At 31.9% G+C, this 67,312-nt stretch overlaps 3 protein-coding genes, 2 long non-coding RNA genes and 1 other non-coding gene across 9 annotated transcripts; 1 reads left to right on the top strand and 5 right to left on the bottom strand.

The window, feature by feature from the left end:
* Positions 1-8,530: 8,530 nt before the first annotated feature.
* Positions 8,531-10,487, bottom strand: LOC131622767 (uncharacterized). The gene is made up of 7 exons (XM_058893811.1): positions 10,241-10,487; positions 9,901-9,991; positions 9,761-9,812; positions 9,468-9,571; positions 9,260-9,380; positions 8,857-8,916; positions 8,531-8,746 (listed from the first exon to the last, which is right to left on the bottom strand). The coding sequence occupies exons 1-7, from the start codon at positions 10,485-10,487 to the stop codon at positions 8,531-8,533; spliced, it is 891 nt and encodes a 296-aa protein (XP_058749794.1).
* A 10,353-nt stretch (positions 10,488-20,840) lies between these two features.
* LOC131622846 (small nucleolar RNA R71) lies at positions 20,841-20,946 on the top strand. Its single transcript, XR_009290025.1, has one exon. It is a non-coding gene; the product is annotated as a small nucleolar RNA R71 (small nucleolar RNA).
* Positions 20,947-25,126: 4,180 nt separating this feature from the next.
* LOC131622796 (cucumisin-like) lies at positions 25,127-26,754 on the bottom strand. The gene is made up of 3 exons (XM_058893830.1): positions 26,630-26,754; positions 26,153-26,348; positions 25,127-25,601 (listed from the first exon to the last, which is right to left on the bottom strand). The coding sequence occupies exons 1-3, from the start codon at positions 26,651-26,653 to the stop codon at positions 25,129-25,131; spliced, it is 693 nt and encodes a 230-aa protein (XP_058749813.1). The 5' UTR covers positions 26,654-26,754; the 3' UTR covers positions 25,127-25,128.
* Positions 26,755-32,717: 5,963 nt separating this feature from the next.
* LOC131622797 (uncharacterized) lies at positions 32,718-36,815 on the bottom strand. The gene is made up of 6 exons (XR_009290009.1): positions 36,657-36,815; positions 36,427-36,537; positions 35,416-35,477; positions 34,232-34,282; positions 33,948-34,143; positions 32,718-33,346 (listed from the first exon to the last, which is right to left on the bottom strand). It is a non-coding gene; the product is annotated as an uncharacterized LOC131622797 (long non-coding RNA).
* A 2,228-nt stretch (positions 36,816-39,043) lies between these two features.
* Positions 39,044-39,436, bottom strand: LOC131622768 (uncharacterized). The gene has a single exon (XM_058893812.1). The coding sequence runs from the start codon at positions 39,434-39,436 to the stop codon at positions 39,044-39,046; it is 393 nt and encodes a 130-aa protein (XP_058749795.1).
* Positions 39,437-42,634: 3,198 nt separating this feature from the next.
* LOC131622798 (uncharacterized) lies at positions 42,635-46,651 on the bottom strand. 4 transcript variants are annotated; one of them, XR_009290011.1, is made up of 6 exons: positions 46,364-46,651; positions 46,154-46,265; positions 44,490-45,396; positions 43,606-44,387; positions 43,406-43,472; positions 42,635-42,913 (listed from the first exon to the last, which is right to left on the bottom strand). It is a non-coding gene; the product is annotated as an uncharacterized LOC131622798 (long non-coding RNA). The 4 variants fall into 4 exon arrangements; XR_009290013.1 differs by having other exon boundaries at positions 44,490-44,753; positions 45,294-46,265; XR_009290012.1 differs by having other exon boundaries at positions 43,606-43,827; positions 44,044-44,387; positions 44,490-46,265.
* Between the last annotated feature and the right edge of the window lie 20,661 nt (positions 46,652-67,312).

Genomic DNA, 67,312 nt, shown 5'->3' on the forward strand with positions numbered 1-67,312 from the left:
TCCGCTTAGCGGCCAGAGCCTCCGCTTAGCGGCCAGGAAAATTGGTTCGCCACTGGAAAGCGCGATTAGACGTCGCTAAGCGGACCTCTCTGCACAAATCTTGCTTATTTGATCCAAAATCGCGCAATCGGAGCCGTGCCTTCAACACTTTATTCCTCGAGGCTCCAATAAGCATGAATACCTATACAAACAAAGGAAAAACTATTAAACGGTATATAAAACATATGAAAACTAAATAATATGAATATATACACAAAAGTGGAGATTTTATTACAAAAACGGAATGAATAGAATCGATAAGTGCCACAATTATATACTCAAAATAACAACATTTTGGCACTTATCAGATGCTGATAAAGTGTTCCACATGAAGGTCTTACCAGTCCCACCGTAGCCATATAAAAAAAACACACCGCCTTGTTGCTTTTCTACAGCATCCATGATTTCCTCAAAAATGCTTCTTTGCTCATCTATGTATAGAGATGTATTCCAACGGAGTTGTTAATTAAGATTGATAGTTGAAAACTTGTAAATTTGCATATATAATAGGGTCATAATACCTGTAAGAGAAGCGTACAAACTTTCAAATAATTGTTGTTGAGCAACAACATCATATTGACGTTCATCATAAAGTAGTCTATTTCCTGTAAAGGATTCAACATAATCTTTCGGATATGGCATTGTCTTGAAGTCTTCCAAACTTCTGTTATTATTTTGCAAGAGTGTTTTAATAGTCATAAGTGTTCATTCTTTTAGTTCAGCATCACTCACTGTTAGAGATATGAAAAAAAAAAAAAGCAACAATTCAATTAATATCATTTTACACACATCTTTCAAATGTTTATAAAAAGTTAGTTTTGAGGCACGTGTTATAAGGCATTATTGTAAAGCACGTGTTATAAGGAATTAATGGGAACCTCATACTGATTTAAGTAATTGCATTTAAAATGTGATGTAAAGCAATAGTGCATCAGTGTATTGATGCATCCCGTAAAACAACCTACTGGCAATTTCATTATCAGTTTAATATGCAGTTATTTATGGTTGGTGGGAGATGTGCCGACTTCATAATATGTATGACAACGTGTATACTTCTCATACATCAAGATGTGATGGCTCAGGGTAAAAACACATGGTCATTGCAGTGAGCGATTCTCTATGAGGGAACACACACAAATGAGCTTCCAATACAGTTTTTTAAAAGAAGTACCATGTTCCATATTTTACATGAGATGAATGGGTACTGGTGTCTAGGCAAATATGGAACATCATTGCATATTATTCATCTCCCATTAACCCAATCTGTTACAAAAAAATAGATAACAGGTTCCAAGTTTCATGTCGAGTGAGAAACTTTAAATGCTCACACAAAATTGAAACACAAAATAGAATTATAGTAAAGATAAAATACCTTGATTTCCTGTGAAAACGCGTTGATCATAAAGAATGCCATCCGATAAATATCTCCAAGTCTTTCTCCAAACATGCTCGGGTCTATCCATGGATGATGATAGCAACATTGTCACGAAGAGCTTGCGTAAAAATGGACCTGAACTCCAATGATGCGCCTCTTTGATGGCCTCGACAAACTCACGATCATCTTGTAAAAATCCCATCGCAAAGCATGCATCTCTAAAAGTTTTGAGTTTTGACGGTGAGCATCATCCTTAAATAAAACAACTCGTCAGTGCTTTGAGGAACCCAAATGAGGCGACCAATGGTATACCCTCGTTTCCTAGGTTTCCAACTTCGACTTCGTTTATGATAAAAAAATTAGAAACAAAGTCTCCATAAGTTAGTGATCTTCCTTCTTCATAGATTTTGTTAGCCTCGAACCAAGCTGTAAACATAGACTCTGTCACACTTGGTTTGAGCAAGACATCACCAACCTGCTCGTAGTCTTTGTAGTACACAGAGTTTTCACCTTCCATGTGAAAAAATAATCTCTCTACTGCTGGTTTTCTGCCATGTATAGAATAAGAAAATATCCTCCAACATGCCTCACTCGGGGAGATGTATCGACAATCCAAATATTGTTTAATCTCGTCAACGTTGTTTTTGTCTTGGCCTTGAATGATTGCTGAAATTCTATCGGAACCCTTGTTTATATATTTGAAAAGGTATTTGATAGAAGTACTTTGGTTGCACCATTCCATGTTAATATGGGCTTCGTACTTCAACAACAAACTTGGATTGTGAGGAACAACATGACCACTATGAAAGATGATGCCATTTTTTTTGATTGTGTGTCCGTTGTTTCTTCTCCTATAGACCGGATAGCCTTCTTGGTCCACTATAGTCGTAGGTTGAAATTTCTTATGGTAAAACTTGGTGCACCTCATATCATTCGTGCAAGGTGCGTTGGGATTTGCCAAACTACAAGGACCATGAACCATGTGAGATTTGACTATTTTATACAACCGAGGGTGTGTTTCGGGATCGGGCACTTCAGCACTGATGATCTTATCAATGTCTTCTGGACCTGGATATTTGTTTGAAGGATGCAAGAAGATCAAGATATGGGCATGAGGCAATCCTCTCTTTTGAAACTCAATGGTATACATATCTACCAATGGAAAAGCAAAAACAAATGAGCATTACTGTTAGAATTTATATAAGGAAATCAAAGCTTAGGGAAAAAAACTCACAAGCAAGTACTTTCCCAAGAACTCCTTTTTTGGTTAAATCTGCAAGCAATTGATCAAACTTGATTTTGAAAACTCTTGAAATGATATTCGGTCGATCTTGAGGCTTCAAATGAAGAGGTCCGAGTACTCTTTGAATCTCAGGCCAATTTGGATTACAGGTAAAGGTAATAAACAAATCTGGAAAACCAACTTTACTGCATATAGCCATACCGTCATAGTAAAGTTGGTCCATAAACCGACGTCCGCCAACAAAGGACGAAGGCAAAACAACTCGTTTTCCCATGCTTAAACCTGGATTTTGACTCTGCTCTCCCTCTTTATTTAAAGAGTTGTACTTGGAGACTCGAAGTTTTGGTTGATTTTTGCGTAGCCATTCAAGTTTCTCGGACTCTAACATAGTGTAACCATCGACCATAAATTGTTGGAACAACCTTCTAGAAGATAACAAAGTCTTAGCTTCGTTTAACCTGGTTTGAATGCGGAAGGCAAGAAATTCGCGAATTGTGAGCCTATTCCTCATGCTATTTTCGTTGACAGGCAAGTCCCTATGAGCGACATCTGGTCTATAACCGTCCTCACCATAAGGAAAAATCAAAGGGTACTGGTAAGCCATGTAAGCGGCATGGAGTTCGTTGATTCTCTGAAGTCCTCCTCCTCTTGTTTGCATTATGATATCCCGCATTTCTGCCGTGTCAATATCACCAACAACCAAGGCTGCAACCTCAGACACAGTAGGTTGATTATACACTCTCCCATCGGTGAATCGGCTAGAAATAAGTCGTAGCTTCAGGTTTTGAGTGTCCCCACCATTTAACCATTGTCTCACCATTTGAAAGCTTTTAGCATGGGGATTGAATTCATAAAGCATACTGGACAACTGGTTGATGACAGCAGGATCAATGATCTCTTTGTTTCTTGCAATCCAAACAAACTTTCATTAACAAAAACAGTACATTACCAAGAAGAAATGACTACATTATATAACTCAGCTTACAACCAAAAACAGTGAGTAATAACAGGTAATTACCTTAGGCCATGCATCCGGTTTTCCACCTCATTTTCGGTGTCATAAATATATAATTGAGCAAATTTCGGTTTTCCACCTTGCGGAGGCAACAAACTTCCTATTCGATGACATGTTTGACCTTGTATCCTCATGGTTAGGGGACCACGGCCATCGTTAAAACGATTGTCAAACTTGGCTCTCGGTGATGTAAATGCAAACATCATATTGTAAAGTCGGATATGTTGTTGAAACTTCTTGCTCACCGTATTGTCATGATCAAACAAAAGTTTTGCAAGCTGTTCCGGAGGCTATCTTAGGATTGGTAGTTCAACTTTTCCGTTCCCACAACACATCATAAACTTTGGGTTTGCTGAATGTGTACTTTTGTGCATCCTCTCTTGATACCACATCATTGCTTTACAATAGCAACATTCGATAAGAGGGGAACCGATATCGTAATATTCTACATAAGCAAACAATGTATCAATGTTAAAAAAGGGACTATTTTGTGGCACAATAGTGTTAGCTAGAAACTAAATGTTCTGGTGAAAACAACTGACCTTCTGAATATCCCGCTGCGTTGTAGTTGATTGAAAAAGGTGCTTCATACTCGTCTAACTCCGAACGGTTAATTATACATTATCTTCTTTTGAGGTATTATTTAGATATGTATTTCAAATAGAAAAGTACTTTCAAAATATGTTTTATGATAATACTTTTGAGTGACCGAACGTAGTATTAAACATATCTGCAAAAGGGTCGTAGTCGCTATCATTATCAGAGTCTCTATTAAAATCCATGTTGACTGTAGGTGTAAAAATCGGACATGCTGTCTCCGTTCTACGATGGTGGTTGTTTGTGGATTGTGACAACGACGACACATTGCCTTCATTAACAGACTGGTTTCTTTCCATAGCTATGTCAACTACAGGTGCCAATGTTGTAAACATGCTCCTGCAGTTCATAAAAGTCTTATAAGTGATTACTATACAGTTATATATGTATTAAATAAAGTACATGATGATTGGTACCTTGCACGGGGTGCAACAGTTGCAGTAGACTGCCCCATCATCATGGTATGGATATGGAGCTCTCTGTTTCCTCCCAATGGCAGGATTGAATCAGGCAATTGTTTTCTAGGCCTCCCTCTAGATGGCTTGGGAAATGTTGCAGACCTGTTTATAAAATCCAATTCATGAAGTTGGCACTTATTAATTATCCAAATATGTGGAATCCTGGTAAACTAACTAACGATGTATGAATGATGCAAATTCTGTTGGCTTCAATAAGAACCACTAAGTGAATTAAAAACCTTCTGCAATCTATTAATGTTTGTTATACACATGCAGTAAATACGACAAAACTATTATAATAATGTAGTCACCTAATTCTATAATCACATTTGGACTCCTGATAAAATAAAATAATGTTGCTTAGATGGCTAAGGAAAATATTGTAAATGCTGGAACTTCATCAAATCAGGGCAGTGGCATTGTTGTACCTATTTTGTGTGTTCGTCCCGAGATACAGATTCGGCGTGGCATTACCATCCCCCGCTGGTATAGCAAAGTTTCTGGTCAAGTTCCTTGCCATATTTGGGATTCCATATTGATTCTTAGGCCTACCCCGACCTGGTCTGTTAGTTGCTGTAGCTCTGTTGAGAATTAAAGCCATGAAAATCATTATCAAAGGTATGTATAATAATTGCTATATATGTAAAAGCTTAGTAAATGGTTATATATGTAAAAAGCTTAGTTTGAAAAATCGAAGTATCCAGCCTATATCACAGTTTCTAGAGGATAATGTCTGCTATACGAAACTTGAGTTATTTGGATCAAGCTTTACTTGACACACAAGTTAATGTGAACTGGGACACTACCTCCCATTTGAGTTTGGTTAACCAACTATGTTTACTAAATAATTAAAGTTGTTCAAAAGAAGTCAATAGAAGTAACTAACGTGGATATATTCGACGAACTTCCAGCCTCAATGACGATGTTTTCTTGTTTAGGCGAAGGTTCAATATTATAGGAAGGAATAAGTACATCATTTTCCTTCGTATTAGAACTGGATGCAAAATTGGAAAATATATTTCTTCCCAAAGTTTCCAGCTGGCAGGATCTGAAATTTGTCTTAAAATTGTGTCTTGATATGCTAGGTTGTGAACATTCGAAACGTCCACTTAAGACAACAGGCGTTCCAGTTGTTTGAGTGTTGTTATTAATGTTATTAAACGATGCTGTCAAATCGAGCAAAGGCTGCCTCGGTGTTTTTGTCATTGGAGTATTCATCACGGTATCACCAGGCAGTAGTTGTTCAGGATTACCTTTTTGACGTTTGGAACGATTCTCTTTCAAAATCAACGATCTTTTTGATCGTGCCTTTTTCTCGTCAAGTTTTCTGTCAAAAGGGTCCATAGTTGGCAACACCCTAAACCTACAACAGTCAAGCCAAATTCCAATGAATTCAGTTAGTAGGTGTAATTAAAAGACAAATGACTTCCTCCCAACATAACTTATATTATGTGTACACCTACCAATGCCATTTACTAAACATTTAATGAACCAATGGCAGAGTGTAAAGTTTGGTTTGTTAAAAACGATTAAAGTTCATGCCATAAACAAATATAACTTGGTAGTTGCTCAATCATAAATGAGTCCCACCAACTGAATTAATTGTAAGATGTCTACTCTTTCAGATTATTATAAAATGACCATAATGAGAGGTAAGTAAAACATGTTTCAATAACAGGTTGGAATGAATTCACAGAATAACTTGAGGCCAAACCTTTGCAGAGCATTCAAACTAAGGTAAGTAACCCAGGCCCCCCACAAGTTATTTATGTACAACATAATAAACCAGCATAAGGTATTCCTCTATAAAGCTTAGCTTCATTTGTTTATAAGAAGGGAAGCATAGGTGTTTATTTTTTTGTATAATCTCAACTGTAGTGCATCCAAGACAGTAACATTGACAGGAAGAGTATGTATGTTTTATAGTTTCCATTGATTTTCATATTTTAATAACAATGAAGATGGTTTACCTGAAAATCTCTATGTATGTTGTTAACAGGATGGGAGATGTGTCCACACTTGCAACATAGGCATCCCATAATTCCGAGCCATTTTTTTATTGTTCAAGGTATGTTAGGTAATTGACTTATTCATTAAAAGTTTCACATTGTCTAAGTTATGTTGATTTTCGTGAACATATTTAATTTATAATTTTTAATGAAATCTTTATCTTTAATCAACTATCTAAAAAACTTGTGTCAAAAATATAATGAAACCAAAGTGGATCAAAGTGTAGCATATAGGACTGTCAAAATTATAATGAAATAAAAGTGCATTTTTAATACATTTCTACTGCCACGTTTTGTACAAAGTTCATGTATAAATTTTAAAAGATATCATAGTGTAGCATATAGGACTGTCAAATCCTTAGCTGAAATTATGAAGTAAATATATAAAATGATTTTGCTGTTGCAAAAGTGAAATTTGTTTGTATCTAAAAGTCTACATGTGTGCCATAGACCTCAAGAATTGTAACTTTTAAACTGACTAAACATTAAAATGGCAATGGAAAAAGCAAAATTGAAAGTATAATAAATTTACTTACCGTATTGCAAAGCCCCATGCATTTAAGGTTGAAGTGACTTTAAGCTAAAGAGTTTCCCATAATCATGGCCTTTGTACTTTGAAGCAGCTTAGACGTGGCAGATATATGCAATCCTAATATCACTGTATGTTGTTTCCAATGAAAGATATTGTGACAGCCTGGTTTATACAATAGGTAAAGTTGAAAACCGGCAGATTTGGTGAGAGATACACTAGTTCATCCGAACTGCTGCAAAGCTGTCTAAACCTACACCCTGTTCGGTTTCCCAAAAATCAGGATTGAAAGGAAAAGTTAGAGAAACTTGGAAGAATTAACAAAACATGATTTAAACAAAAAAAAAACATACAATAAAAATTGATCCCATTGAATCCGATTGAGATAACAGACCATTATTTAACAAAACACTCAAACTGCATATTATACACAAAGAATACATACTCTGAACTCTATAAAAAGTGGTGAGATGATTGACTATATTTATCTGCAAGAATTTTCCATGTATCAGCGAAGGAATTTGACTAACTATTCATTTTAAACAATTCTAATATTGAACTAAAATGATCACCATTTATCTTAGCTGTAATAGATTCACCTAGCATGTGTTTTTGATAACTTATGCTTTGATTGAATTTGGTAAGTATGTACCTAAACTGATGAGATGGATATTTAGATATTGATTAAAGATACATGTCTCTAAATCAAACAAGCAATTTTTGTAGGGCAGGTATAACATGAATTCTGTTATTTGCTCTTGCTATGCACCATTGTTGATTTACTATATTTTCATACAGATTTGGATACAAACCATATATGAAATATGTATGAAGGTGTATGCTTGGTAGATTCACATCTTAGATAGGTGAAATAGCAAGCAAAGTGTAAAAATTGCTGCAATTCTGCTGTATGTGTTTCTCACTAACCTACAACATGTATCTACTATCCATATGGCCCTATATTTTCATTTGAATTGAAAGAACAGACATTAGATTTACTTTTCATTAGAAAATCTATAATTGGAGCTGATATGATGGAATAAAACAGTAGTTAATATAGGGGACTTAAACATTTAAGATTCATTACAAAAGTATCTTAATGATGAGTTTAAGAGTTAAAGTACATTAGACATGGCATTTCAAGTTCTTGATGAAATTGGCCAACAAAAGGAGAACAAAATAGTTGGATGATATCCTTACAAAAGGGTGTTATGATATATTAAGCACCATAAGAAGAGATTCATTGCTGAAACAAACCCACCAAATTAATCCTTTTTTAATTGCTTGGTCTTTTTTCCTTTGGTGCCCTTAGTGGCTGGTTGTTTAGGAGTGAGTTCTTCAAACTGAATCACGTCGTTAATTGAGGTTGACATAATATCCCTCTTGGCAGGAGTACTGTTGCAACTTGCAGAAGGACTCCCCGTATGCGTAGCAGTCGAATCTGGTTCAGCAACAATTGATGGTTCGCAAGTTTGTGTAAGCTACATGAAACATATAAAATCTGTTACGAAGGAGCAACAGTTTGGGATAATTCCTAATAATATTGAATATAGTCAATATTCAACAAAAATGAAATGCTGCATGAACATACTTGATTTGGTATAAGAGCTGGAGAAGCTATTTCCACATCCATTACAGCAGCATTAGCTCCCTATATAAAAACATAAACGGTATTTGTTTACAACTAATAAGTGTTAAGAATGACCAAAAACATGTGTTAAGAAGATGCTGCTTACTTCAACTGGTGTGAGGTAGTCATCAAACTTTTTGTAAAGGCCATCCTCGTTAAGTATTTTCACGATGGAGAATCGTCTGAATTGTGATTGATACTTGATACGAAAGATCATTTGCCTATTCAAGAGAACATCGAGGTGAGTAGGTCATATCTTAGGATTGTCCTCTCCAGCCTATGGTCAACAACCAAGAATTAATACACATGAATTATTATATTAATGATATAAAATAAGACAAACCAAATTCCTTAGTAGACTCACCTTCTTCATAATTTCTCTTATTTCCTGAGCAGTCAACTTAGTAAAAGGGATACAATCCTTATCCCAAAAAACAAAGATCCCCTTATGGTTATCATATTCCACCTCCACCTCAAGTTTGAATCTAAAAATAAAAGGTTCAAATCAGTTTTTAATCAAGGCAACTATAGAAAGATTAAACATTAAATGGAAGGGCAGATTTGGAGCTCACTTGGTAACGCGTTCAGCATCGTTATTTCCAGAAGATTCAAAATACCATCCAAACTTGGAGGGATTAAATCCAGTGGTAGTCCCTATGGTTGTTGCAAAACAGTCCTATTGGGTGAAAGTGTATACAAAGCACAGTTGATTTAGGAAATTAGAGTTTGCATTGTAATTAGATTATATTCCAAATAGAATGAATATACAATAATATAAAAATAGGCATACCCTTCCGAATTCAGATACTGCAAGGATACTCTTCACCTCGGACAATTTCGTCCAGAAATTGTTAGCAGATTAAACAGATGAATTAGCAGTCAATGATTGGGAAGGGGCAGGTAAGTTGGCACCAAAACTGAGATTTAAACATCACATTAGTGAAACATATATTCATAATATAAAGTTTATATTTTTTTATTAGTTTAAGGTTAAGATGTTGTTACCTAGCTTTGAATTCATCCACTTGTGGATGTTCCATGTTGATGTAAAGTTTAGAACCGCTCCATGCGTTGGAAAGACACGGTAATCCCGACACTGAAATGTATAGTGTATCAAGTAAATACTAACATACCAAAAAACAAATGCATCATAATGAACCAACAGACATAGCATAATGAGAAATTGATAATTTTGAGTTCCTCCAATGATTTGAATAGTTTCTGGATTATGCTATTTGGTGTTATAATCCACCGAAATGTATATATGTGAACATATGGTTAACATAACAAATAACAGACCCAGCAAAATTTCAACAACATATATAGCATAGTCAGAAAATGAAACCTGTATTTGGCTTGCACCATGCATGTGTCAATACAATTATAGTAGGACCAGCAAAGTTGTTAGGGGTAGTGTAGTTGATGAACTGTTTGCCGTAATCTTCCCATAACACCAGCTCAATGACGTTGCCTTCGACATCACGTATAGATACATTGACACAAGATTTCCTACCACCACTTCCAGTTTGGGTCTTCAAAACATCTTGTAATACGCCAATAACATCTGCAGGGTACGGTATAGAAAGATCCATGTATGAAACATAATTATGGTGAAACCTAATGCGGTGAAAGTGAGATCGTACCATATAAGTGGTCATGTTTGAGGTTTCCATTGAGAAAGTTCCCAATAGGGTGAAAATTGTAGCTGTGAGTAGGAATTTCAGGTATTGCCACCTTCGTCGTCGTAGTCCCTCCACTGAAAACGAGTTTGAGTGGATTAGAACACACCTTGAAAGGCCCATCGTTATCAACTGGCTCTCCATTGTAAAGGTAGTAAGTCTCATGCTCGTTGACAACCTCAACCCAATCTTGGAAGTCTTTTCCTCGTGTGACGACGTGAATCCTATCACCCTGCGAAATGAAGATTAAAACATTGTACAGCATAAGCGCATATCGGTTTCAATGTACAGAAATGGCCAAATGCAAAGTAAATGTTCACCAAATGAAAAAAATTTAGGAAAAAGTCAACCTTAGCATCCTGAACAACGGCTTCAAGGTGTTTTGCTCCATTTTTCTCAATAACAACCCACATATCAACAACCCGAATGTGCATTTTCCAGATCTGGTTTCCCTTAAGAAGATCTTTAATGAAAATGGGAGCTCTTGACATGTTATCTACATAAGATGGAAAGAATATATTAACAAATGCAAAGTATGAGGAAAACAACAATCTTATGGGTGCTTACATTTGTAGATCACATGAAAAGAAAACTATAGAAAAGAAAAGCAAGTATAGATATGAAAAAATTATCTTCAACAGCAAAAAATCGGTAAAGTTGTAAGAGACAACAAATAAAATAAAAAACGCCCATGTAAGAGACAACAAACAGTCATCTTCCTAAGGCTCCTCATGGGTGCTCACGTTTTCTTCTTGCTTCTATACCAATGCTTTTCTTTCCACTCTAAAACGACCATATGAATCAGAAGCGATACAAAAACTCGTGTGGTGTTGAATGGAACAACAACAAATCAAAAAGGAAAAAAATAACCAACACGGGTTGTCCGTGAAAAAACGAAAGGAAAATGGAAAAATAAAGATGATTAGTGGGTGCTATTCATACCTGCCGGTGAGTAAACGTTGAACAGGGAAATGAGGAAGAGAGACTAAGCTCTGAACGGAGCAACTTTTCCTGTGTTGTGTGGTTACCAAATTTGAAATGAAGTTCTGCAGAGAATGGAGAGAATGGGTATAAAGCTGATTGGAGGGTGTAATACGGTGAACTGACTTTTATAATTGAAAATGTCGCGGTTAAGCATGAGTCGCCACCGACTTTTATTTTATCCAATTGGAAAGGCAAAAAGAACAGGAAAGACCTTTAAAAGATTTTGAGTTCGGGGGTAGGATATACAAAGGGAAGGTGTAAGGCACCCTTTGCATCCATGGTTATCCATGGGCTCTTAATTGCTTAGCTCACTTGTTTGTTTGAATTGTTTGAAAAGTGTTCGTGTGTGAATAGTAAAAAGATTTCGTTAAGGACTTTAGCTTGTAGATAAGCGTAGCCTTGCTTTGAAATTGTTTTGGAAAGAGAGGTGTGAAAAGTAATTTGATTTTGAATGTGTGAGCAAGCATTTAAGAACTACCTACCCTAAGTTTGTCTTTCATGTTCTTTAAGTCTTTCGGGCGAAAGGGTCTATCCATACCATGAGAGGGCAGGAAGTCTTTCAATTGGATGTGCGGGTCATCGAAGGGTATCGTTCACCGTAAGACTATCCCTACCATAAAGAGGGCAGGTATTCTAAGGGAAGGATATAGTAGTCATTTAGGCAACAGTAAGGATACCTTTAGCATTCGAAGGGACTATCACCATTTAATCGAGGCAACATCGAGGGACGAGATCATTTTTTATCGTAGGCAACTCGAAGGGACTATGATCTTTTATTCTGAGGGACTATGATGATTTGAATTCGTAGGCAACAAGCTAGGGTATCCCTATATCCGAGGGACTTGACTATTTTTTATCGAGAAGGCAACAGGCAACAAGAGGAGTACCCTAAAGGTGTTTGTGTGCATCAATCACGTGGATTAGATTCATATATTTATCTTGTATTAGATGAGCTATCGTTCAGTTAATTAATATTGTCACTCCCTATTTACTAACCACACAGTTTAATAAGCAGAAAAATAAACAGTTATAATGTGCAGAAAGTAAAAAAGCAGAAAAATAAAGGCCCTAATTACTATTACATCAAAAATTGAATGAGCAACCTATACACCTTCTAGAATTTAAATGACTGAAAATAAATAAAATCGCATAATTAAATATAAAAGGTAAAAATTAAATAAAGACGAAAATTAAATATCCGAATTTAAATAATTAAATCAATAGCAACAACTAAATAAGCAACCATGCGCCAATCATAGAATATGGGATGAGAAAGAAGATCGCGAATTGAAATTGGAGTTTAGTGAAAAAAAGTTTTATTTAAAGAAATTAGGTGAAATCCTAAATTAACTAATTGTTAATTAATTAAATAATGATAAGAAGGTTAATTAATTAATTTGATTAAAATAATTAAAAATAAAATTAAAATTAATTATGATCCTAATTTCTAAGTTAATAACCTATTAGTAGTTTAATAAAAACAAACAAAAGAAAAAGAGAAAAGAAAAAAAAATAAGAAAGAAAAAGGAATTAAAACTAATAAAAAAAGGAGGAAAAGAAGGAAAATAACCTGGACCGATCAGGTGTGGTACGTTTTGAAGGCTCATGGTGGAACTGCAAAGTCCTGGTCGTCAGATGTGCATTCGTGGTGATCCAATGGCTGGCGTTGGTGGTTGTACCGTGGGCGCGCGTTGATTGAGTGCGTGGGATCTGTGAGCAAATATAAACAAAAATAAGTGTATGAGCTGGGGATCAAGCTCGCATCCCTAATGTGAATTGTCTCCACGCTTTGGCATCTGTGCTATCCATGTTAATTGTTAGAAACTTCTCAACAATAAAAAAATAATGAAATAGCTTTTGATTTGAAATTTTAAAGAGAGTCAAACGTGGACCCTAGTGAACAGGCGTATAAACCAATCATAAGAGAGATGGAAGATCTGAATTGTTGACTGCCCAGCCATAATCCCACACGCGTCATTCAGGCTTCGTGCACTATTCATCTTCTTCAAGCTCCGTACCTGCGGATTTATTTGCGCTTTTAGCTTCTAATTCTCCTGCGGATTTCGCTGCTATTTCGTGACTCAACCTGGACTAATTTAAACTCAAATAAAACGACGTTAGAAAAACGACATAGGTGCCCAGTTCCACTAAACAGACCCTTCTGAATCCAATGGAACCATCGGTTTTCCTTGAAACGCAGTGTAAATGGAGATACAAACAGAAAGTAAGCTCGTGCCCTAGCAATGGTGATTCGAGTTCTAGCCATGATACACTCTGGGCAATGGCTCAAACCTGTTCTAAAAGACCTCAGCAACTAATTAGTGGCGTTGGTTTCAACCAAAAGACGCTAATAATTAAAATTCGATTAACAGGAAAAAACGCAAAAGGTAAGTTCATGCATGGGATAATTTATCGTGTTACCTTTGTGTTTGTGGATCCATACTTGCTTAGTTTTACCTCAGGAACAAGATAGGATGATTGGTTTGGACTAAAAATCGCTGCCATTCGTGAAAAGAAATTTGCACCTTCTTTGAATATTTTTTCCACTTGAAACCCTAGCTTCTTCCCCTATTTTTCCGTCCCCCTTGAGGCTGAGTATTTAGAGCAATATATAAGGGTGAGATTAGGGTTAGATGAACTTGGAAAGAAACAATTGGATTGTGTGAAAAAATTTGATTTGAAAATTATATAAAATCTTTCTAATTCAACCTCCCATTCTATTTTCCAATACTTTTCTTCACGTGTTCCTTTGCTTGTGCTTGATATTTGGATCTGAATAAATAAACAAGAATAATTCAAACAATATCTTTTTATTCAATTATGCTTTTTTATTTGAATTAAAATGACTTTAAATGAATAAAAATCAAAATAATTAAAATAAAATTCACAAGACAAATAAAGATTGGCTCATGGGCCTCTTGTAAGCTTAGAACCACGTGGGAAATCCATTGGTTAAAGCCCATTACTTAAAAATGTGAATTTTGCTAATTAGGGTTTTGCCCTCTTCTTGAAAATCGACCAACTTGTACCAAGCGTATCTCTCTCAATTTTTATGGTATGAGGATGTTCCAAGACTTTTTTGAAAGATTAAAGAGTCCTCTAAAAGCTCCTTTTGGTTTCATCTCAATTGAATCTTCCATATTCAAGTTATGAGCTTTTGAAAAAGATGACTTTTTGTTGACCTTTTGGAGGACCTATAATGTTTTGGCTCATATATCCCAAATGGTGCATTTCTGGCCTTGGCTTGTGAGAGACAAAATTGTAGAGAACTCAATTTCCTTCAAAATGAGCTTTGGATGGAAAATTTATGATGTTCCATGTGGAAGTTATGGCTGGTCAAAGTTGGGTTGACTTTCTCCTTAAAAACCCTAACTTAGAAACTTAGGTTTTTGATGATTTTGGGGCTTTTCTTGATGAATCATGATCAATACTTGATCAAATGATAAATGATACCTCAATATGAGGATGTTGGCCAAAAATCGGGAATTTTGACTGTACTTTGACCACAGTTGACTTTTAGGTCAAACTGGTCGATCGTTGACCATTTGAGCAGTTGATTTAGCAGTCTGGTGAATCAGAGCTTGAAACTTGTCATGAGGATCCTTTGAGGCATATGAGAGGTTATGAGGTCCACTTGAGGCCTTAGAACTTGACTTTACTTTGAAGAGATCAAAACCCTAGTTTGAGGGTTGTTGTTTAGGAGAGTGTACAGTCAGTCAAGTCTTGAACTTCTGATATTCAAATGAGCTTGAGTATGAAAATGTGGTGGGCAAATTTTGGGGTATGACAGAGGGAAACGAAAAAAGTTCTGTGGAAGTACAAAAGGGAAACGAAAAAGCAGCCTGGGAGTACAAAATATTTCTAGCTTGTCCAATAAGAATCAAACAAATGGCAAAGTTGGATTTTTAATTTGTTAATTACTTAGCTATCCTTTTGGTAGTGTAATTTATTTTAGGAGGAAGGGTATTTTAGTCAGTTTGGGCAACATCTTAGTAATGGGTAGATAGTTGATTAGTGTAGTTCTCACTTTTAACCGTATATTTGTAGACGCATCTATTGCACATCAAACATGTTTTAAGTGACACTGATATATTTCTATTTTCTCAAAAACAAACCCAAAAATGTAATTTTAGACTCACTCGTATAAATGATTACGTTTAGTTTGTTTATACTCATGTTTTGATTCATTTGTGTACCTTTTGATAGTTTTCTATTCATTTTGTAGGTATTTATGCGTATTTTGAGCAATAAAGTGTCGAAGACACGACTTCAAACGCGTGATTTTGAGCAACGGAACCAACTCATTGTTAGCCGGAGATTTCGAGTAATGTGTATATTCTTCGAAGATATAAATTTCGAAGGAAGAATGGCTTTGCATGACTATTTTTGAGAATGTTATATATTATGAAGGTTTCTAAATCGAAGCTGAATTGAGATAGGTAGCCTTCAAAACCTTAAGGTGTCTTCGAATCACAAAGATTGTTAAGACTTAAGGTATTTTGATACATTCTCATGAAGGACACGTTGACACGAATCGAATAAGGTTTGAGCGGGAAGGTTTGAAATTCGAAAAGGGTCCGTTTGAATCAAGGAGGACGCGTGGAGCCCCAGGAATTCAAAGCGCATGCATGTGGGCAACGTGGCATTTCGCTAGTATAGGACCGTTAGAGTCTAATTAGTATAAATAAGGGTCTTAGTGGTAGGATCCATGGGTGTTCATTTTGTACAAATTACTCACAAATCACTCAAGTATCAAGTGTTAGAGAAAGAGTTTTCGCTGAGAGATGTACGTGTAACACCAACACCTCATATATGTTTATCTTTCAATTATAAGATCGAAGTATTTTAATTTCCTTTACTTTCTCGTCAATTCTTTTCATATTTGTAGTTTAATTTCCTTTACATTTCCGTCGAAGTCATTTACGATTATTATCTAACCTGTTTATGTTTCGTTACATTTGCATTTAGTCTTACTTTGTAGTTATTCATAGATCCAAATCATCACTTTGTAGTTATTCATAGATCTGAATATTTATCTTGTAAATTAGAGATGCTAATTCAATTAACAGGCTTGCACTCCCTAGGATTACTAACCACGCAGTTAATATCATACAGAAATTAAAGGCAGAGAATATAAATTCCTACGCTATTACAATAAACACCTGTGGGCAGAAAAATAAAGACGGAAAAGAAAACCTAAACTATGACAATAAACACCTGCAGGAAAATATAGAGGCAAAAATAGAAACCCTAAGCTATTACAAGACTTTGGGGCAGATACAAAATTAGGCAAAAATTTGCGGGAAAACCACATGAAATAATTAAGTAGATGATAACCCTGCAAGACATTACAACAATAATAATAAAGTGAAACAAATAATGGCAAAATTATAATAGGCAAAAATAAGATCAAGGTTCAAAAGGTTAATAAAAAACAGTTTAAAAATTAGTGGCTAAAAGATTTATGGGCAAGAAACCTAAACCTGCGGTTAATGGGCAATACCTAACAAATGTGATTTTAGGGTTAAGGGCGAAGGTTAGTGATGGAAACCTAATTAAATTAATTTTAAACCTAAATCATCTAATTAAATAAAATTATTTAACCTAAGATTAAATCCTAATTACTAGATTAATTAATTAATTAAAAGGAAAACCTAATTCTAATTTTAAATCAACGCTAATTATTAACTAATTAAAAAAAACTTAATCCTAGTTATATCTAATTTAGTAGCTTAGTGTTAATTGAAAAGAAATCAGGTGGTTAATTAATAATATTATTAGTTAATTAAAAGGAAAAAGGAATTGGAAAAGTTTAAAAGAATTGAAGGTAAAAATAATGTGGCAGACTGGGATCGAACCCAGGTGATGAAAGTTGGAAGCGTGTCTGCCTTACCGAAGGAACTGGAACGTTTATCTGTAAAAGAATCCACCAACATGAAATAAATAAAAACAAAGTATTAGTGGAGAAGTCAAGGAAGAGTCAACCTGGGCCCCATGTATTACGCCTGCAGCCAATAGCGTGTAGAGAGAGAGGATGTTTCGTTGACCAGCGAATGAGGGAGCAACACGCACGCGGTCAAAAGTCAACCCTCCATATCATCATCTTCAACCTTTGCATCTGCGAAATTACCTGCGGAATTTTATGCAACCGTTCCTGCGGATTTTCCTACCAGTTCGTCCTCATCCATGGTAACACAGCGTGAAACCTGCAAAACTCAACGAATCAAAACAACACAAGAGCCCAGATCGACTATAATCAGCATTACGAGTTCAATGGCATAGTTTTAAAGTCTTGAGGATGACTCAAAATTGAGATCTGAAGCTTCTCAGATTTGAAGCTCCACCCATGGCAATTTTGTATCCCTGCGTCAAAGTTTGTGAACGAAAGTTCTAAACAATTCTACACACCATAATTAGCACGTATGTATGCACAAAACACATATATATGTCATGGATTTAAGAGTTTTGAGTTTTAAAGTTAAGCAAATCGTGAATCACTCGTGTGATGCCATTCCACGTGCTTCAAGCTTGTAGGCTAGGTGGGATCAACTCCTGGAGTTCTCAGGAACGTGATGGGATGGTTGGAATCAATTGATGATGGCTGTAGAGGGAGTTTACTAGTGCCCTAATTCTTGACCATTTTTGCAACTTTGAACCCTTAATTTTCTTTCTCCAAAATCGTCCCCCAATGCTTTGTACAAGTTATGTATTTATAGATGAATGAATTAGGGTAATAAACTTGGTATGAATCTTCTTGAATCAATGATTGACAATTGGAAAAAATTGATTTGGAAATCTTACCGAATATGTCCAATTTCAATCTTTTATCATCAATATCATATTGCATGAAATTGGCTAGAATATATGGTGTTTACTTGATTGAATTTGATTGGAAATCAAATCCAAATTAAATCTCTTCCATATTTCTTTGAATATTTGATTTAAATCACTTTTTAAATGAATAAAAATTAATATAAAATCAAATAAAACTCATAAATTCGTGGCAATTGAATTGGATGTCTTGGATAACTTACGGATCAAGATTGAATAAAAAACGATTGGGTCCATTTGCAAGAAAATTCATTTTGGACCATATTTTTTTCACATTTTCCCTTCAAACTTGTCCAACTTTGACAAGGCATATCTCCCTCAATTTTTAAGTTATGGAAGAGTTCTAGAACTTTTTGGAAACCTTAAGATGTCCTCTACAAGCCACTTTGGAACATTTTTTTCTATTTGAGGATTTTATCTTTATGATTTGGGCTTTGACAAAAAAACTACTTTTGGTTGACTTTCAAAAATGACCTATAATCTTTTGGATCATATCTCTTAAATGAAACATTTTTGGCCTTGGCATTAGATAGACAAAGTTGTAGAGAATTCAATTTCCTTCAAAATAGGCTTTGGTTGGGAAATTTCTGATGTTCCATGTGAAATTTATGGCTGGTCAAAGTTCAGTTGACTTTTAGGTCAAAAACCCTAATTTAGAAACTCTGAGTTTTATTGATTTCTGAACTTTCCTTGATGAATAATGATCAATCCTTGTTCAAATGATGAATGATACTTCAAAATGAGGATGTTGACCAAAAATCAGGAATTTTGACTGTACTTTGACCACAATTGACTTTTAGGTCAAACTAGTCAACTATTGACCATTTGAGCAGTTGATTGAGCAGTCTGGTGAACCAGAGCTTGAAACTTGGCACGAGGATCCTTTGAAGCATATTAGTGGACATGGGATCCATTTAAGGTCTTGGAACTTGATTTGACCTTTGAGAGAAGCTAAACACTAATTGTGGGTTGATTGCTTAGGAGAGAGATAGTCAGGCTGACTTCTAAGTGCTTGAGCCAAAATAATTTGAAATATGATGGGAAAATTTTGGGGTATGACATTATTCTTGTAAACTTGTAATCTTGTTTTCTAAGAGAAAGTAAAAGAATAGCAGTTATAACCAATTCTTGTGTTCTTCTTCTTCCTTGTTCTTTATTCTTTCTTTTCATTATACTTTGTTCTTGGCATTGAATTCACAACACTAATGTTAACACACACTTTCGTCAGCGCGTCATCTGGACTTAAAACTCGTAAAACATCTGCTGCTTTTGTAGCATGAAATTTAAGTTCAAAAATATTTTACAAATAAAAATTATTCTCTCGATCAATTATGGTATGCGTTCGCAAGTATTAGAACCTATCGTTCAAATTACTAAGTCGGATATTGTTTACCCCCTTTCGACGCGTAAAAAGTGTCTCTGTGCTTCTATTTTTGTAGCAAACTTATTTATTTTAAATAAAAAAAGAAATATTACAAAACAATTGCATCATTCTCATTACAATTATTATTCAAGAAATTCGCATGAGGTACGTCGGTATGACGGTCCTCGTGTCTCAGACTCTACGCGAAATCTACTCTAACATGATTAACAGTAAAATAACATAAACATAGATAACATTCATAATAACACTGAAAAATGGAATCTGGAATAAAAAAAGAGTTTCAATACAAGAAAATGACAACAATAGTAAAACGTAGTTGAAGAAAAACACTTGAAACTTGAAACTTGAAACTTGCATGATACTTAAAACATAATATTTAGAGTAGCAATGACATTCACTTTAGACGTGAGTTGCTTCAAAACTTCGTTGGTGTGAAAGTTTTGGTTCTTGAAGTTCTCTTTCAGTCGGATTTAGGTTATAACAAAATTTTCCATCAGCGCATCAAAGTTTGAATTTTGGGGAGCAACAGAGCCACCATTTTGTCCTTGAAATTTGAGTGGTGATGCAAGGTCGACAGTGAACTGAGGGTTATTGTTTTTATACAAGAAATTGGGATGATTTCTCCAACCAGGATTATAAGTATTAGAATAAGGAATTTCCTGTTGAGCATAATTCAGCTGATCGGGGATGGATTAGGTTACAAACATTAATTGGCATGCAACACCAATATGACCAGGTACTCCACGGATTTCAGAATTTTGAGTTATAGCGGTTGCAGTAGCAGTAGGTATGATGCTTAAGTTATCTAACTTATGGCATAAAAGGCCCGCCATTAAGTCCATGGGGCCCAAGGCGCTAACTTCATAAAGTCTTCCATTTTTAAGGGCTTTTTCTGCTAGAGCTTGTTCGCTCTCCCATTAATAATGGTTTTGGGCCATGTCCTCTATAAGAGCATATGCCTCGTCGAAAGGCTTATTCATAAGGTCTCTTCCAGCAACATCACCCAGAGTCATTCTCGTATTATGAGAAGACCGATGTATAAAGAATGGACAATAAGCCACTTTTAGAGTTCATGATGTCGACATATTCACGTTATTTCCTTGAATTTATCACATGGTTCAAAGATAGATTTTCCATCCTTCTGGATAAAGAAAGAAATTCGGCTCCCAAGTTGCGCACTTTCACTCGACAGGAAGTATCTGGATAAGAACACCTTTTTGAGGTCATTCCATGTCGTTATGGAATTGGATGGAAGAGACTGTAGCCATGCTCTACTTCTATCCCTAAGGGAAAACAGAAAAAGTCTAAGCTGGATAGCATCTAGATATAATCCTTTGCATTTTAGAGTGTCGGAGTATTAAATAAATATCGAAAAGTGCAAATTTAGGTCGTTTGTTGGGGAACCAGAAAGTGTTTCTACTACACCATGTTTAGTAGATAAGGTTTCAAATCAAAATTATCCGCTTCTATAGAAGCACGAACAATGCTCGATTGTGGTTCTTCATTCGAGGATACATCGAATTATTTAAGCGGGCGATTATCATCATTGGTCATAGCATATTGGGATCGAATTAATCGATGTATCTCATGGAGATAATGCCCAATTTCATTAATCAAATTAACGAGATTCCCTAAACCCCGAGCTATTTGCTACAATCGGAAACGAGAAAAATTAATAAAAACTAAAAATTGCCTTAGTCTAAACGGATAAAAAATGGGTGATGATACTGAAAGAAAATGGTCCCCAGAAACAATGCCAAAAACTTGATGGATGTAAGTATACGGCTATATCGAGTAGTATAAACAATATCGAGTCTACATAGATCAAGTGATCAAGTATCATTTTCTATCATCCTGGTGTATATCTAAGGCTTTTCGTGAAACTAGTTTAATTATACAAAAATACAAAATAATTGTCTTCTTTTATATTAAAACAAGAGTATTAAAAATGATTCTTGTCTCCTGACTTTACTCATACAAATTGTCATATTAATCATAGAAAATTTTTTAAATTTTCTAGAAAATACCAAAATTAGTGGTAAGGCCCACTTTCGTTGGCGCGTCCATTGAACCTTAAAACTTGTAAAACCTCTTATTTCGCAGCATGAAATTTAATTTCAAAAAAAAAATAGAAATCAAAAGTATTCTCTCAATCAATTATGATCGGCTCTTGCAAGTATCAGAACCTATCATTTGACTTACTAAGTTGGATATCATTTTCTACCTTTTGGCTCGTAAACGGTATTTTGATGCTTCTACTTTCATGGAAAACTTATTTATTTTTGAAAACATAAATTACAAAACAATTACATCTATTTCATTACAATTATTGTTCAAGAAATTCGCATGAGGTTCGTCAGTATGAAGATCCTCGTGTCTCAGACTATATGCAAAATCTACTAAGACATAATTAATGTTAAAACAACATAATTCTCCGAAATGAGACTTTCGATCCAAGACTACAACAACAATAGCAAAACGTAGCTGAAGAAAAATACTTGAAACTTGCATAAAACTTAAAACAAATTTTTTAGAGTAATTTAGATAAAAACGGTAAAGAATCTTGTGATCATTAACTCTGTCTTTCATGAACGCGCCAAATACATTGAGATTGATTGTCACCTTATCCGCCATCATCTTCAGAATGGAACTTCTACTTTACTATTTATTTCTTCGTCTTTGCAAATTGTTAACTTGTTCACGAAAATGCATTCCATTAAAAATTTTGCTTGTTGATTGACAAACTCTCAATGCTTCTCGTTAATGCATCGTGTGTTTGAGGGGGTGTTAGATAATATATAATATTAAGGGTAGTTTAGTCTTTTTATACTTTAGTATATACTTTTTTATTGCTTTGTATTGTGACACTTTTCATCATTCATAATGAAAATTTCTTTGAATAAATTATGATGCTTCTTGAAAGGATTCATTCACAAAGGTATCAAAATTGTCAGGTTTAGATGGTTTGTTTCTAGGAAGAAATAATGAGTTCCTGATATGGTATGGCGCCTTAAGGAGAGGTGGTACCTGCAAGCACTATAACGCCCAAGTATGTTTCAATCATAAGCAAGAGGTATTTTTGGTTGAAAAGAATGTGTACTTTGATTTGACATTTGTCTCCCCTTTTATAGGTGGATTCTAGGGTTTTGAAGGCCTAAAACATTCTTCTTGCAAGATAGTTTTCCAGAAAAATGTAAGGTCTATTTTGGTGGAACCCCTATTCACATTCAGAAGAAGATTGCTTTTGATATCAGATATGCTATCGGCACCCTGCCTTTCAAATACCTAGGGGTCCCTCTCTCAACAAGAAAATTTACAATCAATCAATGTCAGCCTTTCATTGATAGGATGCTTGAGAAAATCCAAATCTAGTCATCTAACTTCCCGAGTTATGCTGGTAGACAACAACTTGCTAAAAGCACATTAATGTCTATTGCTGGCTATTGGATGCAAGTCTCCCCTACCTAAAAGCATTATTAGTAGAATTGATTCAATTTGTAAGAATTTCTTATGGTCTGGTAAAGCCACAGGTAGGAAAGCATTGGTGGCTCGGGAAAATGTGTGTCAACCTAAATATGCTGGGGGGTTGAGTATTACATATCTAGCTGATTGGAACAAAGATATTCTTATCAAGATGCTATGGAACCTGCACATGAAATATGATAAAAGCTTTGGATCCGATGGATTGATGCATACTACTTGAAAGGTGACAATATTATGCATTGGCAAGTCAAAGCCTCAAACTCTTGGATGATCAAGAGTATTACTAAGATGAGGGACCTAGTTTTGAATAGAAAATATTGGGAAAAGAGCATCCAAATGCAAAAATTCAGGACTAGTGATATATACAAAGAAATCAGAGGCAAAAGTATACCTATGAACTAGAGAAAGATTTTCTTCCAAAATTATGCCAGGCCACGAGCCAGCTTCAATATTTGGCTTGATCTGCATGGTCGACTTCCCACTAAAGATAGATTGAAAAAAATTCAGGTTGCTACGGATGGATTATGTGCCTTTTGTGGTCAAAAGGAGACTTTAAGGCGTCTGTTTTTTGAATGCATGTACCCCCATGATGCCTAGAAACACCTCCTCTTCGGGTTAGGGTATAACAGAGCCAGTTGAGGTTGGGATGAGGAGAAGAATTGGCTTATTATAGAGACAACTAAGAAAGGTTGGAGAAAGAACCTTCTCAAGATGACTGCAGCTGAAGCTATATACCACCTATAGAAGGCTCGTAATGACTTGATATTTGGACAAGAACTTCGGATGTTGATATTATCAAAAGCATCCAATACACTATTATTTTGCGAGCACAGGCCAAAAAGAAACTCAGGGACCATGTGAATATGGCAAACTTGGAGATTAGTTAATTTTGTTTGTTTGTGGTATTCTGGATTTTGTTAGTTATTGTTTAGGCCTGGATCTTGATGATGCGCTTGTATTAACTGTTTTGACAATAAAATATATATTTTACTCCAAAAAAATAGAATACAAAATAAAACTAAAAATATTTAAATAACAATAATAATTACACAATAGTTTAGTTGTGAATAAAAAACACTAAAATATATATGTCTCTCACTTAAATAACAATTCACATAATTATTCATATTAAAAAATAAATATTTCTTAAAAAAACATTATTATTTTTAATAAAAAAAACATATTTGATGTTTTTTTAAACAAATATATTTTTCTTTAAATTAAATATTTACTTAATTTAAATAATAAATATTTTAAAAAGTAATAATAATTTAGTTATTAATAGAAAACATATATATATATATATATATATATATATATATATATATATATATATATATATATATATATATATTGAAATTGATAAATTTTCTCTTACTTTTAAATATTCTTAAACAAAATTTAGTTTATCATATATTTTTTTAGTTTTTTATTAGTAACTAAATTCTTATGAACTTATATTGTTATTTAAATTATTTATTTTAACTATTTCAAAATGTATTAAATTAAGCCGAAAAGAAAAAAAATATAAAGCAAATTGAAGCATCAGCATTCAAAAGGGGCATCAAAAAGCTCGGAGTTTCTTCGAATATAGATGAAACCTTCTTCATGCATTCATAATTAGCTAACATATCCGCGCATATATTCACATCTCTATATAAATGGGAGACTATTACAACCTCATGCTCATCCATAAATTACTTGATATTTCAAAGAATAGGAACACAATCCAATTTTACCATTTCTATTTCCAAACACATCAACAACAATAATGACAGCATCCTGAACATTAAAATATGAAGCTTTTCCATCTTTCTCTGATCGTTTATCATATACAATAATATGACTTCTCACTTGATATTTACCATCATTTCAAATTAAAGAAGCAGATATAATAGACTCTTTGATCGATCCATCTATAGTAAGAATGAATGTTTTCTTTTTGCCTATTGAAGTGAAAGATAAAACAACAGACTTCACTGAGATGTTGAGTCCATTAGAAACTGCCATAAATGTTCCGGATGGAGATCCAATATTTGTTACAGTTCGTTTGAAAGTCCCCCTTACAATGTGCGGGTTCAATGCTCTAAGAGCAAACGACGGATAATTCAAATCCTCTACAGATATATATGATACATTGTAACAACCCCTTGAATTATATGATATATTGTAACAACCCTTTGAAAAAACAGATTTATTGTAGACTAATTTACATAATAATCTTATGTAAGCCATTTTTCCAGCATCATATATTAAGTTGGGATTTAGAACTTTCACTGGGTCAATTTGACCTGCTCCATAAGCAAATTCAGCATCTTGATTATTTGTCGCACTCAATTGTTTGGCTGCAACACAAGGAACGTATGATATTTGTTAATATTAATTTAAAACATATTAACTAAACTATACACATTTCAAATCAAATAAATATAAATTACATTATCTTAGTGTATTGCATGTTCTTTTTTTTTTATATAGATACGAAGAAAAATAGTAGCAAGTAACTTTGAAGACTTACTTATCAATTTTATAGATTTAAAAACTTAAATACTTTTAAAAAGTTTTCATAAGTTTTAAACAGTAATTTTAAATATATATTTAGCATTGTTTCATAGTTGAGGGCATGAGTTCGGTAATATACATTCGACAATAAAAAAAGAATCGAAACATAGATAAAAGTTTAATTTTATAAAAATGAAATCAAGTATATAAGTATAAAAAAAAAGTGTAATTCAATTTTCACATGGATAACTTTCTTAATTGATTACAGTAAATATTCAAATTAAAAAGGACAATTTGTTTTAAAAATATTAAGCAAAATTAAATATTTGTTAAATTTATTTTCAATTTTTTGATGCAAATGTATATCTCAATACACTCCAAGTGATCATATTACCAGTTGTCATCAAAGATATCGGATAGCAGCATAAAGACCAAATAGGACGGAAGGATTTGATGCATCCTGCTGCACATGATACATATGGATATGCCATTGATGTTCCGGACACAATGTTAAATCCTAACTTTCTTCCTTCGATAGAAATCGGAGACCAACTAGCTATGATATCTACTCCGGGAGCAATTAAGTCCGGCTACAACATTAAACAATAGGAAAGAGTTAATCAAAATATTTAAAATGATATAGATGTATTTAATTTAGTGACTAATAAAAAAACAAAGTTTAAGAATATCATATGTAACTAAATTTGATCCTCTGGATGAAAAGAATGCATCTACACATGCCAAAGTATTTCTATTTCATGGACCTAAATATAATTGTCATGGGAGTTATGCAAAACAAAACAATTTATAGAAAGAAATTAAAAATTTTAAAATGATTGTTAGTAGTGTTTATAGAAATTGCATTATATACCTTGCATAATTTATGTATTTGCATATGCTAGAGGCATCGTTTGACTGGCACATCATAATTTTTCCTTTCACCAACTTAGCATCAACGACATTGGTAGAACAAAACCTTCATTTTTAAATACAATACTTTGATTAGCAAATTATAAATTAAGTTTTCATCTATATTTAATAATACTAGAAGTATGCCACTTGTAATTTGTGGATGTTGTCACTCACTTTCCATTTCAGTAAAACTGCTATGTTAACAACATATTTATTTTTTTGTACAGGGGAAATACTAAGAGACAAAAATTAAACCTGAAAAGAGAGTTTTCATTGCATGAGTAAATGTTAGAAGCCACATTGAATATTAGCATCGGTTGCAATCATCTCAGTGGATCTCCCTAGTATTAGAAGGAGGCCCCTTATACTCGGTTGAACTCTTTAGTTTAATTGCATCTTTATATTTTCAAAAATTAAACCTGAAAAGAGAGTTTTCATTGCATGAGTAAATGTTAGAAGCCACATTGAATATCAGCATCTGTTGGAATCATCTCAGTGGATCTCCCTAGTATTAGAAGGAGGCCCCTTATACTCGGTTGAACTCTTTAGTTTAATTGCATCTTTATATTTCCAAATGTCCTGTACTTGATATATATAACTAGTATGCATACCCGTGCGAGGCACGGGATAAAATTTCTTATTCTAATTATTATCTTATAATTATTTACGGTTTACACATGAAGCTATGATAACATAAAAATAAGTGAATAAATTATGAATAGTATAAATAAAATAAATAATTTAACAATTTAATAAGCAATAATTATATAATTTTTATGGTAATGAAAAATTAGATTATAAATAGGTGTACCAATTTTTTTAAAAAATATTTGAGTATTTTGTAGGGGTGGCAATTGGATTCATTAAGCTAAAATCCATCAAATTCATCCACCAAAAAATTCATCCAATCCATCCGCCAAATAAAAAATAACTTAATGGATGGATTAAATCCATCCATTTATTTACATGGATGGATCCAATCCATCCAACACATTTTAATAATCCAATGGATTATTTTTATTTTATACTTTAAATGGTTTAAATTATTTACGAGTTTCTTTAGAAAATTGAAAAATCGAATTTCTTCAAAAAATTGAAAAATCGAGTTTTTTTCAAAAAACGGAAAAATCGTGTTTTTTCAAAAAAAAACGAAAAATCGATTTAAAAAAAAACGAAAAAACCGAGTTTTTTTTGAAAAACGAAAAAATCGTGTTTTTTCGAAAAATGAACAAAAACAGGTTTTTCTGAAAAAACAATAAAGTCGAGTTTTTTTTCAGAAAAACGAAAAAAGTCGAGTTTTTTTCTCAGAAAACGAAAAAATCGAGATTTTTTGGTGAAAACGAAAAATGGAAAAATCGAGTTTTTTTCGAAAAAATACGAAAAAAGTCGAGATTATTTTGGGGGAAAACGAAAAAAATCGAGTTTTTTTTCGGAAAAATGAAAAAAAAATCGATTTTTTTTAGGGAAAACGAAAAAAGTTGAGTTTTTTTTTCGAAAAACAAAAAAATTGAGTTTTTTTTGGAAAAATGTAAAAAGTCGAGTTTTTTTTGGGAAAACGAAAAAATCGGTATTTTTTTCGAAAAACCAAAGTATTTCTATTTCATGGACCTAAATATAATTGTCATGGGAGTTATGCAAAAACAAAACAATTTATAAAAAGAAATTAAAAATTTTAAAATGATTGTTAGTAGTGTTTATAGAAATTGCATTATATACCTTGCATAATTTATGTATTTGCATATGCTAGAGGCATCGTTTGACTGGCACATCATAATTTTTCCTTTCACCAACTTAGCATCAACGGCATTGGTAGAACAAAACCTTCATTTTTAAATACAATACTTTGATTAGCAAATTATAAATTAAGTTTTCATCTATATTTAATAATACTAGAAGTATGCCACTTGTAATTTGTGGATGCTGTTACTCACTTTCCATTTCAGTAAAACTGCTATGTTAACAACTTATTTATTTTTTTGTACAGGGGAAATACTAAGAGACAAAAATTAAACCTGAAAAGAGAGTTTTCATTGCATGAGTAAATGTTAGAAGCCACATTGAATATCAGCATCGGTTGCAATCATCTCAGTGGATCTCCCTAGTATTAGAAGGAGGCCCCTTATACTCGGTTGAACTCTTTAGTTTAATTGCATCTTTATATTTTCAAAAATTAAACCTGAAAAGAGATTTTTCATTGCATGAGTAAATGTTAGAAGCCACATTGAATATCAGCATCTGTTGGAATCATCTCAGTGGATCTCCCTAGTATTAGAAGGAGGCCCCTTATACTCGGTTGAACTCTTTAGTTTAATTGCATCTTTATATTTCCAAATGTCCTGTACTTGATATATATATATATATATATATACATATATATATATATATATATATATATATATATATATATATATATATATATATATATATATATATATATATATAACTAGTATGCTTACCCGTGCGAGGCACGGGATAAAATTTCTTATTCTAATTATTATCTTATAATTATTTACGGTTTACACATGAAGCTATGATAACATAAAAATAAGTGAATAAATTATGAATAGTGTAAATAAAATAAATAATTTAACAATTTAATAAGCAATAATTATATAATTTTTATGGTAATGAAAAATTAGATTATAAATAGGTGTACCAATTTTTTTAAAAAATATTTGAGTATTTTGTAGGGGTGGCAATTGGATCCATTAAGCTAAAATCCATCAAATTCATCCACCATCCAATCCATCCAATCCATCCGCCAAATAAAAAATAACTTAATGGATGGATTAAATCCATCCATTTATTTACATGGATGGATCCAATCCATCCGACACATTTTAATAATCCAATGGATTATTTTTATTTTATACTTTAAATGGTTTAAATTATTTATGAGTTTCTTTAGAAAATTGAAAAATCGAATTTCTTCAAAAAATTGAAAAATCGAGTTTTTTTAAAAAAAAAACGAAAAAATCGATTTAAAAAAAAACGAAAAAACCGAGTTTTTTCCGAAAAACGAAAAAATCGTGTTTTTTCGAAAAATGAAAAAAAACAGGTTTTTCTGAAAAAACAATAAAGTCGAGTTTTTTTCAGAAAAATGAAAAAAGTCGAGTTTTTTTCTTAGAAAACGAAAAAAGGAAAAATCGAGTTTTTTTCGAAAAAATGAAAAAAGTCGAGATTATTTTAGGGAAAACGAAAAAAAAACGAGTTTTTTTTAGGAAAAATGGAAAAAAAATCGATTTTTTTTAGGGAAAACGAAAAAAGTTGAGTTTTTTTTCGAAAAACGAAAAAAGTTGAGTTTTTTTTTCGAAAAACAAAAAAATTGAATTTTTTTGGAAAAATGTAAAAAGTCGAGTTTTTTTTGGGAAAACGAAAAAAACGGTATTTTTTTCGAAAAACCAAAATATTTCTAATTCATGGACCTAAATATAATTGAAATGGGAGTTATGCAAAACAAAAAAATTTATAGAAAGAAATTAAAAATTTTAAAATGATTGTTAGTAGTGTTTATAGAAATTGCATTATATACCTTGCATAATTTATGTATTTGCATATGCTAGAGGCATCGTTTGACTGGCACATCATAATTTTTCCTTTCACCAACTTAGCATCAACGGCATTGGTAGAACAAAACCTTCATTTTTAAATACAATAATTTGATTAGCAAATTATAAATTAAGTTTTCATCTATATTTAATAATACTAGAAGTATGCCACTTGTAATTTGTGGATGCTGTCACTCACTTTCCATTTCAGTAAAACTGCTATGTTAACAACATATTTATTTTTTTGTACAGGGGAAATACTAAGAGACAAAAATTAAACCTGAAAAGAGAGTTTTCATTGCATGAGTAAATGTTAGAAGCCACATTGAATATCAGCATCGGTTGCAATCATCTCAGTGGATCTCCTTAGTATTAGAAGGAGGTCCCTTATACTCGGTTGAACTCTTTAGTTTAATTGCATCTTTATATTTTCAAAAATTAAACCTGAAAAGAGAGTTTTCATTGCATGAGTAAATGTTAGAAGCCACATTGAATATCAGCATCTGTTGGAATCATCTCAGTGGATCTCCCTAGTATTAGAAGGAGGCCCCTTATACTCGGTTGAACTCTTTAGTTTAATAGCATCTTTATATTTCCAAATGTCCTGTACTTGATATATATATATATATATATAAATATATATATATATATATATATATATATATATATATATATATATATATATATATATATATATATATATAACTAGTATGCATACCCGTGCGAGGCACGGGATAAAATTTCTTATTCTAATTATTATCTTATAATTATTTACGGTTTACACATGAAGCTATGATAACATAAAAATAAGTGAATAAATTATGAATAGTATAAATAAAATAAATAATTTAACAATTTAATAAGCAATAATTATATAATTTTTATGGTAATGAAAAATTAGATTATAAATAGGTGTACCAATTTTTTTAAAAAATATTTGAGTATTTTGTAGGGGTGGCAATTGGATCCATTAAGCTAAAATCCATCAAATTCATCCACCATCCAATCCATCCAATCCATCCGCCAAATAAAAAATAACTTAATGGATGGATTAAATCCATCCATTTATTTACATGGATGGATCCAATCCATCCAACACATTTTAGTAATCCAATGGATTATTTTTATTTTATACTTTAAATGGTTTAAATTATATACGAGTTTCTTTAGAAAATTGAAAAATCGAATTTCTTCAAAAAATTGAAAAATCGAGTTTTTTTCAAAAAACGAAAAAATCGTGTTTTTTCAAAAAAAACGAAAAAATCGATTTTAAAAAAAAAAAAACGAAAAAATTGAGTTTTTTCCGAAAAACGAAAAAATCGTGTTTTTTCGAAAAATGAAAAAAAACAGGTTTTTCTGAAAAAACAATAAAGTCGAGTTTTTTTTCAGAAAAACGAAAAAAGTCGAGTTTTTTTCTCAGATAACGAAAAAATCGAGTTTTTTTCGAAAAAATGAAAAAAGTCGAAATTATTTTGGGGGAAAACGAAAAAAATCGAGTTTTTTTTCGGAAAAATGAAAAAAAATCGATTTTTTTTAGGGAAAACTAAGAAAGGTTGGAGAAATAACCTTCTCAAGATGACTGCAGCTGAATCTATATACCACATATGGAAGGCTTGCAATGACTTGATATTTGGACAAGATCTCCGGATGTTGATATTGTCAAAAGCATCCAATACACTGTTATTTTGCGAGCACGGGCCAAAAAGAAACTCAGGGACCATGTGAATATGACAAACTTGGAGATTAGTTAATTTTGTCTGTTTGTGGTATTCTGGATTTTGTTAGTTATTGTTGAGGTCTGGATCTTGATGATCGGCTTGTATTAACTATTTTGACAATAAAATATATATTTTACTAAAAAAAAGAATACAAAATAAAACTAAAAATGTTTATTTAGAATAAAAATTTTAAATAACAATAATAATTACATAATAGTTTAGTTGTGAATAAAAAACACTAAAAAATATATGTCTCTCACTTTAATAACAGTCCACATATTTATTCATATTAAAAAATAAATATTGCTTAAAAAACATTATTATTTTTAATAAAAAAACATATTTGATGTTTTTTTTAAACAAATATATTTTTCTTTAAATTAAATATTTACTTAATTTAAATAATAAATAGTTTAAAAAGTAATAGGGAAATTGATAAATTTTCTCTTACTTTTAAATATTCTTAAACAAAATTTAGTTTATCTATATTTTTTTAGTTCTTTATTAGTAACTAAATTCTTATGAACTTATTATTGTTATTTAAATTATTTATTTTAACTATTTCAAAACGTATTAAATTAAGCTCAAAAGAAAAAAAATTATAAAGCAAACTAAAGCATCAACATTCAAAAGGGACATCAAAAAGCTCGGAGTTTCTTCGAATATAGATGAAACATTCTTCATGCATTCATGATTCGCTAACATATCCACGCATATATTCACATCTCCATATAAATGGGAGACTATTACAACCTCATGCTCATCCATAAATTACTTGATATTTCGAAGAATAGGAACACAATCCAATTTTATCATTTCTATTTCCAAACATATCAACAACAACAATAATGACAGCATCCCTAACATTAAAATATGGAGCTTTTCCATCTTTCTCTTATCGTTTATCATATACAATAATAGGACTTCTCACTTGATATTTACCATCATTTCAAATTAAAGAAGCAGGTATAATAGACCCTTTGATCGATCCATCTATAGTAAGAATGAATGTTTTCTTTTTGCCTATTGAAGTGAAAGATAAAACATTATGCTTCACTAAGATGTTGAGTCCATTAGGAATTGACATAAATGTTCCTGATGGAGATCCAATATTTGTTACAGTTCATTTGAAAGTCCCCCTTACGATGTGTGGGTTCAATGCTTAAAGAGCAAACGGCGGATAATTCAAATCCTCTGCAGATATATATGATACATTGTAACAACCCCTTGAATTTTCAGTGAGTTTTGTTAAAATGGATTTATTGTAGACTAGTTTACATAATAATTTTATATAAGCCATTTTTCCAACATCATATATTAAGTCGGGATTTAGAGCTTTCACTGGATCAATTTGACCTGCTCCATAAGCAAATTCAGCATCTTGATTATTTGTCGCACTCAATTGTTTGGCTGCAACACAAGGAACGCATGATATTTGTTAATATTAATTTAAAACATATTACCTAAACTATACACATTTCAAATCAAATAATTATAAATTACATTATCTCAGTGTATTGTCTTGTTATGGTGAGTAAATATGTGTTGCATGTCCGTTTTTTTTTATATAGACACGAAGAAAAATAGTAGCAAGTAACTTTGAAGAATCATTTAAAAAAGTTTTTTATATAGAATTATCGATATCACTTGTATGTAATACGTACTTACTTATTAATAATTTTATATATAAGTTTGAAATATTTATTTTAAATATTATATTTAGCATTGTTTCATAGCTGAGGGCATGAGTTCAGTAATAAACATTCGACAATAAAAAAGAATTGAAACAGAGATAAAAGTTTAATTTTATAAAAATGAAATCAAGTAAAAAAGTATAAAAAAAAGTGTAATTCAATTTTCACAGGGATAACTTTCTTAATTGGTTCCAGTAGGTATTCAACTTAAAAAGGACAATTTGTTTTAAAAATATTAATCAAAATTAAATAAGCATCAAATTTATTATCAATTTATTGATGCAAATGTATATTTATATGGAGTGTGATCGTATTACCTGTTGTAATCAAAGATGATCAGATAGCAGCAGATAACTAAGTATCACAGAAGGACTTGATGTATCCTGCTGCACCTAATACATGTGGACATGCCATTGATGTTCCGGATACAATGTTAAATCCCAACTTTCTTCCTTCGATAGAAATCGGAGACCAACTAGCTATGATATCTACTCCGGGAGCAATTAAGTCCGGCTATAACATTAAGCAATAAGAAAGAGTTAATAAAAATATTTAAGATGACATAGATATATTTAATTTAGTGACTAATAGAAAAACAAACCTTAAGAATATCATATTTGGACCTGACTTAAATATAATTGTCATGGGCGTTCTGCAAAACAATTTATAGGAAGAAGTTAAATTTTTTAAAATGATTGTTACAGAGTGTTTATAGAAATTGCAATTCATATATCTTGTATAATTTATGTATTAGCATATGCTAGAGGCATCATTTGATTGGAACAAAACCTTCATTTTTAAATACAGTACTTTTATTAACAAATTATAAACTAAGTCTTCATCTATATTTAATAATATGTTGTTATGCAAGTATGAATTTCAATTAGTTACATGGTTTTATGACCAATATTGTGTGCTTATTTGGGACATGTACACAATAGACAATAGGATACATTTTCTCGATGAGGTCAAATGTTTCACATAAATCTGTATCATTATGAATATTAACATAGTATATTATTAATTAAGTTATAGAAATACTTTAATTTTTAAACGATAAAATATAGATTATAAAAATGACCTTAGCTTATATATATATATATATATATATATATATATATATATATATATATATATATATATATATATATATATATATTAGGGTTAATGAACTTTTTGGTCCCTCTAAATATTGCATATTTCGTTTTTAGTCCCTACAAAAATTTTTTTTAAGAAATCGTCCCTTCAAATTTTTTTGTCTAAACTATTGGTCCCTAACGTCAAATTTGCTAGAGATTAGCTACGACTTTAGTCACCGATTAGCTACGAAATTTGACGTTAAGGACCAATAGTTCGAAAAAAAAAATTTGAAGGGACGATTTCTTGAAAGAAAATTTTAGAGGGACTGAAAACGAAATCTGCAATATTTAGAGGGACCAAAAAATTCATTAACCCTATATATATATATATATATATATATATATATATATATATATATATATATATATATATATATATATATATATATATATATATATATATATATATATATATATATATATATATATATATATATATATATATATATATATATATATATATATATATATATATATATATATATATATATATATATATATATATATATATTCAATTGGATATGTATAAACTAAAAACTAAATAGGTTTAGATGAAGTTGGATCATTTGTAAAAGTAATTTCTTAAACATCCTTACCTACACATATTGTTCTATTTAAAATTTAAAAATTAAATTAAATATGCAACCTGTCAGAAATTTGTTGGAGGAGATTCTTGTAGTGAACCAATAATGCATTGATAATGTAAGTCTGCATATTTACAGAAATAACATATAATTATGAGAAATGTGAAAAATAAATTTAAAAGATGTTTATCAACTTTAAGGGGAGAGTGGGAGAATAATCGAGGGATGGTTGAAATATTTATAGATAAAGAGGTAGTGAGGGGTTATGTCAGTGAGGTGTTTATGGAAAGAGGAATAGAGGTAGGCAGGAAACAAAACTCGTACATGTGGCTCTCTACTAGAACTCGCTTTGATAATAGAATCTGTTTTAATTGGATTTGTGTTCGAGTTTAAATTTTTCTACGATTACAAAATATGATAACGGGTCGGCTAATTGAAACACTAATATTTATCTTGAACTCGTCTAATTTTTTCCATTATGTATATTATTATTTATTTTTGATAATTTAAAATATTAAATATGTGACCAGTTTTTTATATTTTGATTTGTATTATTATTTAAAATATTTTAAATGTATAAATGAAAATTTTTAAATTTTTTTTATTTTATTATTTATAATGTAATTTAATATTTGAAAAATAAGTATTTTTATTAAAAGAAATTAATCTAACTAAATGGATGGTGGCGGGACGGGATACTCGAACCCGTTTAAGATGAGTTTGAGTTTTAATTCTCTATCCTGTTTGAATTTTGGTGGAAAACATAAATTGTTTGGGAATTCAAGTTTGGGATAATAACTATATATTATTGATTAGATTTATTTTCCTTCAAATAATTTTAAAAAAAAAAAAGTAAATTAGTTAATTCATTTCTATTAATAGATTCCTTTTAAAAAGATAATTGATAATAAATACATTTGATGAACTATACTTTTCAATTAAATAAATTATAAAAATCCAGAGCTTAATACAATTATTAGCATAAATATCTTATCTAAAAAATTAATATAGATCAACAGAAATTAAATAAATATTTACTAAATACTATTTAGATATTGGTTTTAAGATCTTACATGTTTAATCAAGAAAATCACAGTTGATTTGTATTCCATTTACCATTAACATTAGTTAATGATAAATGATGTCTTGCTATGATAGAAATCGCAAAAGTAATAACAATGAACCTGCATGAAAAAAGATAAAATTTTAGAAGAACACTACCCTTTATTTTATAGGTAAGAATACAAAAGTAGATTTAAACTAATTCTTATGAATATTTTAGATTTAATATATTACAACATACCATTTATGAAGTAAACTGTTGCACAAAGAGATAAGGAGATATGATGGACTGGTGGTTGTTAATGTGAGTGAGAGATAAAGAAGTTTTGGTTGTGAGATATTGACAACTATCACCGAGCAATGCTTATAAGAAAAAGAGTGAGAAAGAGAGAGATGAGAGATTTATTGAAAAATTTGTGTTGCGACTTTGAAGAGTGAAGCTGTATTTATAAACTTTACAAAAGGTTATGTTTTTTTTTTTTTTGAATAAACAATTTTATTAAAGAGAGAATAAAGGGTTCTCCAACCCAAATACATGGTTAGTTCGTATTTCAATTATAAGGACCACTATGGTAAGCATCTCAAAAGAAAAATAAAGCGGGAATACTAGCTTTATATTATTTTCATGTTTCTGGTTTCTTTTGTGTGAAGGAATCAATTATGTTGTTTGTCCATATATATATATATATGTATCTGTCGAACATGTGTGGTACAGTTTCATCATTTTCATTTTATACTTTATTATTTTGAAATTTTCTCCCTCTCTAAAACAAAATGCACAACATCCTTAGTTTGTCGACTTATATGTCAAAGAAAAATTCACATGTCTTTACGAGAACTTGTAACTAATTCGTGCATCCGCACGAGTTCTGGTATGAGATGCACATTTATTTTAAATGTATATTTTTTAATAAAAAAAACATCTGGTTACCTGTGAAAAAATAATAATTGAATGTATAATTAATAAAAATATATTTTGATCAGTAACTTCATGTCCCGTTAATAATCAATATTTTGATTAATAACTTCATGTTCTCGTGTACAAATATTAATTTGGTCAATAACTTCATGTCTCCATGTACTTTAAAATATATTTTGATCAGTAATTTCATGTCCCATTAATAATCAATATTTTGATCAACAACTTCATGTCTTATTAATAATCAATATTTTAATCAGTAACTTTAATTTTCCGTGTACAAAAGGTTTAGTAAAACATAATCTTATTTTTACATCACATTTATACACTAAAACTAACTTAAAAAATATTATTAAGAAGCATAAATTTTCTTATATATTATTATTTTTTTAAAATCTAAAATTGTAAAAAGAATATTTATTAAAAACGATCTGTTATAAAATTATTTATTTGAATGAGAATGTTGGCTAAGTTTATTCTGTCACAAAAATTATTGGCCTTAAAATCACTTACTATCAAACTCACTAAATGACTATTATGATAGTGAATGATAAAAAATTTAAAAACAACTATCATTAATTGTAAAAGATAAAGTAAACCGTTTTAAGTATTAAAACAATTCTTTTAATTATTTCCTTAAAAAAGTTGTAGAAGGTAAAATAATAAAATGTATAAATTTAATTAATTAAAATATTTTGATTGGAAAGATTGAGTACGGAGTTAGAGAAAATTGTATTGAAAAAGTAAATAAATACATAGAATACAAACATAAAAATTATAATATTATCATTTACAATATTAAATATTATTATAATTAATTAAGTCAAAATAAATGTATAAATAATTACTATACATTAATATATATTGATTTGTTTCAATCTTTCTAACTTCGAAGGAGCATGACAAAGCATATATATAAACAATAATAATTTCTCATTTGAAATAATTACATGAAATATATAATATTATTTAAGAGATGGTTTAGTAGTTTCAACTTTCAATATCTTTGATCAACTCTAGTACAAGCTAGCTTCAATTGACCCATGTGACTCGTCCGTTGGTGAACATGCATTTTCATGAAATTGCATAAGATTTATAATATCATTTCTAGTAAGCTAGCTACAACTTTACTAATGTCATTGTAGTATGAAAAATGTCATTGTTTCTTGTCTCAATTTAAGGATTTCTTTATATGTCAGTAATGCCTCTATATCATATAAATTAATCTTTAGAGGACAAAAATAGGTACTGCATACATAAATTATTCATAGGATGTAGTATATGTTGAAAGGCAAAGTGTTACAATTGCCATTAATAAATCTTTGGGTTTAATGGTGATACACTAACAGTGTAAAAAGGTTTTACACTGTCATCCAATGAAAATGCATCATTCTGTCATGTCATCTCAGTAATTTAAAAATAACAGTATGACTTGGTAGGATACATGGTCGTGATTGGTTGACAGTGTAAATTTTTTTTATACTGTCAGTGCATCACCTATTTTCTCTAAATCTTTAGTGTTTTAACGGTCTAATATATCTCATTATAACAATTATAAATAAATAAATTTATAATAAAATAAAACAAAATTGATAAATGTAATTTTTTTTATTAGTTACTACATTTTTCTGTCGTAGAAAAGACTTTACACCTCTAAGTAATTAATATTTAAATTATTAATTAAAATTAATATTTTTGACGGAAAAAAATTAACTCATATCATTAATAATAATATTCTGAATACATGTTGGTATAACAGTAAAATTGTGAAAACTAGCTAGGGATGGAGCCACGTGTGCCAAAGCATGGACAACTTCATTGGCTTGTCTCCTAACGAACTTAACATGAGAGTACCTAAAAAAGAGTGACAACAAACGATTACATTCTCCAGTAACAGCACCAAAGTTCGAATCGTTTGGTTTTGGAGATATAACACTATCCACCACACTTTTGGCATCTAACTCAAAATCCATGTTATCATAACCAAGACCATTAACCCATTTGATAGATGCCAAAAGAGCTAAAGCTTCTCCAATAACAACTTCAGTACGTACAAGGCGAAAACCATTCTGTGCGAGCAACGACAAAATGACCTTCAGCATTTCGAATGCACATACCAATGCCTACCTTATTATGAGAGAAAGACGCATCAATGTTGCATTTGAAACGACCAACCGAAGGTTTATTCCACTTGGTAACAATTGTCGTTGGATCTGGATTCGAGTTACTGGTTCGAAATTGTTAGGCATCTCGCCATCCCGCCAACAACTGCGAGGCTCGACTACAAATGGTGACTGATGATTCTTCGATTTGATTTCAGATATGATTATTACGACCTTTCCAGATACTCCATAAGATAGTTGAGAAAACTGCCTGATGATCTTGATTAGATACCTGCAGGAAAGAAAAGATCACAGAAGCAAATAATATTCCATTATTAATCCACTACTGCTGAATAGGCCCTATACCCACTTTTTCCCAACACTCAATACTCTTCGGGCACTGAAAAAATAGATGATAATTATTTTCTTCACCATCCCTACAACCAACACAGCTAGAAGAACAATTAAAATTAATGTAAAACAAAAGTTTATAGATTTAAATTTATGTGCGTGTAGAAATTGCAAGTGAAGCATATTTATTTAATAAATAGCAAGGGAATCATATACAATATTAATATTATAGTTTAGATATTAACTAGTGTAAATAGTAATTTATTATCCTTATTAAAAAGCTGGAAAAAGAAAATTAGTGCACTAGTAGTTATAGCATAGTAGTTTGACAGTAGATACATGTGCATTTATTTACCCTCACCAAATTTATGGAGCTATGTTTCCTTTCACTTTTTACATGGTTATAGTGCATATTTCAATTATAAGGACGCTATGGTAAGCATCTCAAAAGAAAAATAAAGTGGGAATACTAGCTTTATATTATTTTCATGTTTCTGGTTTCTTTTGTATGAAGGAATCAATTATCTTGTTTGTCCATATATATGTATCTGTTGAACATTTGTGACAGTTTCATCATTTTCATTTTATACTTTATTATTTTGAAATTTTCTCCCTCTCTTTAACAAAATGCACAACATCCTTAGTTTGTCGACTTATTTTGAGCACCATCTGGACGCGGCGGTCGATGCCGAGCAGGAGGGTGACGAGCTATTCACACAGTATCACCGCGGCTGCGCTCTCCGGTGCTGGTACATGCATGTGGTAGGCGCTGCATGTTTTGTGGACAAGAGTGCAAGGTACGTCGACGTGACCTACCTCCGCTACTTCATGGACCTGGATACCGTTCACCAGTGGAACTGGGGGGCAGCTACTCTGGCATACCTCTACCAGAAGCTGAATGAGGCCTCCAACTGGAGGACGAGGCAGTTGGTCGGATCCTGCACACTACTTACGGTACGTTTTATTTTAATACGTATTTATTTATTTATTTATTTATGTTTCGTATTTATTTTTAATACATTATCGTGTTTATGTTTCAGAGCTGGATCATCTCCTACTTCTTCCGCATCCACGGCTTTCACATCGATCCTGCGTACGTGGACGCCATGCCCAGGGCCGCCAGATACGTTCTCCAGAGAGGGAACCATGCGATGGGACCATACCGTGGATACCTGGACCGCACGATGCACGACGACGTCACCTGGAGGCCGTTCAGCGACTACGCTCAGATTGTCCCCTTTGACGGCATTGCTCTATATTCAGGCTGGCATGCGGGACTACCATCATGGTCCGGTATCTCCCTGAGCGGTGCATGCGTCAGTTCGGATTCGTGCAGCGGATACCTAGGTCACCCTTTGAGGCTGCTCCCGACACAGTGACCCGAGTGCAGCTCACTGCCATATGGGAGGACTGGCAGCATCATGTGGTACCGCAGGAGTACCGTCTCACTCGGGTCACACAGGACTGGCACAGTGAGGAGGGATACGTCACATGGTTCTATCGGGTGTCACATCCTCTGCTGAGACCCGACGTTCCCGGCGCTCCTAGGCCAACACACGAGGAGATCCTGGAGAACCAGCAGGCCGAGGATGACCACGCCATTGATCTCATGCCGATCTGCCAGCGGATAGAGATGCTTGGGCGGGACGCGTTGGATCGAGGTGTCGTTCAGCAGGGCGGTCTAGAGGCTGTGGCCGTGATGGAGATGATCGTCACTGATGCGGACCGTGCGGCGGCATACAGGCGGCAGAGGAGGTCCCAGGGAGAGAGGGTTAGGCACACCCAGTAGTGGTCGGGTTTATTTATTTTTTGTTTTCGGATTGTATCTTTAGCACATTATTATTATTATTATTATTTGGATTCAGATCGGATGTATATATTACTTTTTTTTTATCATATTAGTATTTTCACCTTTATATGTCGTTTATTTTATTTCCCGGTTTCTTTTAATTAAAAATATGAAACTGTTAAGAAAAACATAAAAAAAAAATCCCTGTTTCTGCATAATTCGGAAGTGCATTTCCGAAACCCCTCAAAATCTGAACAAAGGTGTTTTCGAAAGTTCATCTCCGAACACACCCCCCATGAGGTGTTTTCGGAAGATCATCTCCGAAGACACCCCCCATGAGGTGTTTTCGGAGATGCACTTCCGAATTGTGGAAATTTTTTTAAAAAAATCAAAGCTTCGGAAGTTCATTTCCGAAGCAGGGGTAATTTGGGTTTTTCGCTGGGGTGACCCCCATAGGGAGGTGGCTAAAGAAATTTTCTATAATTAAGGGTTTTGCAAACAGTGCCCTCAGGACAATGGTTAAATGTTCCCAAAAAAAATATTTTATAAAAAATTTAATATTTTAATTTTCGAAGCATTAAATACGCAGATTACTGAGATAAATTTACTATTTTTAAAGTCTTAACTATTGCCCTGATGATACTGGTTAACATTTCCCTATAATTAATTAAGTCAAAATAAATGTACACTACTAGAAATACTCAATTTTCCTGCGGATTTACCTGCGGATTTGAGTAAAATTTCCGCAGGAAAAGTGTTTCCTGCGGATTTTCCTGCGGTATCTGGTCCCCAGCTAAAACCTTCGTGGGTAATATTTTCGGCAGGAAATTCCGCAGGAAAAACCGCAGGTAAATCCGCAGGAAAATATCCGCAGGTAAATCCGCTGTAAATTCCGCTGGAAAGTCCGCAGATAAATCCCCAGGAACGGTAAATCCGCAGGTAATTCCGCAGGTAAAGTATTTTTAAATTTAAAAAAAAATCTAAATTATTATACAAAAGTTAAATAAAGAACAAAGTACTCACCTATATAATTATTTAGGTGAAGTAGTGAACCGTTTTCATCTTTAATCAGCAATATCAAAGATAAAATTAACACCAAAAAATAGAGTAATGGATGCTTCATCTTTAACTAGTTCAAGTCTGAGAATTTCAAATTCAAAGTCGTTTTTCCATTACCTTCCACAACAGAACAGAGTAGCAACTCCATTTTGAACAGAAAAAACCGCTTTGGGAAATAAGCGCTCCGTTGGAGCTTTTGGGGAAAACCGCTTATGCGTTGTTGTTATTGTTTGTATCTTTTCCACTTTGCTGACTTTTCTTTCTCTTCTTGCCATTGCCTTGTTCGAATCAATGAAACAGAGAGTGAGTGAGGTAGTAGTAGCACTAGCATACCATGGATTTCAAAAACCAAATATGCAGTGCTTTTTTGAATCTAAAGATCAAACACACTTATACAAATAATATCAGAAACCAATCAATCATAATTGTGTGTTCAACAAATAATATAGCTTAGTTTCTTCTATTAGTAGTTTCTTCATCAACAAAGTAAACAATGCAGGGATCTACAATCACAAAGTAAACAATTCAGGGATCTACGGTCACAAGCAATGGCTGTTTGGTCTAAAATTCTATATATATTTTATCTCATTTTAACTTAGATCCAACAGACAGGACAATGGGGATCTAAGATACAACACTTCTGCAACCATTGCACTGTGCGCAATGCTGTAGGTGCTCCAAAAAAAATTTAAGCTTTAGTGCTGCCTAAATGATATTATTAATGCCTTTAGGCTTGCAGTTGCAATTATTAAGACACGGAAAAAGCTGACCTGATGTTCGCTTCAAAGGTAAAGCTGTCATTGCCCATGAAATATTCTTTAGTTTGACCTTTCGATCCTGAAAATTTTGACAAAGTATTAAGTTAGAGTTTTAAAGAAATGCTGCTTCTTCTCAGTTTCAGATCAATAGCACACAAACAACATTAGTTTGTATTGCAGATTTTGTTGTAGCTGAAAAGAGTTAAGGAGACCTTATTCTCAAGATCTTCATCTTCTTCACTTTCTTCATCTGAAGTCGATGAATCAGAGCCACTGCATCATAAAATTCCTCCTGGACTTCTGCATTTTCATATTCAGCTCTGGACAAAGAAATACTAGAGATTTTGGAATGAACAACTGTAACAGAGTATCTTGTTGGTGGAGTGTTGGATTGGCTCCAATATATTCCTTTTGAATCTATATGTCTATTCATGCTAGTATTACAAAAGTGAATTAAAAGTGAAAATCAAGTTGTTAGTGAAAATTAAGTGTGAATTTTAAAACAAAAAATAGTTTTAGAAAAAGAATAATAAAATCTATTAGACTTTGGGAACTCTAATGCTAGGTCCTACAAAATCCAATAGTTTCCATACATTGCTTATTTGCTGCCCAAAATTTATAAAAGGAGATCAAAAGCAGAACATGAATACCTTTGGCATCATTGAAGGATCAAGATGTTGAATAAAGGTGCATATAGAAGACACACCAGGCCAGGATTCTTCTGTTGGCACGCCAAGCAAACTTGATATATAAAATGTCCAATCCATTATTTCATATAAGTGCAGAGAAATTACACATATAATAGTGATTGTGTTTTGGTGAAATTACTAAAATATCTAAGCCAATATATCTCAGGTTCGTCTTTACCAACGAACAAAGGTTTGAGCTTAATCATATCCGCAAATATGCAGCCCATCGACCAGATATTAACTGCAGTTGAGTAACGGGTAGAACCCATCAAAAGTTCAGGTGCTTTATAACAACGATTCCCCATCTGAAAATTACAAAAACATTAATTTCAATAAAGTAGACCATATAACTCATATTTATATTTAGTTTTAAGATAGAAAATAAAGAGAGTAAAGTATTATACTACCAAGCCAGACTAAGCCACAAACGTTGCAAGAACAGGCATCATCGAGAACTTCGGCAAAATTGACGTGAAGACTTTTCTTGATTCCTTTGTGGACGATCAAACCGACCTTGCTTTACTACGAAACTGATGCATTATGTAGAAATCTTTGGAAACCTGAAGTCAGCTCGTCAATAATGGTTTTCACTAAAAGCTATCGTAAATATGAGCTGGCTTTGACTTCTGTCAAACAGGCCGCAGTCAGGTTAAATTTTTTCCATGTGAAACCTAAAAGTTTAAATTTTTTCCATGAGGTTAGTTTAATGAACAGAAATATAACACGTGAATTCACATTCCAAAAGCACTTTAAGGAACCTCAAAAGAATTAAAAAATGGCGGGTTCAAAATCATTTGTAAATTCCAATGTGAGTTGGTGAGATGAGTCCATCTGTTTTTGGCAAATACAAATTAAAAAATGTAGCACCCGTGACTAAAAGCAAACATCCAATAAACTTTTCACATTAATTGATTAAATAATTGCCAAACATTTCCAAAAGATATTGAGAGGCTAAGATTCAATGAAAAAAGTACTCAGATCATGAGAATAATAATTATAATGATAGAATAAAGTATATAAAGGTCAGTGACAAAATTATAATGATTGAAATTTTGATTCTAGAATGAGTAAGTTCCTGCATGTTAAGTCCCTACTGGTCTATTATCATAAGGTCAGCAGTAGAATGTCACTAATTGTACTTACAGGGCCATAATATTAAATAACTACAGAATATTGCATGTTGCATTTTCTGTGAAGTATGATAAAAATACCTGACATGGGCCTTCTAAGATCCATTAGATGACTATTCGCTGACATGCTTCAAGGCCTCAATCATCCAGTTTGCAACCCCTTTGACTAATAGTCAAGCAACAACTTAGAAATGAAAAAAGATGTAAATATTCAATTTTCAGTTTTTCACTACAAAATGATTCCAACAAACCAAAAACTAGAAGGAATCATGTAATTGCAAAACATGTCCACTACATTACTAATTATTACAAAGCATCCTCACTCCACTCAAAAAACAATGGCCATTGCATGAAGTTTTGTTGTCTTCCTGTAACTCCATGCATGGAGCTTCCTAATGATCATATAATAGTCCATAAGTTTACACTAGTACACAAACCTAAACTAGTATGATGTTAGTCAAACAAGGCATTTTCTTTTACAATTACCTTGTTCTAACTTCTAACACAAATACCACATGTATAAAGAACATGTAAGTCTTTAATAGAACTACTCACATTGTTAGCTTAATAGGATAATCCAATTAATTTTTGTTATATACTAAGTGGGTTCATATTTCATACAAATTATACTACTATGTCAACCATATGCAAGTCCCAGATTCCCATTGCAAAACTGAATTAAACCACTTCAACTAGAACGTTAACAAAGAAAGAAATCATAACAATGGAAAGAAACACTATATTTGTCACGCATAATGAACAATAATTACTTTTTATCGGCAATAGCACGAAACGGCAATAACGAAGATAATTATATGCTAATATGCAAACTAACCTGAGCATAATCATCAATAGCAACTATGAAACACAACGGCAACAAATCAAAAGTAAAATAGAAGCAAAAAGAGGGAAAAAATCCGGTGAGGCATTTTATCGAATACCTTGTGAGAAAGATCGAAAGCTGCATTTTCTTCTCCTCATCGCTTCAACCGATAAGCATTCCTCCATTCTCAGCTTTATGATATCGTATGCTTGCTCTAACTTTAACTCAAACTGAAATTTATATTGAAATCAAATCACAATCAGTTGTAGCATAACCCATAATGGAGTAAAAACAGTAAAAATGCAAAGAATCACGAAACAAAACTAACCTGCTCCGAGTTGAAATTTCGAGCGCAAACAGATTCTGAGCCCCAATGCGAATCGAATCCTGAGTCGATAACAATTCGAATCAGTTCTGAAATCCAAATCCAACCAATTCGAGACCAAGAGAATCAGCGTCATAATTGTTGCGTAAGAATTGAGAGGGAGAGAGCATGATTTTGAGAGTGTGTCGCACAAGAGAAACCGTGAAAGCTTGAGCCAATGCGCGTGAGAAAAAGTGCTTCTTCAAAGAAGCGCTTCTGAATATGTCGTGTTTGCTCTCATAGAAGAAGCATTTTTAGGTTTTTTTTTGTAAGCTGCATTTTTAGGTCACTGCATAAGTATCTATCTTAATATTTCTTTCTATTTACTTTTTTTTAATTTTATTTTTTAAAATTTTATATCTATTATTGAAATAGACCAAATTATATTATATATAACTATATATTTTTAATATTTACAAAAATAGAAAAAATTAAGTAAAACTAATATATTTTTTTAATATCTCAACTATATTTATTATTTTATTATAATAAAATAGATTTAAATGATTTTATTTTCATCTCAAGACAGTACCACTATGATTCTACCCACAATTATCATCAAAACAAGCAACAGGAGCAAGCAAGTCGAATGGAAAAGCAAATAAAACGACATAAAATACAAGGAACATAGATGAATACCTGAGTTGAAGTGTGAAGATGAAGAAGACGACAACACTACTAAAGCTATCAAATGGGCCCAACAACAGAACACCAGCGAAGATGAACGGGCTACGACTAGGGTTTAACAAGGAAACATACTAAAATACATCATAAAAATAATTACTAACATAGAACAAATAATGATTAAAAATAAAAATTTAACTAAATAAAAACACCATAAAAATAATTAATAAAATAGAAAAAATAATGATTAATTTTTTTTTTATAAATTTAAACAAAAATTACTAATATTTTAAGAAAACATTTAAATATGTTAAATCGGCAGCAAAATCCGCAGGAAAGTTTCCTGCGGAATTACCTGCGGATTTAGTATTAAAGTTTGGTTTTATTAAAAATAGATATCCGCAGCAAAATCCGCAGGAAACGTTCCTGCGAAATTACCTGCGGATTTTATATTGTTGTTAGATATTTTATTTGAAATATATATTCCGCAGCAAAATTCGCAGGTATTCCTACGGAATTTTCTGCCAATTCTTATTTCGTAGGAAAGTTAATTTAATTTAATAATGTCCCAGGAAAATCCGTAGGTATATCTGCGGAATTTTTTCCGCAGGAAATTCCGCAGGTAAATCGAGTATTTCTAGTAGTGGTATAAACAATTGATTTGTTTCAATCTTTCTAACTTTTGACAAAGCATATATAAACAAGTAATAATTTCTCATTTGAAATAATTACATGAAATATATAATATTATTTAAGAGATGGTTTAGTAGTTTCTATATCTCTGACCAACTCTAATACAAGCTAGCTTCAATTGACTCGTTGGTGAACAATTGAACATGCATTTTCATCAAATTGCATAAGATTTACTTATATCATTTAACGCTTTATTAATGTCATTGTAGTATGAAAAATGTCATTGTTTCTCACTTTGTATCAATTTAAGGATTTCTTTATATTTTTATATTTCAGTAATGCCTCTGTATCATATAAATCAATCTTTAGAGAACAAAAGTAGGTAATGCATACATAAATTATTCATATAATGTATATATTATATGTTGAAAGGCTGAGTGTTACGATTTTTATTAATAAATATTTAGTGTTTTAACAGTCCAATATACTTCATTATAATAATCATAAATTAATTATAATAAAATAAAATTGATAAATTTAATTATTTTTTATATGTTACTACGTTTTATTGTCGTAAAAAAGACTTTACTTCTCTAATTAATTAATAATTTAAATTATTAATTAAAGTTAAATATAAATAAACGTTTATAAATTAATTTATGTGTCTATAGAAATTGTAAGTGAAGCATATTTATTTAAGAATTAGCAAGGGAATCATATACAATATATAGCTTATCTTAGATATTACTAGTGTAAATAGGTAATTATTATCCCTATTGAAAAGTTGGGGAAAAAAGTAGTGCACTAGTAATTATAGCAGACAAGTTAGATACATGTGCATTTATTTAGAGGGCTACTATTTTGACACTAAAATTCCTACACCAATCTTTACACCTTCTAAATAGAGGTGAAAATAAGCTGGGCCGAGCTAGGCTTGGTCAAGCCTAAGCCTGGCCTGTCAAAAAAACTCAAGCCTAAGTCTGGCCTATGACCTGTCATAGGCTTATTTTTTAGGCCTGAGTCTGGCTTTTTCGAAAGTTTGGTTAGCCTGTTAACTTATATAAAAACCTATTTGTTTTAGAAATATGTATATAAGCAATTAAAATAAAGTTTAAATAGATTAACTAACTAAAAGACCAATAGACTAAAAATTTGTTTGCATTGACTTATTTTAACTTACCTCTTATCATAAGTTTTAGAGACTATTTGTTTAAGAGAAGTTATGAAAACAATGTTCATCGGATATTTTCATCTTATTTTCAAAAGTTCTTCAAGATAACCAAATTTTATTTTTGTATTTTAATTCAAAGTATAAAACATAACATAATGATAATAAAAAAAGTATTCATATTTATTTAAATAGGCTGGTCTGATAGGCTTAAAAGGCTTCTTTTAGGGCCTGAGGCCTAGCCTTTTTAACTAAATAGGCTTATATAAAAACTTAAACCTTTTCTATTTAAAAATAATGTGTGGCTTGGCCTGAGCCTATATAAGTTAGCCTGTAGGCCCCTATTATGGGTCTGACCTATTTCTACCCCTACTTCTAAAATACACCTTAAACATATGTTATTTGTGTCCAAAAAAAAGAAAAAATAATTATTAAACATGATAGAAATTACAAAACCGTAAAAAATGTGGTGCAGGTGTTACAAATTGGTTTAACAATATGATATCTCTTTATTTACCCTCACCAAATTTATGGAGCTACTATGTTTCTTTTCACTTTTTACATGGTTAGTGCATATTTCAATTATAAGGACCACTATGGTAGGTAAGCGTCTCAAAAGAAAATTTAAGTGGGAATACTAGCTTTATATTATTTTCATGTTTCTGGTTTCTTTTGTGTGAATGAATCAATTATGTTGTTTGTCCATATATATGTATCTTTTGAACATTTGTGACAGTTTCATCATTTTCATTTTATACTTTATTATTTTGAAATTTTCTCCCTCTCTTTAACAAAATGCACAACATCCTTAGTTTGTCGACATATATGTAAAAGAAAAATTCACATGTCTTTATGAGAATAATAAAACCAATGGAAATATATGTTTCCATTCACCACCATATATAAATAGATAAAAAATATTTGTAGCACTGGCCAGATACACCGATGTAAAAGAATACTCAATTAGTCTTTCAGGGTGTGTTTGTTTCAAGGTTAGAAAAATTATTTCTTGGAATGATATTTCCAGGATTAGTATTCCTTGGAATATTATTCCAACTTATGTGTTTGTTAAGAATTTTGTTTCCTAGGAATAATGATAAAATTTGTTTAATTTAAAAATATTAAAAAATAAAAAATAATAATAAATGTGAGTGATAGTGGGAAGTTAAAGTTGGTTGAACTTATTCCCATGGGAATATTAAATTCCCACCCTTTAAGCCTCTTGAAACAAACACATCCTCAGTTCATGTTAAAAGTTATATAAAACACTACTAGAAATACACGTATACCTGCGGAATTTCCTGCGAAAAACATTCCGCAGGTTTACCTGCGGATTTTCCTAGGACTTTCTAAAATAAAATAAATTTTCCTGAGGATCTAGAATTGGCAGAAAATTCCGCAGGAATACCTGCGGATTTTTCTGCGGTCTATGTATTTCAAACATAAATCGAAACTTTAATGCAAAATCGGCAGGTAAATCCGCAGGAAAGTTTCCTGCGAATTTTGCTGCGGATTTCTATTTTATAAAAACCAAACTATTATACAAAATCCGCAGGTAATTCCGCAGGAAATTTTCCTGCGGATTTTGCTGCAAATTTAACTATTTTCTTAAAATTATTTCTAAAATTTAAATTTAATCTCATTTATCAAGTATACATTTTGTTATAAAAAATTTTGAAACATAAAATTAAAAATAACTATAAAAAATAGAAAAATAAAATCGGTTGAAAATTAAACAAATTTGAAAAATAATAATAAAAAAAACTATAAATAAATTCAAAAATAAAATATGTTAAAAATTAAATAGTGGAATCATACCCATAATCTACCTGTATTGAAACAAAAATTCTACCACTAAGACAATATTTTTAAAATGTAGTCTCTTAATTTAAATTTAAATTAAAACAAAAAATAAAATAAAATTAAGGAAAGAAAGGAAAGTCAGCAACAGTTGAAGAGAAACAAACAAAAGCGCTTTTTCCAAAAGCTCCAACGGAGCGCTTATTTACTAAAAGCTTTTTTTTCCTCTCATCTTCCTCACACGTGATAACAACAATACGCTCAAACTCTTCACAGTTATGTTTGGTGTTCGCGAAGTTTTTCTGTTCAAAATCGGAGTTGCTACTCAATTTTGTTTTGGTTCGAGTTTGGAGGTTTCGACGCAGTGCAGAGTTTGGATTCGAGCAGAGCTTTTTCACGGTTCAGATTTTGCATTCGAGCCAAGTTTTCGCTACAGGTTTGTTTCGATTTCAAATCGAGTTTTGTTTCAGTTTAGAATTTGATTTACGTATTATGTTCAAAATTGGTTGCCTTTTGAAATTTTTGCATTTTTACTGTTTCGACTCAATTAAGGGTTCTGCTACAGTTTGAGTTTGATTCACAAGGTGTTCGATGAAATGTCTCAACCAGATTCTCTCTTCTTTTTGCTTCAGTTTTGATTTTCTTATGTTATGATGTTGTGTTGTTGATGATTTATGTTCAAATTGCAGCTTGTAAATTGGTTATGATGTTGTTGTTATTACCGTCTTGCAACTTGCATTTTCAAATAATCGCACTTGTTTATAGTTCTCATTTTTTGATGTATTGAATTGAATGCATTTATTCACTTGATTCAGTTATTTCTACATTTCAGCATGATACCAAATACTACTACAGAATTGGAAGTGGGGATTCTTCTCGAGAATTTTGGTTTGGAACACCTCCCAAAGTTGAACCAGATGCCCCTTACAAATTTGGGATCATTGGTACGTTGTCTGTCTTCCCACCAATATTCTACTTCTAGGACGTAGTCTCTTGCATCCTTAATTACAGACTTTGTTTCTACTTCATTAACTATTATATATCAGTATTTCATTTTGCTTTGATTTTTCTCATAGTTTTAATTTTGCTGTTCTTTAAAATGAATAATTATATCTTCATTTCAGGTGATTTGGGGCAAACATTTAATTCTCTTTCCACTCTTGACCACTATATAGAGAGTAAAGCCCAGACTGTTCTATTTTGTAAATAAAGAGTTGTTTCCTATTACATTTAAGCAGCTCTTCATATGATATGCTGATGTAAATGTTACTCAGATTTGTTAGATTTGTTGTATTAACTTGACCTTTGTGAAGCTTCTTTTAGTATAAAACTCCAATTTTCTCCTGTTCTCCGTGTTGAAAAGTTCACACTCTTATAGTTATGTAGATTACAAACTTAACTCTAATATTTTGAAGTAAATCTGCTTGACCAGGGAGAAGTTGTTCCTATCAAGTCTTATCTTCAACGATATACTACTCCTTATTTGGCGTCCAATAGCAGCAGCCCTATGTGGTACGCAATCAGGCGTGCATCTGCTCATATAATTGTATATCCAGCTATTCACCATATGGTAACTAATCTCCTCTTTCTCCAATTCATTACACTTGTCCAACCAACTCATTTTCAGCCTAATCCAAATGGGCAAGAAAGAAAAAAGTGTTCACAAAATAAAAGGGATATAGAGATATGTAGTAAATTTATTTTCAAATTTCAACGATTAAGATATAATGAAGTATATAGTATCAAATTAAATTAATAGTGTCAACATCTTCATTTAACTCAGAGACATGTTGGCTGAAAAAGTGTTTCATAATTCATCTCATCCAATCAAACTTGTTTTAGAAAAGTTTTGCAAAAAGATGCACTGGTTCTTTCAAAAGACACAAGTGGAGAGAGCCTCATTATATTTATTTTGTTTGTTACTTCTTATTGACTTTGATTAGAGGGACAATGGAACATCACATGCATCTTTTTCACAGATAGGTGTGTCATATCCAAGCAGAACCATTTACAAGCATACTTCACACTTATAATTTGATTACCAAAAATATTATTTATCATTTTGTCAACTTATTTCATTTCCAAAGTAAGCCTTTTTAAAAGCCACGTGTCAACATGACTATAACATTATGAAATGTCAAACCCCACTTGCAACACACACTCACATGCATCGTGTATATAATCTGATTCATTTAGAATCTACTCACACACATGTATTCCTTTGGTTTGGTGTACTCGACATGAATACAGTAATCACAGTAACAAAATAAAAAACTAAAAGAGTACCTGGAGACACGTCCAGAGATACAACTTGTTAGAGTCCTGTATATTGTTAAGTATGACCTTTATTGTAAAGTCAATATTTATAGTATAGAATAAGTTCGTATCACCTCCAAAACAGGGGCTTGACACATTGGGCATTTCCTTCTACTTTGAAGCAACTCATTGGCACATTTTGAACATGTGCACAAGTGCCCACATCTGCAACAAAAGTATAATTGTATTAGGTGATTATAATAATCAGAGGTGCAAACTGAGATTTTTTGTTGAATGGAGTTGGTTGTAGTTGAAATATACTGATACATGATGTTTTGAAATTGAGAATAGTTGCAAGTTTTTCTATTGATTATGTTTTAAATCTGAATGTTTAGTTTAGCTTTTGGAAGAAAAATGCAGAATTTGTCCTCGCTCGCAAGGTGTTCGATGAAATGTCCCAACCGAATTCGTCAGTCTTCTTCTTCCGCTCTCAACATTTTCATTTCTTGGATTATTTTTTTTTATTTGTTGAAAATTGAAATATTGTTTCTCTTGTTTCAGCTTTTGTGGCGAAGTTAGCGGTGAGAGAGGAATTTGATTTAGTTGATGTTAACGGCTCAATATACTTAATCCTGACACTAGGAATTTGATTCATTGGCCAAACGGCCAGGTTCTGAGTGGAGAACTAGTAAGAACATTGTTGGTTTCATTAGAGATTATTTCTTTCTACTTAGCACGGACATCTTTACTGACACTTGAGATTACGCTATTAAGTTTATGTTGCCGTGTCAGTGTCGATGCTTCCTAGATTTCTTCATTTATTATGTTTTTCTATGATAAAAGAAATTAAGGTTGATATCTAACTTTGGTGAATCACAACAGGACTCACATTGTTGCAGCTATCCTATTCTTTACAATGTAATATACATGGAGGTAATCCTTAAGCATAGAGATCTTAAGGAGGAGTGGGTGTGGTTGCTAGAAAGGCTGGATTATTTTCCCAACCTTCGAAATCTTACCATTATCGAGGTTTTGTACTGTCTACCAATCTCTTTTTGTTTTTACTTCATTTTTTGTTTATCTATTTTATCTTATAAAAAGTATGTGAATCACAGGACAATGGGAATGGAGACGAAATTGTGTATAATTGGAGGGAACAAACATCTATTTTATCTTATAAAAAGTATGTGTATAATTGGAGACGAAAGTGTATGGTTCAGTTAGTTGGAATTTTCTAATTTTCTGCATTATATGCTTATTAGATTTGGGTTTAGTTAGATGTGGAGTTAAGACTATTCTTAGAGGGTTCGAGGTGGCCTTTGGCTCCGAGTTCATTTCTCATATCTTTTAGCAACATGTAACCACTGTTTGTTACATGTTGCTGGAAGTTAGGAAATGTTAGTTATAAGTGAGTGCAAAGAGAGTTTGTTATGATGTTGAAGGGTGGAGGTTTGAGGTTAGTTACCTTTCTCTTTTGGTAGTTAGTTATGAACTGAATGTTAGTTAGGAAAGTCTGTTATGTAGTTGGGGAATGGTTTGAACTGGGGCTGTTATGAGGCTAAACTTCTGAACTGATACACCCTTTCTTGTGCAGGGGCTGTTTTGACAAAGCCGACTGATCCAGGAGAAGTTTGAGATTGATACAACGCTGACAGTTTGGCTGCACCCAAGCCTCTTATCAAACTGCTGGATCTGATGGAAAATTAGTCGATCGGGAAGCGCGTCTAACTGCAATCTCTTCAAGCGGAGCAAAGGTACTGAATTGGAATGGATTTAAATGTCTGAAACTCGCTTGTATTAGCGCTGAACTGGGGTGCATCTAATTTGATTTAGGATCGCATCTCTCGCACTAACCGTAATAATAGGTATGCTTTAATGTGAACATAGTTGGATGAGGCCATAGGTTCTGTTTGCTATTTTGAACTAGCCATACCTCCTGTTTCTTCCTGATTTTTTTATATGGTGCAACATTGTCTCCTTTTTTTTTGTCTCAATTCTGAAAAGAATTGGTTTGAATTGTGTTTGAATGCTGCAGGGAGTTTATAGCAGCAGGTTCAAAAAATGTTAGTAATCAGTGACAGAAAGTTAGGTTAATATTTAATTGTTAGAATTGAAAAAGCTGTTGTGGGTTAGGTGATTTGTCTTTAAGATAGTCATAAGGATGGTTCCATGGTAGATTTGTCTTTAGGAGAAAACCATTGTTGCATAACTTTGGTGATTGTATATATTTAGTAGAAGCAATACATATCTAGAGACGAGACGGTATAAATTTTTTTTTTAATTTTTTAAATAATTTTCCTGCGGATTTACCTGCGGAATTTTCCTGCGGATTTAGCTGCGGAATTACCTGCGGAACTTCCTGCCAAAAATATTACCCACGAAGGTTTTAGCTGGGGACACTAAACCGCAGGAAAATCCGCAGGTAAAGTGTTTCCTGCGGAAATTTAGCTTAAATCCGCAGGTAAATCCGCAGGAAATTCCAGTATTTCTAGTAGTGAAAGATACATGCTCAGATTTTAAAAAACAATAAATTCGTTTCAGGTTCGTTTATAATAACTAATATATTTAATAATAAATGTATCAATTTTTTAACAAATTTAAAATGATTATATTTGTGTAGATTTAAGAACAATATGTACATCTAAGTGTAAATTTAAAATAATTTATAATATTAAAGAGAATAATGTATTTGAAATGGTAGACTACTTGTACATTTGTACATGTTCATGGATTGATAAATTTATCAGTTTTGGGTGAGTTAGAGTTGCGAAATTTTTACTAGTGTTATTTATTAGGGTCAAAAAGTCTACATAGCATGTATCGTAGGTGCAAATAAAATAAAGGGTTAAATATATATGAGGTTTTTATAAATATGCGACCCTGCAATTTTGGATTTTTTAAAAAATTTCTTTTAAATATGCCGTCAAGTTTCATTGACAGAAACTGACGTGACACAAATTGCAGAATTTTAAACCCCTCTAATTAGATGAAACCAAATTTGATTATGGTAGTTACTACATCCCAAAATATAACATTGTTATTAGAAAACATTCAGTAACATCTGTATTTTATTTCCAATTCATACATACATTAAAAATCAACAAATTAAATAGTAAAAACGAATCAAAATTGAACATGGCAAAGAGATTGCCGAAATATATATATATATATATATATATATATATATATATATATATATATATATATATATATATATATATATATTTGATTAAATTATGAGTAGTTGAATAAGTGTATATACTTTATAACATCTTTGTGAACAGAAAAATATGAAAAATGCAGAAGTAATGAAAAGCATAAAGGGGGTGAAGATGACACGGAGGATGAATAAAAACCAACTACAACTATGTAGCATCAAAATTCTTTTAACAAATGAGGGGGGCAAATAAAATAGAGAGAATGATAGAAGAGAGTAAGTTGAGTTATTATAAGAGATAAACAAAAGGACTCCGGAAAAATAATAATTGGTTCCTGGAGTCGTTGATGTTCTAGAGACATTTATTTTTTTTTATTCTTTTTCTCTCACTCTCAATTTCAACTATTTATCTGTTATATTTAATTTTTAAATTTCTTTCATTGACGCACACGGTGGAGTTCATTATCGGATGAAGGGTCGTTCGGGTAGGGAGCGTTACGGGACAATGGCGTGCGGTGCAGTTGGCGGTTGTCAGCCGGAGTGGTGGCTGCGATGGGGCTGTCGACGACTGGTTACACGGGTGGTCAGAGTTTCAATGGAGGGCGAAATTTGGACGCTTCTGTTGGTGCTTCTGTTTCCTCTTCTTGCTATTTTCTAATCTGTTGTTGTTTGGATATTTTATTATTATTATTATGTGTTTATTGTTAGTGTTTTCTTTGCCTTTCTGTTGTTGGTGTACAGTTAATGTTCTAATGTTGGAAATTATTTGTATGGTTAATATGTGATGGGATTGTTGAATTTGTTGTTTAATGTCTGAAGTGGTGAATGTTTTTGTATGTAGTGATGGCAATGTTAGAGATTAGGGATGACTTGGCTCAAAATTGTTCACGAAAGTTTAGTTGATTATGTTTTGGAATAGAACAGACCAATTCTTTTTGTTGTTTTTCTGGGTTAGTTTAGAGAAGGTTTAAAACCCCTGCAATTTGTGTCACATCAGCTTCTATCAATGAAACTTGACGACATGGACTAAAATTGTGGAAGGAAAAGTTTGCGAGGATCATTATTCAAAAAAAATTTTAGAGGGACCAAAATTGCAGGGTCGCATATTTATAGGGACTAAAAACGTATTTAACCCTAAAATAAAATAAAATATGGATTACGTTGTTGACTATAGATTTATAGATTTATAAAGTTGATGCGGTGCCATTCAATTCCATGAAAACACTTGGGATCCATCAGATCATTACAATAAAACATCAAATTAGTCTGGTGATTTTTTCAGGTGATAGTCACCTCACTAAATAACACACTTGTGGGGTGCTTTACACCTCACAACGTAGTTTTTTTTATAAAAAAATGTTATATGTTTTTCTGTCTCGCAATAGTGAGTGAGAAATTCAAAAATATTGAAAATAACTTTGTCAGGTAATAGCCACCTCGCAAGTTTTTTGAAAATGTTGGAGGAAAATTAAAAGCAATATTTATTGTGTGTTCAGGTTGGCAGGTGAACGTTTCTTGCAAGTTCCAACATCATTAAACTTTGCCAGGTGATATTCACCTCGCAAGTGTTTTTGAAAGAATTGGAGAAAAATAAAAGTTGCTTTTACTGATCTGGTCATAGTGCAGATGAACGTTGGGTGTGCTTTTATGACATATATGTTGCGGGGTGCATTCCACCTCGCAAGTCCCAACGGTAATAACTTTTGCAGGGTTAAATGCACCCCACAAATGTTTAATAAATATTCCACATTTCACGTTATTCTTCACATGTCCCAAGCTATTCAATTTATTTCTCTCTCATTACCTTCACCTACTTCTCACATCTCCCAACATACAACTTATCTTTCTCTTTATTTCCTTCACTTACTTCTCACATCTTCCAACTATTTAACTTATCTCTCTCTCATTTCCTTCACTTTGCAGAAATTTTTTTCTCACCAAACACTCAAATATCTTCACGTTACTTCTCACATCTTCCATTTTTAACACAAACAAAAATTCAATACTCAAATATCCGGATTTGGATTTTCTTTCATTTTTTTCATCAAAGTCATCTACTATAAGGTACACATATGAAATTAATTTTTTATTATTTGATATTGGGTTGTATGAGTTGTTCAGATTATGCCTTTTTTAGTGAAAGTTGTATGATAAAAATAGTGATGGTTAAATTTGTGTATAATATGTTAAAAAAAATTGTGATAAATTTTTTATGATATTCTGTATTAATTTGTTTAAATGATGGAATATATATTTTTGTTTTGTTAGTTATATAGAATGTATGTTTTTAATTAGAATAGGTAAAAAATTTAAGAATCACTAACAATAATTTCTGTTTTTAAGTTTGTTAATAATATTTTCTTTAAGTTTAATATATATAAAAAAATTTGTTTTTTATAAAAATACATTATTAAAACAAAAATATAATATGATATATTTTTAAAAACTGAATATTATATTTATAAAACAAAATAATATATATCTAAAAACTATTTAATATATAAGGATTATTTTTTTTAAAACAAAATATTATTTTTTTTTGGAAAAGAAAAACTTTTATTAATTTCCAAAAACAGATAAAACAAGCCGATCCAAAGATCCAGGCCCAATAAGTCAACAACACAAGACAAACCTAGCTTATACTATTTCTACTAGCATTAATATGGTTCTGCAGATTTCTTGCTAGTAAACATCTACTTATGACACTTTCCATGATTCTTCTAATAACAGCAAGGTTTGGGCTATTATCCTTAAAAAGGATCTCATTTCTTTCCTTCCAAATGTGATAGACCGTTTCCGTCAACGTGACTCGTAAGAATTCCCGGCGCCATCCTTTTTTTGCTAACTCTCCAAACAACCATTTTTTCTCATTGTCCCAGTCCGCAACCTGGCGTAAATATCCATTCCAACACAGCAATTTACGCCACACGAAACCTGTAAATGCACAGTCAAAAAAAAGATGATTTAAGGACTCATGTTGAAGGCAAAAACAGCAGTGTTTATCATGAATGATTCCTATTTTTTCCAGCCTATCCTTGGTTCCTAGTCTTCCCCACAAAGCCAACCATAGAATGAACTTTGCTCTTGGCCTTGCATGATTTTGATAGAATAAGTGCTTCCAAGGAACCATGCTCCTATCGCCACATATACTTTTATATATTGCTGCAGTATCAAATCTTTTCATGGTATTAGCTTTCTCCCATGCCTCATTGTTATGAGTGTATACACGACACTTTAGCACACAATTCAGCATCCAAGAGCTAGTGTGATTAACCTGCCATGTGAGGATTGGTTTACCTTTCATAAAATATATGTCCAGCCATCGGATCCAAAGCTTATCATTCTTATTATGAATGTTCCATAACAGTTTCAGAATAGTAGCCTTGTTCCATAAGAGCAGCTTTTTGAAATTCAAACCCCCTGCATTCCTCGGTTCGCAAATATGCTCCCATGCTACCAATGCTTTCCTCCCATCAGTTTTCGCAGACCACAGAAAATTGCGACACAAAGCTTCAATTTTCTGGATTATTTTCTTAGGTAATGGGAACACACTCATCCAATAACTAGAGATTGACATGAGTACACTTTGGACCAGCTGTTGTCTACCCGCATAACTCAGGAATTTTACCGACCAGTGTTGGATTCTTGCCACCATTTTATCAATGAGAGGCTGACACTGAATTACAGACAGCTTCCTACTAGTGAGAGGTACTCCCAAGTATCTTATAGGTAGAGTCCCCTCCACACATCCCGTGGCTTCTCTTATAGCATGCTGAACCTCATAATCAGTCCCTCCAAAAAACACTTTACATTTATCCGGGTTAGCCTTCAAACCAGTTTCCTCCGAAAATTTATTAAATGTACTCATCATAGTCTTCACGGAGAGAACATCACCCCTGGCAAAGAGCATAAGATCGTCAGCAAAACAGATATTAGTAATATTCAATTTTGCACACCTAGGATGGTATTTGAAATCCTTGTTCTCCTTGAGCTCCATCATGCACCTGTGTAAATATTCCATGACCAGTACAAATAATAATGGAGACACAGGGTCCCCCTGTCTCAGGCCCCTCTTAGCTTTTAGGATGTCACTGACTTGACCATTTACCAAGTATCTGTAGGATACAGACAAAACAAAATATTATTATTTTTTAGAGAAATGAAATATTATTAGGATACTATAATTTTTTTTAAAACAAAATATTATTATTTTTTTAGAGAAATGAAATATTACTAGGATACTATAATTTTTTTAAACGAAATATTATTTTTTATAGAAATGAAATATTATTATTATTTTTTATAGAAATGAAATACTATTTTTATTTTTAAAAACAGAATATTATTTCACAGGTGAATTTCATCCTGCAAGTTTTTGAATATTTAAAGTTTACTAGGTGAAACTCATCCCGCAATTTACTAAACATACTGCTCTGAGCCAACTATGCCACCTGTTCTGAACAACTGTTTCACATGAAATGTGTGTTGTCTGCAAGTCTTGGAAAGTGTGTTCGCATGGTGAAAACCACCTGACAAAGTTGTAGGGTGCATATCCTCTTGCAAAAAGTTATGACTAACTTTTTTGTAGGGTGATTGTACCACCTCGCAATTGTTGCATTGCAGGGAGATATTTGCATTTGCGGGGAGTTTTTTTTGTAGTGGATAGAGCAAGAAATTATGTAGACTTAAATAGAATTATGAGTAGGATATAGGATTTTAATTTTATTACTTTTATTTCAATTGTTGTTTATTTGGGCTTTAGGTCTTTTTATGTCACTATCCATTATTAATATTTCTATATACTAGTACTTAGACCCGTGTGAGGCACGGGTTAAATACTTTCTAAGTAAAAAATCTCATTTTAAAAACACTTATAAGTTAAATAAAAATATTTGCAACTTATTCCCGTTTATAAAAATAATTGTATCATCAGTTGACTTTTTTCCCGTTTATAAAAATATTTATAACTTATTATAATTTATAATAATTTTTAAATAATTCGTTAAATATTTGTATCAATAGTTGATTTTTTCCCGTTTATAAAAATATTTTCAACTTATTCCCGTTTATAAAAATAATTGTATCATCCGTTGACTTTTTCCCGTTTATAAAAATATTTATAACTTATTACAATTTATAATAATAATTGTATCAACAATAAACTTTTTCATAATTATAAAAACATTTGTAACTTATTTCCGTTTATATAATTGAATTAATTAATTAACATTTTAAATGTCTCCCATAAAATTAAATATGAGTATTATTAATTAAATAATAATTAAAACTATAGTATAAATCTTTAAATTAAATAAAAGAGTTTAATAAATATGTATTGATATTGGAAAAACTTGCAGAAGAAGGAAATCAAAAGATAAAGAAACATCAAATCTATTTGGAGGACGGCAGGTCGCGCAACATTATTATAAATAGTAAATAATTATGTTAAAGTAATAATTAAAATATATAGATAAAAAATATACAATTAAAAATAAAAAATATGTCAATTCGTGCTTGTGATCAAAATATGAAAACTTTTAGTTTATAAAAATATTTGTAACTTATTCCTGTTTAAAAGATAATTGTATCAATAGAATAGTTTTTTCGTTTATAAAAATATTTGAGATTTATTCCTATTTATAAGAATAACTGTATCAACAATTGACTTTTCTTGTTTATAAATACATTTTTAACTTATTATCGTTTATAAAAAATAATAAAATAATGTATTAATTACTTTAAATATTGTTTTAAAATAATATATAAATTTGTTTATACTCCAAATATTTCAATTACATATTAAATGTATAATAAATAAGACTTCAAGAAAATATTAATTTTATTTCGAAGAGGGTCACACCCCTTATTTTGTCTACCCATTTTTTGACACATGCATTAACAAAGTCAGCATGAATTTTTTGCAATTTTTAAATTTTAGAGAGTAACGTATATATAAATGTTGATCATATATAATGTTATAATATGTTGTACTTTGTTTTAAATTAAGACAAAATATGAGTATTCTGTAAAAAAAAAAAAAAAAATATGAGTAAGTAAAATAATATTAATTAGTTAGCAATAGACATGTGCATTTGAACCCACAAGTCAAGTAATATTAATATATAATAATATATTGGAAAAAATAAAATAAGAAAGGAAAACAAAATACTGATAGACATAAAAAATATGTGTATTCACCCATTGAATCAATGTTTACAGAAACAAAATAATATTATCATCTTTAAATTTCATTTCATTTCCGTTTATAAATCGGTATTATTTTTTTTCTTCCAAATAATATATCACGCGTAATATTTTCCACAAATTCAATGAAAATTGCTTGCATTTTTTTAAGTCTTTTCCCAATAATATAGTTATTATATAATGAACAACATAATTATTTATTCGGATAATATATTTATTTTGGAAGCACTATCTAATTATTTAAGAAATATAAATTTTTTTCTATACATTAATTAAATCTATGAATTAATTTTAAAAATAGTGACCAATATATTGCATTTACACTGATAATATTGGAAATCAAAAAAGACTATTAAGATTTTGGAAGAATGGATAAAGATTATTATCATTAATTACGTAGAAATTCAATAAATATGGATACAAAATTATTGAAAAGATTATGAATTAAAGATTGGGAGAATCGGTAAAGATTATTATCACATTATTAATATTTATTATTATTATATCATATTATTATATACTATTATTTTTAATTTAATATGACATTAGTGTTAATTAATATTGTTAAAAGTGAAACAAAATAAAATTCCATTTGAATTCGGCGTGAAACAAAACAAAAATCACAAATAAATCAACCACAAAATACAAATGGTTGTTATTTTCATATGTTTACATCTCCCTAGATATGGGTCAATATTTTAAAACAAACAATATTTCTTCTTCAACATTTAATTTCATACCCATTTATTAAGCCAACATTAAAAACATTTGAAAATTTTATGCTTCAAAAATCATATTAAAATATAATACTCAAAACATTCCATCAGATCATAGTAACAAACAACTCCATTTTCGCATGCAAAACTTCCTTAGAAACTCTCTACTTTCCCATGCAAATTACTCAACTACACCACCTCTCCAAGCCCGTCGAGAATTCTAAAAATACAAAACAGATGCAGTTAAAACAGATAAAATCCTTCAATAGTTTCTTTATTTTTCTTCAAAAGTTAAAACACAAATTCAAATAAGAAAAATTAACAACCCATGAGTAATCAGAGACAATAGAGTGATAGATTTTTCTGGAAGAACACACAGTCCCCTAAAGGAAAAATCTTTAGGTTGCTATAGTATACCACACCGAGTTCCTAGCCCAGCCACCGCTGTTTCCATTCTTCAACAACTGCTGTTTGATGTGCATCATAAAAACATAAACCATCAACCTTCAAATAAATTCAATTCAATTCATATATAAAAAATAAATAAATAAATTGATTGGTCGGATTATAAGGAAAATTTGTAAATTAATACGCTATACCTTTGTTAGAAACTTGATTGGGGGCAAATGAAGGAAGCCGAAACACGAAACAGTGAAAGAGGGGTAGGATTTTGAATTGAGGCAAATAAAGGAAGCCTAAAAAGTGAAAGAGGATGCAAGAAAGGTTTGAGAATGAAATCTGAATAGCGAAGAAAATGTAAAATGGGGCAAGAGATTATTTTGCGTGTATTGAAATTCCTAAATGGTAGAAATATGCAAAATTAATAAGATTGAAATCATAAGTTATACTTTTGAAGACAAAATGATCGTAAAGAACCAAACAATCAGTATGCACAATAATAAATTTAAAATCGTAGATCGCAAATGGTATATACAATATGTGAAAGGAAACGTTACAATTTTTATTATGTTTATCTGTTGAAAGAAAGTTAACTGATATAGAAGAGTGAGTCTACAAATGGAAGAGAAATGCTATTGGTGTTAACATTGGAGAGATGAAAAAAATATTTGGTAAACAGTAAAGTGAAACCTTGGATGTAGTATCAAAGTCTTGGAAGTAAAAATAATTATTGGGAAAACACGTTTTGAAAATGATAATTATATTGACATGTAAAAAGTTGTTTTGAAAATAGAAGAGTTGGCTGTAAATATTAATTGTAATATTTAATTAGGGGAAGTAATGATTATAAGGATGAAATGACATTTAAGGGTATGAAATATGACTGTTAAATTGTTTTAATTAGGTTAATGACTTAAATTTGGTGGTATGCAACTTTATTATATTAAAAATATTATATTAAAAATAGAAGTAAATAATTAACTAAATAATACAAAATAATAATAAGATAATATAAGAAACGTTCCTTTTATAGTAAAAACTAGTAACAAACCTGTGCGTTCGCACGAGTTCTCGTACGGGACGTGCATTTGTTTCAGATGTATATCTTTTAATAGAAAAATGTCTGGTACCCGTGAAAAATAATAATTAAATGTATAGAAAAATGTTCGGTACCCGTGAAAAAATAATAATTAAATGTATAGAAAAATGTCTGGTACCCGTGAAAAAATAATAATTAAATGTATAGAAAAATGTCTGGTACCCGTGAAAAAATAATAATTAAATGTATAGAAAAATGTCTGGTACCCGTGAAAAAATAATAATTGAATGTATAGAAAAATATCTGGTACCCGTGAAAAAAAATATTTTAATCAATAACTTTATGTTCCCATTAATGTTCAATATTTTGATCAATAGTTTGACAGTCCCATTAATATTCAATATTTTGAACAGTCGCTTCACGTTCTCGTTATAATTATTTTAATTTGGTTTTATAAAAAATAAAAATTATCATCTTAGTAAAATACTATTTTCAACATCGAAATTTTAAATTTAATAAAACAATAGTTCGATTTTTGGAGTTAGGTAAGCTAACCTGGTCCCTTCTATAGTTCGATTTTTGATTGTGCTATCTTCCTCATTGACATCTCCTCGAAAAGGAAGATAAGTTTCGAATGTGGCATTGAGCCACAGTTGCAATAACCAAAAAGGACCAGCATAAAGTAAACTGCCAGATTTGAAATTCTTGGTAAGATTCGCAGCTTCACTAAGGTTTTCGTAAAGAGACCCTAGAAGTAGTTGGCTGAGGTTGAGTTTTCTACCAGCATGCAACTGATTAGCCATGCAAAGGTACCTCTTTGCAACCTGGATAGATCTTGAGCAGAAGGCGCACCGTGAGAGCCATAATGCTAGAAAAGCAATATGCTCTTCGTCAAATACTGTCGCTTCGGTGGTAATATGGTGTTTCTGGATGAATGCCGTGTAAGTAACATGCGAATCGTTGAAACCTATAGTGTCATTATCCATGTCATTGGGATCAAAGGTTTCACCAGTTGGTCGAAGTCCCGTAATAGCAGCCACATCAAAAAAGCGTGGGGGTAACCATTCCACAGGGAAGATGGAAGGTATTGTGAGAAGCATCCCAGAAATGAACCGCTGCTACTAACATGGGTTGGTTGTATTCTAAACCTGTTTTTGATAGTTGGATCAAATCGTATATCCCTAACGATTTCCAAAAAGATCCTTTTTGTTTCTCTACCTTTTCTAGCCAAGCATAATACAAATCAGGATCTTTGGCTAAAGGAAATGACCTAAACACTTTTACAGAATTGGTCATATAGTTTAACCTAATTTTGGCTAAAGCTAAAGGGGTTGCAGTTGAAGTTTTCTCTACATTAGTAGATTTGCCTAAAGGAGAACGACCGTCTTCAATCTATCCTAACTTTGCTAACTATTGGTCTAGTTTTATAGTAAGCAGGGAAAAACTTATTCACGGATTGGATATTTTCACTCGGTAACGGACCCATAAAGGCAAGAGTTTTTCCAGAAAGATCAAAAGGTATGATTACCTGGGAAGCGTAGATTGCGCGTATTTCTTCAGTATTAGGGTTTGGAACGAACTCTCGTCCCCCAGAACGTGTTGTTGATTGGAGCTTCACAGCGGGTTGAAGAACATTTGAAGATGAAGCCATGAAGAAATTTTTTATTAAAAGAACAAGATTCTGAAAAGAGTGAAGATGTTTAAATTTTTGGTGAAGAAGATGAATGAAAGGCGGTATAGAGACACAAGATCAAGTATTTAAAGGTTTAACGGAAACCTTTTTAAATCTTTTGGGTAAAACCCGAGAGACACGTGGCGGCTGGTGATTTAATCCAACGGCGGTCGAATGAGTTAGCTTCACTCCTAGTATGTAGGAGTAATGATCAGGAAGTAAGGTTAAAACGTGGGAATGTAGGTTATGAGAAGACATCTTTGAAAATGACAAGACGTTTCGGAAACAGTGTTATCAGTGATTATGACGTTAGTCAGCAGTCTTGGAACTTTCAAGGATCATAAAAACGAAATCTTATAATGACAAGAAACGCCTATTTCTGTCAACTCTCGAAACAGGCATTTATTGGGGCAATTTGTTAGCTGAAGATTTCGTTTCATATTGTTTGTCCTTCGAAGAGGTTGAGAATCGAAGGAAGAGATGGTTATTGATGGCCATCCCTTAAAAAGTGAAAGAATGGCTACTGATGGTCATGCCTCGAAGATACAGACTTCTAAGTTCGTTGAAGATAGTGAACACTGAAAGACTAATGAAAGCATATGTCTTCGGGACTTAGACAAAATTTATAAAGTATATATTCAAGTATTACTACTTAGCGTGTTTTTTAGTAGTGTTTGTTTAAATACACTGCCACGCGTCGAAGATGGACTCAGGCGGGAAGATTTGAAATTCGAAGACGGTTTCGTAACCGTTCAACAACAGATGGCTTCGCTGGAAGTTCTGATGAGAAACGTGGCAGCAGATTAGTGTAGGACCGTTAAGGTCGAAACTAGTATAAATAGGGGTCTTTATGTTAGGATTCCGTGTGTTCATTTTGTACAAATCACTCACATATTTACTCAAGTATCAAGTGTTACGAGAAAGAGTTCGCTGAGAAAATGTACGTATGACACCACCATTTCAATACATGTGTATTGTATTTCATTTTCGAATACATTTCTGAATTACTGCATTCCATTTATTTCTTGTCATTTACATTCCTGTATCTTTATTTTACTTTCGAATTTACTTTCATGATCATTTACTTTTAAAAGTCCTTAACGTTTCTGCAGTTTAAGATTCTTTATGTTTTAACAATTTTTAAGTTTCATATGTTATGTTATTTATTTTTCTTGTTGAAGTTATAATTACATATAACGAAGCAATTACCAAGATTCTTGAATCGAACAATACTCATCGAAGAGG

Source organism: Vicia villosa, unplaced genomic scaffold (genome assembly GCF_029867415.1).
Source record: "Vicia villosa cultivar HV-30 ecotype Madison, WI unplaced genomic scaffold, Vvil1.0 ctg.000044F_1_1, whole genome shotgun sequence".
Taxonomy (NCBI): domain Eukaryota; kingdom Viridiplantae; phylum Streptophyta; class Magnoliopsida; order Fabales; family Fabaceae; genus Vicia; species Vicia villosa.

Bases quoted from the DNA above. Each gene is read 5' to 3' on its own strand.
- LOC131622767 (XM_058893811.1), bottom strand. From the start codon at position 10,487: ATGGATCTTTCTATACCGTACCCTGCAGATGTTATTGGCGTATTACAA. The intron at 9,813-9,900 runs GTAACAACATCT...TTTAAATCTCAG, and splicing joins GTGGATGAATTCAAAGCTAG to TTTTGGTGCCAACTTACCTG. The intron at 9,381-9,467 runs GTGAGCTCCAAA...TTTTATTTTTAG, and splicing joins GATGCTGAACGCGTTACCAA to ATTCAAACTTGAGGTGGAGG.
- LOC131622796 (XM_058893830.1), bottom strand. From the start codon at position 26,653: ATGCAAATACATAAATTATGCAAG. The intron at 26,349-26,629 runs GTATATAATGCA...TTAATGTTGTAG, and splicing joins AAATACATAAATTATGCAAG to CCGGACTTAATTGCTCCCGG. The intron at 25,602-26,152 runs GTAATATGATCA...CTTGTGTTGCAG, and splicing joins GATATCTTTGATGACAACTG to CCAAACAATTGAGTGCGACA.
- LOC131622768 (XM_058893812.1), bottom strand. From the start codon at position 39,436: ATGCTGAAGGTCATTTTGTCGTTGCTCGCACAGAATGGTTTTCGCCTT.